This window comes from Atractosteus spatula, unplaced genomic scaffold (genome assembly GCF_055471065.1).
Source record: "Atractosteus spatula isolate fAtrSpa1 unplaced genomic scaffold, fAtrSpa1.hap1 Scaffold_9, whole genome shotgun sequence".
In the NCBI taxonomy this organism is placed as follows: domain Eukaryota; kingdom Metazoa; phylum Chordata; class Actinopteri; order Semionotiformes; family Lepisosteidae; genus Atractosteus; species Atractosteus spatula.
This window is the reverse complement of record NW_028296923.1, coordinates 34,753-106,841: the sequence shown is the minus strand read 5'-3', so window position 1 is coordinate 106,841 and position 72,089 is coordinate 34,753. Positions and strand designations below refer to the sequence as shown.

Sequence of the window (72,089 nt, the reverse complement as noted above, 5' to 3'; positions counted from 1 at the left end):
ACACCCAAATTAATAATGTAACATGCCACTGTTTGTGCATGAATAAGGTTATACTGCTTTTTCCTTAGATATGCGATTCCATGGGTTTTTTTTTTTAATCCCCGGCGGAACCGGGCATCCATAAGAATCAAGTAATAGGTTTATTCCATGCTGAAAAAAAAGAATAAAGAAAACACATTCCATAAGAATCAGCGCTTTTATATAGCGCCTTTAAAGGTGGCTTCTCAAAACGCTTTACAGGATAAAAACAATAACAACAACAACAATATTGTATTTCATTGCACTTTGACAGATCGTCCTTAAATCAATTGTTGATTTAGTTTGACAGTAACCCTAACACTAACCCTATTTTATTTTTTCAAAGAAATGTTTGTTAAAAGAAAGGAAGTCATGGCTCCAGCTGGATTTGAATACCCAACTTCTGATGTGGGAGTCAGGAAGCTAACCCACAGCGCCACCGGCAAGGTCACTTGAGTGTTGAAAAAGCCCTACAGAAACATTATCAACAGACATCATCCAGCGTGTACTATTCTTGTGTTGCGGTACATGAATTTAATTATATCGTAATTAATTTCTTTAGATACGCGATTCCATATTATATTCCCTTTTAATCAAATTCTAAAAGTATGCTTGTTGCCTCCGGTATCACGTTAGTTAAAGACTTCGATGCTTAAAATGTTTAGGGAGAAATGGAATACTGGTGTGTATTTTTTCTTTAAAGTACCGAGACCAGCCATATACTGTATGTTTATGTTCCAAAATTAATATTGTTTATGGCCTTCACACGCGTTACAGTATGCTCCTATTCTTTTTATGCTCAGCTACTAAGATTTCCCTTCAGTGGTAAAATTCCATATAAATATTCAATACTTAAACGGGCACAGTAAAGACATTAAATATACATATACATACTGTATACAGTACAGTTTGCCTACAGTAATATGTTTATGTTCCTAAATCAATCTCTTTTATGAGCATGTGAAAGGCATAGTGAATCGGAGATTCTCAAAAATTACTGTACTTTGCATGATTGGAAACAAATGCGTGATTGCGAAATGCTGTGGTGTTACTTTTACAAAGACGGTCAATGAAAAAAAGAATGTGGACCAGGGCAATACTTTGAGTTTACAGCTTGTCCAAGGTCATTCATTATTAATACTATTAGTAATATCTTCGTTAAAGACTTTAATGGCGACAGCTCAAACATGAGAGGTTGAGCTTTATTATCTCCACCTTGCGGAAATTCCTGATACTATTATTTTACTTGCGGTACCACGTGGTATTATGAGGTACTATACGAGATTTTACGGTAACTCGCAGTAGGCTGCGTCCAGAGCACCACAAAATAATGCGGTATTGCCTGCTTGTTTTGAATGGCTGCATCTGTACGTGTTGATTTACTGATCGGAATAATTGAAAAGTTCGGGTTCATAGCTGATGCAGTGCGTGCTAATTAGAACGACAGCAACGCTGAGCTCTCAGCACCGTACTGAGCTCAGGTGTTTTTCTAAAGCTGTCAGGTGCAGTTTATTTACATGAAGGAAATCTCTTACTGGATACGATTACAATACAGTAAGTAGAACAGGCTACGTAGTGAGTAGCCTGATGCGTTTAAAAGCAACAGGAGCCAGGCAGGAGTCAAACCTACAATCTCCTAATCCATTGTCAAACGCATTATCCATTGCGCCACTGGCTCTGGTGTTACACTGCTAGACTGTAACACAGTGAGCTCAGCACTGCTACTAGCACAATATTACCCCCGGTCCATTTTTTTCCAAAAGTGAGAAACACCTGTTTTTTACATTTTGTCTGTTTTAAAACCATATATCTTTAATCCAAGCCAAGAGTTTGTCCTTTGCACTGATATTCTGATTCATTTTGATTTCAAAGAAAAAAAAAATTCTTCCAAAGCATCATAAAATTGCCAGACTCTACTTCTCTCTTGTAGTAGTACAGCAGACCTTTCCGGTCAAGCAGATCACAGAGTCCGAAATAAGCTTCCTCCATCAAACAAAGTACCTGAACTTGAATCTGTCATCATAAAAGCTAGAAACGCTCACCAGATTATGTTTTAAGAAGGAACTGCGGCTCGGGTTCCACCGAGACCTAAACTCGGATTTGAGGATTCAGAGTCCAGAGTGCGGACCGATGGTGCACAGAGGGTCCACCTACATTCCTCAGTGATCTTCTGCGTGTTCAAACCGCCAGAGTGTGACTACCCTGTCCCCGTGACCTCATTGCTCTGCTCTCGCCTCTTTGCAGCCGAGTCCGACTCACGGTAAAGTGAAAAAAATTGTTCTCAACGTGTGATTTACTCTGGAGCGAGGATAGATGTTACCTTTAGGTTCAATTTTTTATCCTCTTTAAAAGATCAAGGACTGGGGTGAGCTCGATTTACCACCCTTTCAGTTAAGAACCCGATGTGTGGACCGATTAAGCTGCATGGACTCAATCGTTTAACTCTTCTCCATTTGCAAGGCTAAGGTTAATGAAAAAACATTGCTGACTTTGTTTGCCAGTCACGAGTGCTGATTTGCAAGGTTTGTATTTCATCTTTTGCAAGTTGCATCCATTTTAAGAAAAACAAGTCGCTTAAGACAGGAAATGAATACTTGCATTTAATTAAGGCTAGCCGTAGGCGATTGTCCATAATGACCAGTTCTGCTCGAGAAGACAGAAAAAAACAGCAACTGCTGGGATTCAGACCCAGGAGCTCCTATTTACTAAACAGGTGTTTTAACCAACTAAGCCACACTACGCCCTGTGCTCCCCCTTTTTATAGCCACTGCCTTGGGACATCCTTGTTGTGAAAGGCACTATATAGAAATACACTGAATTGAATTGAATTGATAGTGTAAAATGTCGTGTGTGTTGTTTGTTAAATAAGACTGTCTTTATTGATTATTATGCCTCAGATGAAGATCAGATCACATTTTAGGAGCCATTCATGTCGAAATCCAGATCATTCCAAAGGGTTCACAAATGTTTTCTCGCAAGTGTGCAACATTCACTCCACAAAGTAAACGGGTCATGAAAGCCGACAGATTTTTCAAAGATTTCAGTACTGATGTCACTCCATGTAACTTTAATAACAGTGCGATGATAGAGGAACAGAGTGGGATCGCGGTGGTTTATCAGACCGGTTGGGGCTAGGGGTACACGTCAGGATGGCTGAGTGGTCTGAGGTGCTGTGTTTAGGTAGCAGTCTCCCCTTCAAACGTGGGTGCAAATCCCACTCCTGACAACGGGCTAGTTGGTCTTCCTTTTTCTGAGCTTTTTTGAAACAAATCAACACTAATCAAACACACAGGAATGTTTTCGAAAAGCATTGAGGAGTGGACAGGATGCCCCTTTGGAATAGGGCTCAGAAAATGACGGAAAAGGGAAATTACGTAAGATCCCACACTTTGGCATCTGATTGGACAAAAGGTACGTCGTCTCCCCGTCATGGAATCAAACACCGTTCTCTCACATGACAGGCAGGAATACTCACCACTATACTAACAAGGAGCACTGGCGTGCCGCTCGGAGGTATTTCCTCTTACGGCCACTACTGTTTTCGGGTTTCGGCTTTTATTTGCATTCCTTCCAGAGGAGCGCGTAAAAATGAGTTTTCATCTGCGCCATTCTCACTCCTCCTCTGCTATCGCCACTGCTCGTCCTCGTGCGCTTGGAAGACCTATGGAGTCGGTTCTTTCAGCTTTATTAATTGGGTTTTCAAAAGCTAGGAGTAGGGCACAAGACATGCAAACGCATAGAGAGTCATTATCTGCTCCCAGGTGCGAAATGTCATTGGTGGACACAGAATAATATATGCCTAAGGTAGCAGGTCCAAGTGATTTAGTGTTTTAAAAGTAGCAGGAAAAGCAAAACAGGTGCTTTTCCTTTGTTGCGCAGGCACACGACGACACCATAGTCAGCAAGACCTGAAGCTTTGTGGGGAGACCCCAACAGCCTTCTAGCTTGTCACCCTAACCACTCAGCCACGCCTGCAGAGTATACCACAGCTGCCGCCACTGCATTCTTGATACAATCTAACATAGAGTGCTGGGCGGCGGCGGAAACCTTTTTCAAAGTCGCTTTCTGTTTAACAACAACAACAAAAAAAACTTTGACAAACGTGCCTCGCAGGACTTAATGGTGGCTTCAAGTTGGAATGATAAAGTCTCCCCGTCCGGTCAGGAAAAGGGAACTTTGTTAGACAAAATGAAGGACGTAATAATAACGGAGAATTGTGTGCGCAGTACTGCAGTTGGAATAGCCTTTTATTTGTGTTAGATGCTGGAATTGCCTTTTTTTTACGCTCTTACGAATGCGATGTCAACGAAAACAGAACAAAGCACAAAAAACCCTCAAGTCCTACAGTTGAATAGAATGCCATTACGTGTCCAAGCAGTATTTGACTTCATCCTACCACTGCAACATGGGGCATATATGGAAACGAACACACGCAACGAATTGTCTCTAATCAGTCCCTACAGTTGTAAGGCGCCTTGAAGCATGCACCCCCATCATTAATCTTTGCGCATCTGTGCAAGGTAAACTCTTGAGCAGTCTTTGAAATGGCTCAAAGGAAACACGTGATTGATTCCATGTGCATCTGGGGTTAATTTCTTATTTACATTTAATTCAAGGGAAAGGCTTGGGTCAGTTTCAGACGGCCTCCAACAGCGAGATTCAAGCGCCCCACCTTCAGAGCAGTCTGTACAGCGAGAACGCCAATGGCTCCTCTGTTCTGGGTTGCGGTTGTGACCCCATAACCTGAAGTGTTGGTGGCAGACAAATGGAGACTAACAGGTGATGTCCTAGGACATGACTACATCGTGACGCTCAGTGGGGATGGGGTCCTCCGCTTGGAAAAGAGTGCGAGGCCCCTTTAGAAAAAGACTTTATTAACAGGCATTCCACCTCAGCCTAAACACCTATACCTTGCAAAGCGCATGCTATTAGACAGGCACCTCTGCAAGACCTTAAGAGTCTCTTAAACTAGTGATGGTAAGGTGTCCCAAATGGGCGATGTTCGGCTTTCAAATCATCTCTCTGTGGAAGCGCTCAGATGCAGCTGTTTAAGGCTTAGAAGAAGCTGACTGTTTCACTACCTAGCTGATCACTGTCAGTCAGGGAGCTCAGAGGTGAAAAGCCTGTCTGAGAGACAATTCACCGTCGATCAATTCAATATGCTCCGTAGCAGCTCGGCGCATCTGAGATCATCTTGGTTACCCTGTAGCTCAGATGAGTGAGAGCGTGTGTGTGTGTACCACCGTGATTGGATGCCGGTCCTTCTGCTGCCTAGCTTCCCTAATTTCGCGGATCGCTGTAAAATAGCAAAGAAAAAAAATAAACTGTCTTTTCATCAGCGTGATCGACCCTAGCCAGCATGCTTCAGTGGCCTAATGGATAAGGCACTGGCCTTCTAAGTCAGGGATTGTGGGTTTGAGTTCTCTCTAGAGTGCTCCTGTCCCATTATGAGTGTACAAATGTCCTTGCCATTTGCAAAGCTACAACCCCACCTTCCTCAGTGAGTATCTCAACTTCTTTCTCACATACAGTTGTGAGAAAAACCTTTGTAAACAACCCTCGGGAATGATGTGGGTTTCTGCATGAATGGCTCCGAACATGTGATCTAATCTTTATCTACATGTAAGTCATAATAATTAAGAAAGATAGTCTGATTTAACAAACAATACATGCCCAACATTTTACATTGCTGTTTCTTTACTGAACAAATGGTTTCAACAATCAAGGTCATTGATGGAAAAAGTATGTGAACCCTTATAATAAGGAGCTAGTGGAACCTCCTTTATTGACAAAAACCTCAATACACACTTTCTGTAGCGGCTGATCAGACCTGAGCAGCGGTTAGGAGTTATTTTGGCCTATTCCTCTATGCAAAACTGTTTCAGTTCATGTATCTTTTTGGGATGTTTTGCTCTGAACAGCCTGCTTCAGATCACACCACAGCACTTCAATGGGATTGGGGTCAGGACTCTTACTTGGCCATCCCAAAATACAGAATTTCTTCTGTTTCAGTCAATCTGTTTTTGATGTACTCCTTTGTTTTTGTCATGTTGCATGACCCAGCGTCTTTCGAGTTTTAGATCACAGACAGACACCCTGACATTCTGCTGTAGAATTTCCTGATACAACTTGGAATTCATCGGTCCCTTGATGATTGCAAGCCATACAGCCTCCGTCATGCTTCACAGTTGGGATGAGGTTTTGGAGTTGGTATGCAGTGTTTTGTTATCTCCAAACATAACGCTGTGCACATTTACCAACAAGTTCAACTTTTGTCACATCTGTCCACAGAACATTGTTCCAGGAGTTGCTGTGGAACATCCATGTGGTCTTTAGCAAACTTGAGAGGGGCAGTGGTGTTTTATTTTTTGAAGGGAGCAGTGGTTTCCTCCGTGGTGACCTCCCATGATCACCACTCCTGTTCAGATTTTTTCTTATGGTGGACTCATGAACACAGACGTTACCACGTGCAAGAGATGCCTGCAGATCCTTAGCTGTCATGGGGTCCTCTGTCATCTGTTTGAGGACTGTACAGCGTCTCCTTGCACTGATCTTTGTAGGACACCCACCCCTAGGGAGAGTAGCAACGGTGCTGACATCTACCTGACTGTGGACTGATGGAGGCCCAAGTCTTTAGAAAACCTTTCGTAACCCTTTCCAGTCTTATGAGCTTCAACAACTCTTCTTCCGGGGTCCTCTGAAATCTCTTTTGATCGGGCCATATTGTACGTCAACAGAATTCTGATGTGAAGAGCAGCTATCCAGGATTGTGTGATTTTTATTGCGGCAGGGCAGGTCAAACCCACACCTGAATTGACTCATCAGCTGACTCATCGATTGGAATAACCGACTCCAATTACCCTCCTTTCAAGATGTCATTATCCGAGGGGTTCACATATTTTTCCATCAATGACCTTGATTGTTTAAACCATCTGTTCAATAAAGATACTGTACTTGTTCAATAAAGATAAAGACGATGAACAAGAACTCCAGAAATTAATTATTAAGACAAAGTCAATCACCTTTTTGCTAGATCCCATCCCCACTCAGCTAGTCAACGATTCCCTCGAAGGACTGGCAGGACCTATAATTAGTATGATGAACGCATCCCTTGTGTCAGGCATTGTACCTGATCGATTTAAGGTAGCGGTTGTTAGACCGCTCCTTAAGAAGTCAAATTTGGATCCACAAGTTCTTAACAACTACAGGCCTGTCTCAAACGTCCCATTTCAATCTAAAAGTCTTGAGAGAATAGTTGTGACCCAACTTCAATCGTATCTGGATTCAAATAATATACTTGAGAAATTTCAGTCTGGTTTCTGCCCAGGCCACAGCACTGAAACTGTATTAACAAGAGTCATAAATGATATTCTGTTAGCTACTGATGCGGGGAATGCAACAGTGCTTGTGCTTCTAGATCTTAGTGCTGCCTTTGACACGGTTGACCACTCTGTTTTGTTACACAGGCTTGAGTTTGAGGTTGGCTTATCTGGAACCGTCCTTAAGTGGTTTACTTCATATTTAACTAATCGTTTTCATTATGTTCAAATATCTAATAATTATACTGCTTCATCAACGTCACCAGTTCAGTTTGGGGTACCAGAGGGATCAGTGCCGGGACCAATATTGCTCTCTCTCTACATGCTGCTGCTAGGTAGGATAATACGAAAACATAATATGAACTTTCATTCATATGCCGATGACACTCAAATATACATTTCGTTTACACCAAACAACAACTCTTCTATTATCACTTTAGTTAAATGCATTAATGAAGGAAAGACTTGGATGTGTGAAAACTTTTTGTTACTCAGTTCTGATAAAACTGAGGATCTGTTGATTGGAGGCAACAATACTGATAGTACTACTATAACTTCAGCACTTAACTCAGAGGATTTAAAAATTTGCCTCAAAGACACAGCATGTAACCTAGGCGTCATATTAGACACAAGGCTCTTAACAACTTGCACTGTTAAGTGCCTTGGGACAACCTTGTTGTGAAAGGCGCTATATAGAAATACATTGAATTGAATTGAATTGACAATGTAAAATGTCGTGTGTGTTGTTTGTTAAATAAGACTGTCTTTATTGATTATTATGCCTCTGATGAAGATCAGATCACATTTTAGGAGTCATTCATGTAGAAATCCAGATAATTCCAAAGGGTTCACAAACGTTTTCTCGCAAGTGTGCAACATTCACTCCACAAAGTAAACGGGTCATGAAAGCTGACAGATTTTTCAAAGATTTCAGTACTACTGTCACTCCATGTAAATTTAATAACAGTGCAATGATCGAGGAACGCAGTAGGATCGCGGTGGCTCATCGGACCGGTTGGGGCCGGCGGCACATGTCAGGATGGCCGAGTGGTGTAAGGCGCTGCTTTTAGGTTGCAGTCTTCCCTGGAGGTGTGGGTTGAAATCCCACTCCTGATATAGAGCTAGATCAGTCTTCCTTTCTTCGAGCTTTTTCGAAACAAATCAACACTAATCAAACACACAGGAAGGTTTTCGAAAAGCATTGTGGAGTGGACAGGATGCCCCTTTGGAATAGGGCTCAGAAAATGACGGAGAAGGGAAATTACGTAAGATCCCACACATTGGAATCTGATTGGACAAAAGCTACATTGTCTCCACGTCGGGGAATCAAACCCTGGTCTCTCACAAGACAGGCAGGGATAATCACCACTATACTAACGAGGAGCACTAGTGTGCCACTAGGAGGTATTTCCTCTTTCGGCCACTACTGTTTTCGGGTTTAGGCTTTTATTTGCATTCCTTCCAGAGGAGCGCGTAAAAATGAGTTTCCATCTGCACCATCCTCACTCCTTCTCTGCTATCGCCACTGCTCGTCCTCGTCCACTAGGTAGACCTATGGAGTCGGTTCTTTCAGCTTTATTAATTGAGTTTTCAAAGGCTAAGAGTAGGCCACAAGACATGCGAACACATAGAGAGTCATTATCTGCTTCCAGGTGCGAAATGTCGTTCGTGGATGCAGAATAATACAGATGCAGCCATTCAAAACAAGCGGGCGATACCGCATTATTTTGTGGTGCGCTTGACGCAGTGTACCGCAAGTTACTGTATTAATACCGTAAATTCTCGCATAGTGCCGCATGATACCACGTGGTACCGCAAGTTAAATAAAAGTATCCAGAATTTCCGCAAGGTGGAGCTAATAAAGCACAACCTCTCATGTTTGAGCTGTCTCCATCAAAGTCTTAACTGAAGATATTACTAATAGTATTAATAATGAATGACCTTGGACAAACTGTAAACTCAAAGTATTGCCCTGGTCCACATTCTTTTTTTTGTTGACCGTCTTTGTAAAAGTAACACCACAGCATTTCACAATCACGCATTTGTTTCCAATCATGCAAAGTACAGTAATTTTTGAGAATCTCCGATTCACCATGCCTTTCACATGCTCATAAAAGATATTGATTTAGGAACATAAACATATTACTGTATGCAAACTGTACTGTATACAGTATGTATAGGTATATTTAATGTCTTTACTGTGCCTGTTTAAGTATTGAATATTTATATGAAATTTTACCACTGAAGGGAAATCTTAGTAGCTGAGCATAAAAAGAATAGGAGCATACTGTAAAGCATGTGAAGGCCATAAACGATATTAATTTTGGAACATAAACATACAGTATATGGCTGGTCTCGGTACTTTAAAGAAAAAATACACACCAGTATTCCATTTCTCCCTAAACATTTTAAGCATCGAAGTCTTTAACTAACATGTGGAATAACGTGTATAAAAAGTGGTAGTTTTAACCTTTTCTGCGAATACGCTCGATACCGGAGACAACAAGCATATTTTTAGAATTTGATTAATAGGGAATATAATATGGAATCGCGTATCTAAAGAAATTAATAACGATATAATTATATTCATGTACCGCAACACAAGAATAGTACACGCTGTACAATGTCTGTTGATACTATTTGTGTAAGGCTGTTTCACCTCTCCTCATGTGACCTTGCGGGTGGTCCTGTGTTCTAGGTGCCGCCCCCCCCCCCCCCCCCTACTAAACCAGCAGTTGTGTGTTCAAATCCAGTGGTGCTGTGACTTTCCTTTTAACAAACATTTCTTTGAAAAAAATAGAATAGCAATGTTATGGACAATTAATTGACAATAAATATAGAAAAGCACATATTCAATTTGGGAAATAGTTTTAATATGTAAATAGTTCCCTGGTTCTGCACCCCTGGGTGTTTCTCTCTCTCTCGCTTGTTTGCTCGCTCGCCCTCTCTCTCTCTCCCTCGCTTGCCCTCCCCCCCCTCTCTCTCTCTCAATTAAATTCAAGGTGCTTTATTTGCAGGGCTCGTCGTGTGTCTCTCTCTGGTCGGGTCGCGGGAGAGCTCGCTGGCAGGTGGTGACGGAGAAGAAAATAAAGGCAGCTTTTAACTCCGGAAATCTGAGTTTTTGGGTCTTCTTTATATGTGACCTTTCAGAACACCTATCTGTTTTCTTCCTAGCACAAATGATGAGCACTCTGTGATTAAATTAATTCTCATTACATTATCATTCTCACTGTGCATAACAAGGAAGATTAATAAACATAACGTTGTTTAATGACAAACTATTGTTTATCTCATGGCTTAATAGTCAAGTCTAGCCAAAAAGAGAAAACATCGACTTTATTTAAACTCCAGCTAAAGTATTAATGGTTTATCATACTTTTATGGTACATGACTTTGCTAAAATGAATTTAAAAATAAAAACGATTACAAACGCCAGTGGAGAGAGAGAGACACACACACAGTTTTTCATTGTCAAAAAGTAATTGTTTTTTACTTTGTCAGCACCCAGACAAATGCAAACGTGTTTTTAATAAAATGCTTTTATTCATTCTTAATCAGACTCATATTCCCGAATGTCCCCCCCCCCCCGCCCCTCTCAGCAATCCTAGGAAGTACACGAAACAGCCTGTTAATAAAATTGTTGTAATTTTGTTTGGTCAGTTCTTCCTCCCAGAATTTGTAGATCGCATTGATCAGTTCTTGTTTTACGTTGGGTTTAACTCAGTGACATTGGAACACAGCAACTCAGACACCCGTTGAATGAAAAGGGACACTTTAATGTTCTGTATGGCTGGCACAGCACTCAACCACGCCCGCGCGCCAACAGAGAGAGAGAGACACACACACCGGTTTTCATTGTCAAAAAGTAATTGTTTTTTTACTTTTGTACTGTCACCAGCCAAGTGACCAGGTTTGGCTCAAAAGAAAAGAAACTTCCACACAGCAGCCTTCAAATGCAAACAAAACTGGATTTATTGCCAAAAAATAAGGATAACAAAAAAAACCTCACAGGAATACTCTCCACACCTTTCCTCCAAGGCACCCTCCCCCATACTGAGCTCTCCCAGTCCCTTTTATAGCCCCTCCTCTTCTAAGGACCATCCTCTTAAAGGGACTCGCTCACATTTTTGTTAACAGAGATGGGCAGATTGATCAAAATAAAGTATTTAACCATCCCAAAATTACTTATAAATTTTAACAGAGTCATGCAACTGATATATATTCACTTAAACAAAACAACTAACCTTACATCAGTTATTTATAGATGGCTCACCAGTAACCTTTCCCTTTAAGATCATTTGTGTGATACTACAAACAGGAAAGGTGACTGGTGGCCATCTTGATCAACACAAAACAATACAATACAATACAATACTCCAAATGGGGAAAACACTGCAGTGATTTTTGGGAAACAACAAAAGGGTAAGTATCATTCACACTTCATTCGTATCACATACACTCTCTCAAACATACCAGAAGGGTAGGGGGAAATATTGGAGTATTTCACATTCAGAAAGAAAGAAAAAATAACAAGCACTCTGTCACATATACCAATTTTTTTTACATTCCTCTTTATTAACAGGAATGTTTTGGTTCTGGACAGACTGTTAGTCTAGAGGAAAAGAGCGCCTCCTTCTTCGAAGCATTTTGTTGATCCGATCACTAATTCTTTTCCAGTCGCACAAAGTAAGTGTTGAGAATCTCTGATTCACCATGCTACTAATAGTTTCTCGGAGATTGCAAGACAAGGCACTTTTGCCTCTGGACCCATCGAAATTTACAGATGTGGTCCACCCCCAGTAAATTTCAAAAGTCACAAGATTTCGAAACACGAGGGCGACGTAGCGGTCGGCTCTCGCTTTCCCATCTATACCGATGCACTGCAAGTACAACCCCCCCCTCTTTCTCTTGAGTGATGGGCAACAGTTGGATATCTGGGAGAATTGTTCGTCCCACTGGCGTCTGTGAATTCCACTCTGTAAACGATGCTTCCTGAGGGGAGATATACGGCAGGGACAGCATCAGCCAATTCCTGCGCGATGGTGAGCAGAGAGGCTAGGATTGAGTGTCCTGAGGCGGTGTGTGCTCTGTGGGGGCCAGAGCTTCCGCCAGGCATTGCAACCTGAGCGGCGGGGAGAGGCACTTATCGGGAGACAGCTGCTCTACCGTTTGACTGCCGGAACATACTGTCTCCTTCTTCTGCATCTTCAGGAGTGTCTCTAACCTCCCAATCCTCCCCAGTAATGCGTTGTACTGCTCCCGCTGCTGCCGAAAAGTCTCCATACAGGTGCTGCTTCTACAGGTTGGCACCCTGGCCAGTGGCCGAGAGCAAAGACCCACAGCCTGTGGCAAAATAACATAATTCATGTAAGAAATAAAGTCACACAGTAGTATTCATCAGTTGAGGAACAGACTTTAAATAAACTTTTCTTTTCATCCGTCTTACCGCTTTCTTTTTTACCGTCCTGGTGGTAGATTTTGAAGATCGTTTCGCCCGTGCTGTGTTTTCCTGAAGAACAGGCTGCGAAGAAATACTTATAATTGAATGCACAGATGTAGCCATTCAAAGTACGCGGCACAGACACGTACCGCGGGTAATTGGCTACGGCCTCGCGCATTGTGACGCAAAATACCGTGGTACGTGATTGGTTGACCGACAGGGGCACTCGTGGTGCGTTGGTCGGTCGTAGAAAGATTTAAATGTCTTTACTGTGCCCGTTTTAGTATTGAATATTTATATGGAATTTTACCACTGAAGGGAAATCTTAGTAGCTGAGCATAAAAAGAATAGTGTGAAGGCCATAAACGATATTAATTTTGGAAAATAAACATACAGTATATGGCTGGTCTCAGTACTTTAAAGAAAAAATACACACCAGTATTCCATTTCTCCCTAAACATTTTAAGCATCGAAGTCTTTAACTAACGTGATACCGGAGTCAACAAGCATACTTTTATAATTTGATTAAAAGGGAATATAATATGGAATCGCGTATCTAAAGAAATTAATAACGATATAATTATATTCATGTACCACAACACAAGAATAGTACACGCTGTACAATGTCTGTTGATACTGTTTCTGTAGGGCTTTTTCAACGGTCCTCATGTGACCTTGCCAGTGGCGCTGTGGGTTAGGTTCCTGACTTGTATATCACGTGTTGGTGTTCAAGTCCAGCTGGAGCCATGACTTTATTTTTAACAAAAATTTCTTTGAAAAAATAAAACTTTTCCCTGTGTCAGAGATTAAATAAAACTTCACTCGCACCAAACAAATTACCACACACTGAACACTGAACATGTTAACCCAAATATGTCTCACAATACTTTTATGGTACATTACTTTGCTAAAATGTATTTAAAAATAAAAACGATTACAAACGCCAGCAGAGAGAGAGACACACACACACAGTTCTTCATTGTCAAAAAGTAATTGTTTTTTACTTTGTCAGCATCCAGACAAACGCAAACGCGTTATTAATGAAATGCTTTTATTCATTCTTAATCGAACTCACAAGTTGTCATCTGTTGTTGAAGCTCTGTGAGACTAGACTCACACATAACTAGACTTAACTATTTAACCATGAGATTATGTTTATTAATCTTCCTTGTTATCCACTGAGAATGATCACCCCAAACACGAGGGTGGCGTAGCGGTTGGCTCTGGCTTTCCCATCTATACCGATTCACTGCAAGTACAACCCCCCCTCCTTCTCTTGAGTGATGGGCAACAGTTGGATATCTGGGAGACTTGTTCGTTCCACTGGCGTCTGTGAATTCCTCAGTTTTTTATCGTCATTAATTTTGTTACATTATACATTTTAGAAACTTTTCATCTATACAAACACCACAAAACTATTTTCGATTGTATTTCTGAATGTTATATTACACTTACAGTAGTTCACTGTTTTAAATACATCTAATTAAGAAAGTTAGGTGTTAGCATAAACTATTAGTAATCAATAATATTGAATTTAGCACTGTAATAAGTTGTTGCACTTTCCCCCGCATCTTGTAAAAATATATTTTCATTGTTCAAATATACATTAAATCTGACTATTATATAATAAGTTAAATACATATAGTTAAATATTTAAATATAAATATAGTTAAATATAGTTAATTAGTTAAATATATATAAAATATAATTCAAAATATTTTGCTAACAATGTTAACTGTTTATAAATAATCAATTGTATTAACTAAGGAGTAGGATGGCACAGTTATTAGTATGCTTTTTGTTTTGTTTCTTTTTCATAAATACAACAGTAGTACCTGATGTCTCAGTGGCTTTCAAAATTAAATTATGCATGCAAACCTGTGAACTGGCCTCTGATACTGGCCATGGAATACCCTGCATTGTGGAATAATTGTTTATTTTAAAGGACAGAGAAAGCACAGAAAACAGGCAGTTAGATTGATCAGATTGGTATGAAAAGCCATTTAGCAAAGAGGGAATGAGAAGAGTGACAAACTAGTATACTTTAGATCTTTTTTTCTGAACCAGGGAAAATCTGATCATGTTTCTCTATAACAATAATAAAAAAAACTTTATTTTACATATCACCTTTAAAAGTGGCATCTCAAAGCAATACAGTAGATGTAAAAACAGTTAAAAGGACCACAGATTACAAAGTAAATACCCAGACAAACGCAAACGTGTTTTTAATAAAATGCTTTTATTCATTCAGCAGAGAGAGAGAGAGACATCCAGCAGAGAGAGAGACACACACACCGGTTTTCATTGACAAAAAGTAATTGGTTTTTTTACATTCCTCTTGTCTAACAGGAATGTTTTGTTTGTGGACAGACTGTCCACAAACGTGAGACTGTCTTTATCAGACTTTCGTGATTTTGACCATAGTCCGTCTCCTTCCCAAAGCGATACAGTGGTGCAGCTTGAAGTCTGTACCTGTATACAGTATGGTACAGATAAAACTTACACCATACCAATGAGCTTATACCAGGGAAAGACACTCCTATTTCATTTAAAACACAATACGCCAGCAAATGTGTCTGATGCATTAGCAAGTTAAAAAAATTGTGTCGAAAACCCGGACTTAACAATTGTTTCCTTTTTCTGATCACTCGCTCTCTGGATACTCGTCTCACCTGCCCTGTTTTCTTTGTTTTCTTGTTATTTGCTGATTATGCCTGCTGCGATCCACTCCTGTCCTCACACCTAAAGAAGACAATTTTAAATTTCTTTGTGCGGTCCATAGTGCAATTAACCCTTGCTAATACATTTGCAGTCTTTTCAAAGTATGTGCTGTCCTTTGACAAAACAAGGCTTGCCAGATAATGTGAATCGAAACCTGTTTTTCTAGCTTTTAAAGTCGTGCAATGTGTAAGCAGGAACACATCATTATATCTTACATATGAAAATACATAATATAGCTCCCAAACAAACGCAAACGTGTTTTTAATAAAATGCTTTTATTCACTCATAATCTGACAATTTCAGGAAGACTAAGGAAGGACTAAGGAAGTTGTCATCTGTTGTTGAAGCTCTGTGAGCTCGGTGACTTTGAGACCACTTGTTATCCCAAGTTGTTTGATTCGTCACAATTCAAATAGAGAAAAAAGAGCTGACTGACAAGATTTAAGATGTGGCTGTCAATGTTGGATTAAAAAAAACACATTGCCCGACGTTAGTTGCATTGCTTGAAAAATAATTTTATTTCGAGAGACTGGATAAGTGATTCAAGTGTTTTATTAACTTCCTGAAAAACAAGTAATAATTTAACAATATGTGCAAAAGTTTTATGATATGTCGCTGTTGTGAATGTCTGTGCAGTGTATCTTATTTGACTGTCCTGGCTGGTGGAGCTCATCCAGCTGTGTCTGGATATCTCGGTCAAATATTCGGCTAGTGTGTATTGTCTGTTTAGGGTTCTGTAAAGGGTTCTGCATTCCACACGGCTGGACAGCTTGTTCCCCCCTCACGCCCCTCTCTGTGTACCGAAGAGCCTCCTGTTCTGGATGGTGGAGCCCATACAGCTGTGTCTGGAGAGAATCCAGGGTATCAGCTTCAACCACACGGCTGTGCAGCTTGTTCCCCCCTCCCGCCCCTCTCTGTGTACAGTAGAGCCTCCTGTACTGGCTGGATTCTCTCCAGACACAGCTGTATGGGCTCCACCGTCCAGGACAGGAAGCTCTACTGTACACAGAGAGGGGCGGGAGGGGGGGACAAGCCGATACATACTCTTAAAGTTTGATTAATAGGGAATATAATATAAAAATATACTACTAAAAATAAGATACACTCTACAGACATTCACAACAGTGACTGTCAGAAGACAGGACACAGCGGCTCAGACACCCGCTGAATGGAAAGGGGCACTTTAATGTTCTGTACGGCTAATATTAAAGCCAATACTTGAATATACTTTTCTGTTTAACAATAGTGGGTACTGGCCTAATTCGGCCCTGCACCCGTTGTTAGGTGTTAATGTGTTGTTGTTAAGTGTGAATTTTTACCTGTTTCCCTGAGGTCTGGCTTTTTTTCTGGAAAACCATAACTCTGGTCTTTTCCAAATTGACTGTCAGCGCCCAGGTCTGACAGTGCTGCCCCAGCAGTGCCAGGTTCTGCCGCAGCCTCTGTTCTGTGGGCGACAGCAGGACCAGGTCGTCTGCATAGAGCAGGAACTTGATTTCTGTAATTAATGCAGATCAGAAAATCAAGGAACAAAACAATTATTGCGCCCGGCTCCTCAATGGGCTTTGACGTCCTAATGCGTTGGTTTAACAGTCCGGGTGTGGCAAGCCTCTAATGTCTCCCGACTTCGGCAAAAGGAACCTGCCTTTCATTGGAAGACAATGAACACATTCTAGCCGTACATGAGAATATAGCATAAATACACCAAGGGATTGGGTGAGTTCCCATCCCAAAAAAAAATCTGCGAGCCTGCACTACAGCCACCACAGTACAGTATGGAGACCAAGACCTTTGGACGAGGTGGAAGAGACGAGGTGCTTCTGCCGCCCCAGCTTCCAAAGAGCGAAGGGTAAGCAAATACAGCAGGCTTCATCTGAAATACGCGATTATAGAGCATATTACAAGGTATTAGTGCCGTTTTGAATTTTACATTCAGTTATAAATATTTCTTCGTAGCCTGTTCTTCAGGAAAACACAGCACGGGCGAAACGATCTTCGAAATCTACCACCAGGACAGTAAAAAAGAAAGCGGTAAGACGGTAAAATGCAAGCCTTCTTCAGGTGTGATGGTCTTCTGCTCAGAATTAAACGCTAAAATGCAATGTAGGCTCTGAATGGGTTCAATTATGATTTGGGCTTGATTAAGGTCGCTGCCTTTCATCTAAAATCCTGCTTGAATCCTTCTAAACTAAAAATTAGACTCGAGAAGAGGCTCTGGTGAAATTTCTCTTTTTTTTAATTTCTCTTTTTTTCTTGGAAAAACATCTTACCCGCTGCAATCCGGGCACAGAAGGATTAAAAGAAGCCAGACAGGCAGGGGGAATTCAGGTAACAGTGAAGGTAACAGCCGCAGACGTGGCCTACTTAGCCCGCCAGGGTTACCCTACTCTCCCGGAGGAGGCCCACCGGGAGATAGCACTCCAGGCGTTCCTCTGGGCCCTGGCGCCGACTGAGGTGTAGCGCCACTTGATGCTGGCCTCTCCGGTCCCCTTGGAGCAGGCCCTGGCTCTGGCTGAGCAGGCTGATGCCATATTCGAGGAGACCGGTGGGCACCAACGGAGGGGTGCACGGGGAATCAGATGGAGGAGGAGACGGCCACCGCGGCAATGCTGGGGGAGCGACGACGGCTGGTCATCTGCCACCGCTGTGGGGAGAGGGGGCACATCGCACGGGAGTGCCGGGCGCTGGAGCCCCGGGGACACCAGAGGCCATCGGGAAACAGGAGCGGGGCGGCCTAAAGGGGGGAAGGCCACCCTTGAGCGACGCTATCCCCACTCTGGAAAGCCAGAAAGAGCGCTTCACCCCGCCTGCTGCCGTGGGAAGGTTTATTTCTTCCCTGCCTCATCGAGGGCAGACCCTGCCAAGCCCTCGTCGACACCAGTTCGACCATCACCCTGCCAGGCCTGGTGTCCTTCCGGGTACCAAGGCAGCCGGACCCCCAGGGCACTCACCGTGCACTTTGGGGCTGCGAGGGTGAAACACCGCTTCTACAGTACCTTGCCCCAGTCCATGAGGACTGTATCCTGGGGTTGGACTGGTTGCAGCAGGTGGGTGGTTGCCTTGGCTTGGGCCGGCGAGAGTTGGTGGGGCAGGGGGAATGAATCAGTCTTACGGTGGGCGGGGCGGGAGGTGTCCGGAGTGTGTGGGTTGACCGGAGCGGGAAGCGGAGGTGGCAGCGGCAGGCGTCTCTTTGGCCTGTCAGAGCCGCGGGTGTCGGGGCGAGCGTGCCAGAACTGACTCCCAGTACGGTGAGATAAGCTTGCCCCTACCCGAAGTCTGTAAGGCACTCTGAGCACTGTGGATGGCCTTGGAGATGAGGGACGGGGTGCTGCGCCGGGGGTGGCAGGTGCCCTCCAGAGGCGAGGTCACTGCTTGGCGGCCTCCGGCTGGCCGTGCACCGCTTGGAGAACTGCCCCACCACAAACTGCCACCTGACCTCGCCGCTGGAGGGCACCTGCCACCCCCAGCGCAGCACCCCGTCCCTCACGCCCAAGTCAAGGCAACCACCCACCAGTCCAACCCCAGGATACAGTCCTCACGGACTGGGGCAAGGTAGAAGGGGTGTTTCACCCTCGCAGCTCCAAAGTGCGCGGTGAGCGCCCTGGGGGTCCGGCTGCCTCGGTGCCTGGCAGGACACCAGGCCGCAGCAGGGTGATGGTTGAACCGGTGTCGATGAGGGCCTGGCAGGATCTGCCCTCGGTGAGGCAGGGAAGGAATAAGCCAACTCTTCCCACAGCAGGCGGGGTGAAGTGCTCCTTCTTGCTTAGAATAGCAATATTATGGACAACCAATTGACAATAAATATAGAAAAGCACATATTAAATTTGGGAAATTTGGTTTCAAAAGTCCTAATATCAACGATGCCTATACTGTTTTCCTCTACAGTATGCTAATCTATTGTCTGTGCTCTCTCGCTTGTCCCCCCCCCCCCTCTCAATTCAATTCAATTCAATTCAAGGTGCTTTATTAGCATGACAGATGGGTACAATCAGTGTTGGGTATTTACTTTGTAATCTGTGGTCCTTTTAACTGTTTTTACATCTACTGTATTGCTTTGAGATGCCACTTTTAAAGGTGATATATAAAATAAAGTTTTTTATTATTGTTATAGAGAAACATGATCAGATTTCCCCTGGTTCAGAAAAAAAGATCTAAAGTATACTAGTTTGTCACTCTTCTCATTCCCTCTTTGCTAAATGGCTTTTCATACTAATCTGATCAATCTAACTGCCTGTTTTCTGTGCTTTCTCTATCCTTTAAAATAAACTATTATTCCACAATGCATGGTATTACATGGCCAGTATCAGAGGCCAGTTCACAGGTTTGCATGCATAATTTAATTTTGAAAGCCACTGAGACATCAGGTACTACTGTTGTATTTATGAAAAAGAAACAAAACAAAAAGCATACTAACAACTGTGCCATCCTACTCCTTAGTTAATACATTTTATTATTTATAAACAGTTAACATTGTTAGCAAAATATTTTGAATTATATTTTACCCTGTTTTTTCTTTGGTTTTGTATTTAACTTATTATATGATAGTCAGATTAAATGTATATTTGAACAATGAAAATATATTTTTACAAGATGCGGGGGAAAGTGCAACAACTTATTACAGTGCTAAATTAAATAATATTGATTACTAATAGTTTATGCTAACACCTAACTTTCTTAATTAGATGTATTTAAAACAGTGAACTACTGTAAGTGTAACATAACATTCAGAAATACAATCGAAAATAGTTTTGTGGTGTTTGTATAGATGAAACGTTTCTAAAATGTATAATGTAACAAAATTAAAGACAAAAAAATCTGTAATCTTTCCACTTGTATGTCATTAGAAAGTACAATAAGTTTCTGCTTTGTCTAAGGATGGTATCAAAAAGTAGTCTAAGTGGTGAGAAAGCTGTGCTTAATGATAATTAAGGGACTTAAAAGTAAAAAGAGATGCTTCATATAGCTTGACTAATTTTAAAAACTAAGTTATAAATGCAGACACTCTCTCGGTGCCGCGCCGGGTCTAAATATCAAAATATCTAAAACATATTGCAGAGCATTCGCCCCGGGCAGAGGCCGAAGGGCGCCCGGCTGGGGTGCGTGGGGAGGGGCAGGGGGAGTGAAAGTGGTCAGGGCGGGGTTTAGGAAGGCCGCTGACCAGTGCGGCTGTCCCACAGTGAAGCGGGCGTACAGTCTGGGGAGGTATCCGTTTTCCTTGTAAATAGTTCCTTGCGGGAGAGCCGGGCTGGCAGGTGGTGACGGAGAAGAAAAATAAAGGCTTTAACTTGCTTTAACTCCGCAAGTCTGAGTTCTTGTGTCCGTCCTATCCGAACCCGAAAGTATTACAATATGTATCTTTATAGCAGGTGGTGTACAGCTTTTTAGTATAGATTACACTTTTCTAAAATGTATTTAAAAAATAAAAACGATTACATCTAATCTTTCCACGTTTGATCCCAAAATAAATCTAAACGGGGAGAAAGCTATGCTGAAAGTTTATTAAGATACTTAGAAGACAGAGATATCAATTTATGTTGCATTTTTCTGATTGTGAGTCAAAAAACACATATATTTAAACACGCTTTTGCGATTTAAATTAAAACACGATTTAAATCAATATTAATTTTTATATTGTAACGCATAGGTGACTATTAATTGTTATTAAAATGACTTAAATTCGATCATGTTGTGATATTTAGAAATATAATTTGTTTGGTGCGAGTGAAGTTTTATTTAATCTCTGACCCAGGGAAAAGTTTTATTTTTTCAAAGAAAAGTAATGGGTCTAGGTGGATTCAAACACCCAACATGTGACGTATAAGTTGGGAACCTAACCCACAGCACCACTGGCAAGGTCATATGAAGAGTGTTGAAAAAGCCCTACAGAAACAGTGTCAACAGACATTGTACAGCATGTACTATTCTTGTGTTGCGGTACATGAATATAATTATATCGTTATTAATTTCTTTAGATACGCGATTCCATATTATATTCCCTTTTAATCAAATTCTAAAAGTATGCTTGTTGACTCTGGTATCACGTTAGTTAAAGACTTTGATGCTTAAAATGTTTAGGGAGAAATGGAATACTGTTCCATTGTACTGTGTTTTTTTTCTTTAAAGTACCAAGACCAGCCATATACTGTATGTTAATGTTCCAAAATTAATATCGTTTTTGGCCTTCACACACGTTACAGTATGCTCCTATTCTTTTTATGCTCAGCTGCTAAGATTTCCCTTTAGTGGTAAAATTCCATATAAATATTCAATACTTTAACAGGCACAGTAAAGACATTAAATATACATATACATACTGTATACAGTACAGTTTGCCTACAGTAATATGTTTATGTTCCTAAATCAATCTCTTTTATGAGCATGTGAAAGGCATGGTGAATCGGAGATTTTCAAAAATTACTGTACTTTGCATGATTGGAAACAAATGCGTGATTGCGAAATGCTGCGGTGTTACTTTTACAAAGACGGTCAATGAAAAAAAGAACGTGGACCAGGGCAATACTTTGAGTTTACAGCTTGTCCAAGGTCATTCATTATTAATACTATTAGTAATATCTTCATTAAAGACGTTGATGGCGACACCTCAAACATGAGAGGTTGAGCTTTATTAGCTCCACCTTGCAGAAATTCCGGATACTATTATTTTACTTGAGGTACCACGTGGTTTATATGAGGTACTATACGAGAATTTACGGTAACTTGTGGTAGGCTGTGTCAAGCACACCGCAAAATAATACGGTATCGCCTGCTCGTTTTGAATGGCTGCATCTGTATAATTCAAAACGGCAATAATACCTTGTAATATACGCTAAAATCGCGTATTTCAGATGAAACCTGCTGTATTTGCTTACCCTTCGCTCTTCGCAAGCTGGGGCGGCAGAAGCACCTCGTCTCTTCTCGTAAAAGGTCTTGGTCTCCATACTGTACTATGGTCACAGTAGTGCAGGCTCGCAGTTTTTTTTTTTGTGATGGGAACTCACCCAATCCCTTGGTGTATTTATGCTAGATTCTCATGTATGGCTAGAATGTGTTCATTGTCTTCCAATGAAAGACAGGTTCCTTTTGCCGAAGTCGGGAGACATTAGAAGCTTGCCACACCCGGACTGTTAAACCAACGCATTAACACGTTAAAGCTATCCCATTGAGGAGCCAGGCGCAATAATTGTTTTGTTCCTTGATTTTCTGATCTGCAAGGCCATTTGGCTGCAGCGAATGTGAATTCTGTCTGGCTTTGCCAGATTGTGAAAGAATAAAAGTATTTAAATCAAGATGGGGGTTAAGGGAGTCGTCTCTATGACACTCTCCCATATAAAATTAACGTGAAACAAAACAAAAACTAAAAATAAGATACAATCTACAGACATTCACAACATTTACAATATACCTGACTGAGAAAGCTTTAGGGAACTTAACGGGTTTTAAGGCTTTCTGTGTTTCCCTTCCAAAGTTCAAAGAGGACATTGAGTGTTTCCTGGATTTTGCTGGTTATTAAAGATTTATTAATTACATCACCACCACTGGCTGTGGGGCCGTGGGGTGAGACAGGGCTGCAGCCTGAGCCCAGGCTTGCAGGCCTGCAGCCTGAGCGCAACACAGTTTAATATCTATATCAACGAATTAGCAGGAATGCTGGAACAGTCTGCGGCTCCTGGTCTCACACTACACGACGCAGAAATCAAGTTCCTGCTCTATGCAGATGACCTGGTCCTGCTGTCACCCACAGAACAGGGGCTGCAGCAGAACCTGGCACTGCTGGAGCAGCACTGTCAGACCTGGGCGCTGACAGTCAATCTGGACAAAACCAGAGTCCACCAACAAGAATCTGGCTCCAAATATTTGAAAGTGTAGTCCAACCCATTGCCCTGTACGGCAGTGAAGTGTGGGGTCCCCTCACAGACCAGGAGTACACTCAATGGGACAAACACCCCACAGAAACTCTGCACATGGAGATCTGTAGAAACATCCTCCGTGTGCAGAGAAAAACACCTAACAACAGGTGCAGGGCTGAATTAGGCCAGTACCCACTATTGTTAAACATACAGAAAAGAATATTAAAGTATTAGCTTTAATGTTAGCCTTACAGAACATTAAAGTGCCCCTTTCCATTCAACGGGTGTCTGAGTCGCTGTGTCCTATCTTCTGACAGTCGCTGTTGTGAATGTCTGTAGAGTGTATCTTATTTGCCTCTCCTGGCTGGCTCCAGCCAGTACAGGAGGCTCTACTGTACACAGAGAGGGGCGGGAGGGGGGAACAAGCTGTCCAGCCGTGTGGAATGCTACAGAACCCTAAACAGACAATACACACTAGCCGAATATTTGACCAAGATATCCAGACACAGCTGGATGAGCTCCACCAGCCAGGACAGGCAAATAAAATACACTCCACAGACATTCACAACAGCGACATATCATAAAACAGTTGCACATATTGTTAAATTATTACTTGTTTTTCAGGAAGTTAAAAAACACTTGAATGACTTATTCAGTCTCTCAAAATAAAATTATTTTTCAAGCAATGTAACTAACGTCGGGCAATGTGTTTTTTTTTTAATCTAACATTGACAGCCACCTCTTAAATCTTGTCAGTCAGCTTTTTTTCTCTTTTTGAATTGTGGCGAATCAAACAACTTGGGATAACAAGTGGTCTCAAAGTCACCGAGCTCACAGAGCTTCAACAACAGATGACAACTTCCTTAGTCCTTCCTTAGTCTTCCTGAAATTGTCAGACGGGGTGGGGGGCACTCGGGAATGTGAGTTACAGTATGCAAGTTAGATTGTGAATGAATAAAAACATTTTATTAAAAACACGTTTGCGTTTGTTTGGGAGCTATATTGTGTATTTTTCATATATAAGATATAATGATGTGTTCCTGCTTACACATTGCACGACTTTAAAAGCTATAGAAAAAGCTTTCAATTCGTGTCTTTTTCACATTATCTGGCGAGCCCTGTTTTGTCAAAGAACCAGAGATCATCTCGCTTTCAGAGGACAGCACAGACTTTGAAAAGGCCACCAATGTATTAGCAAGGGTTAATTGCACTATGGACTGCACAAAGAAATGTAAAATAGTCTTCTTTCGGTGTGAGGGCAGGAGTGGATCGCAGCAGACATACTCAGTAAATAACAGGAAAACAAAGAATAGGGCAGGTGAGACGAGTATCCAGACAGTGAGTGATCAGAAAAAGGAACAATTGTTACGCCCGGCTTTTCGATGCAATTTTTTTAAACTTGCTAATGCATCAGACACATTTGCTGGCGTATTGTATTTTAAATAAAATAGGAGTGTCTTTCCCTGGTATTAGCTCATCGGTATGGTGTAAGTTTTATCTGTACCATACCGTATACAGGTACAGACTTCAAGCTGCACCACTGTATCGCTTTGGTAAGGAGGACTATGGCCAAAATAACGAAGACTCTCTCACACCAAATAATGAAGATGAAAAGAAATGGGAAGTCAACACGAGACAGGCATTTGGCTTTGATGGACATCTTCGTTTGTGAAAACACAGTGAGATGACATTATAAAGGGGAGAGGAGGCAAAGAGAATCTAAACCGAGGACGATTCAAAGGTAAATAACTTTCTAAAAATACTTTTCTTGCATGTAAATACGACTATGCACATTATTTTTATAACTAACTGTTGATCTCTGAAAGCAAGATCTGATCGATGCGATCTACAAATTCTGGGAGGAAGAACTGACCGAACAAAATTGTAACAATTTTATTAACAGGCTGTTTCGTGTTCTTCCTAGGATTGTTGACCAGGGCGGGGGACATTCAGGAATGTGAGTCTGATAAAGATTGAATAAAAGCATTTTATTAAAAACGCATTTGCGTTCGTCTGGGTGTTGACAAAGTAAAAAACAATTACTTTTTGACAATGAAAAACTGTGTGTGTGTCTCTCTCTCTCTCCGCTGGCGTTTGTAATCGTTTTTATTTTTAAATACATTTTAGCAAAGTCATGTACCATAAAAGTATGGTAATTAAAAACCATTAATACTTTCGCTGGAGATTAAATAAAGTCGATGTTTTCTCTTTTGGCAAGACTTGACTATTTATCCATGAGATAAACAATAGATTGTCATTAAAAAACCTTATGTTTATTAATCTTCCTTGTTATGCACAGTGAGAATGATAATGTAATGAGAATTAATTTAATCACAGAGTGCTCATAAATTGTGCTAGGAAGAAAACAGACAGGTGTTCTGAAAGGTCACATATAAACAGGTTTTCGATGGACAGAATGATAGTGTAACGATTTCGGGTTCGGATAGGACGGACCCAAAAACTCAGACTTGCGGAGTTAAAAGCTGCCTTTATTTTCTTCTCCGTCACCACCTGCCAGCGAGCTCTCCTGCAACCCGACCAGAGAGAGACACACAACGAGCCCTGCAAATAAAGCACCTTGAATTTAATTGAATTGAGAGAGAGAGAGGGGGGAGGGCAAGCGAGGGAGAGAGAAAGAGGGCGAGCGAGCGAACAAGCGAGAGAGAGAGAAACACCCAGGGGTGCAGAACCAGGGAACTATCTACATATTAAAACTATTTCCCAAATTGAATATGTGCTTTTCTGTATTTACTGTCAATTAATTGTCCATAACATTGCTATTCTGTTTTTTCAAAGAAATGTGTGTTAAAAGAAAAGTCACAGCACCACTGGATTTGAACACACAACTTCTGGTTTAGTAGTGGGGCACCTAGAACACAGGACCACCCACAAGGTTGTGTGAGGAGAGGTGAAACAGCCTTACACAAACAGTCTCAACAGACATTGTACAGCATGTACTATTCTTGTGTTGCGGTACATGAATATAATTATATCGTTATTAATTTCTTTGGATACGCGATTCCATATTATATTCCTTATTAATCAAATTCTAAAAGAATGCTTGTTGACTCCGGTATCGAGTATATTCGCAGAAAAGCTTAAAACTACCACTTTTTATACACATGTTATTTCACATGTTAGTTAAAGACTTCGATGCTTAAAATGTTTAGGGAGAAATGGAATACTGGTGTGTATTTTTTCTTTAAAGTACCGAGACCAGCCATATACTGTATGTTTATGTTCCAAAATTAATATCGTTCATGGCCTTCACACACGTTACAGTATGCTCCTATTCTTTTTATGCTCAGCTACTAAGATTTCCCTTCAGTGGTAAAATTCCATATAAATATTCAATACTAAAACAGGCACAGTAAAGACATTAAATATACATATACATACTGTATACAGTACATTTTGCATACAGTAATATGTTTATGTTCCTAAATCAATCTCTTTTATGAGCATGTGAAAGGCATGGTGAATCGGAGATTCTCATAAATTACTGTACTTTGCATGATTGGAAACAAATGCGTGATTGTGAAATGCTGTGGTGTTACTTTTACAAAGACGGTCAATGAAAAAAAGAATGTGGACTAGGGCAATACTTTGAGTTTTCAGCTTGTCCAAGGTCATTGATTATTAATACTATAAGTAATATCTTCGGTAAAGACTTTGATGGCGACAGCTCACACATGAAAGGTTGAGCTTTATTAGCTCCACCTTGCGGAAATTCCGGATATTATTATTTAATTTGCGGTACCACATGGTATCTTGCGGCACTATGCGAGAATTTACAGTATTAATACTGTAACTTGTGTTACACTGCGTCAAGTGCACTGCAAAATAATGCAGTATCGCCCATTTGTTTTGAATAGCTGCATCTGTACAAAGAAGAGACAGACAAAGTAATAATTCTATATTAACGTGGCCTACATGTTGACAATGATCTAACTAACTGACATGTTCTGATTCAGATCCCCTGCAGTTCATACTAATTAAAGCAACAGCAATGCTGAGTCCTCCCCACCCTTCTGAGCACAAAATCAGCTGCTCTCCAGTTCTGTTCTGTATAAGTATAGAAATAAAACAAAAGAAAAAACGGTGTCGCCAAAGAATGCACAGCTCTGTCGCCTTGGGGAGGTGTCAAGGGCACTGAGCTCCTTGGACATGAAAAGTGCCAGATAAATGCCATTTCTCATCATTTCTCTTGGCGTCAGTTCTGCTATTAAATGGGACGGAGGCAACGGGCTCAGAGAGCAAGTTAAGTGCAAACCGATCGCAGATGTGTCCAAGTGTCTGTAAAAGCGTGGTGCTCCGCTGGCGCAGTTCCCTAGTGGCTTAAAGTGCCTGCCTAGTAAACAGGAGATCCTGGATCTGAATACCATCGGTGCCTTTCTCCGTGTCTTGTTGTGCCGAATGTATCATTTCAGACAAACGTGTACAGCTTGGTACAGTTTAATGCAAGAATACATTTCATTTCTGGAATAACTTGTTTTTGAAGAAATCCATACAGCTTGTGAAAGATGAAATCCATTTCTTGGTTGTCAGTGGAAAAATATTGCTGGCTGCAAGAAGCGCAAGTGATTGTTTTCTTTGACTATCAACCTGCAAATGTAGGGAGGGGAAAAGGCAGTCAGTTTCTGTGGCGCAATTGGTTAGTGTGTTTGGCTATAATCTGAAAGGTTGGTGGTCCAAGCCCACCTGAGAATGCATGTCTCAGTTTTTCCAATGTAAACATCATCACCGCTAAAGAAGATGGCGCAGAAGGCTCCACAGCTGAAACGTCTTGTTTCTTTTCTTCTCTTTTCATCATGGAGTAAACCTCTGCTTGATCCTTTGCAGCCTACGCATGCTGGCGCAGCTAACTTTCTCTTAACGCGCCTCAATCATTATTCACCAAAACGATCAGCAGAATATGTCGCCTTTGTGGTGATGTCACTCCTCTGCTTCACAAATGTCCTTAGTGACGGGCCATTTTTTTCTGTCATTTTTCCAGAGCAGTTATTGATTGCTCCATCATTTCCCTCATACTTTCCATCACTAGATTGAAAAAAAACAAAACAGGCTGACAGGACGACAATCAAATTGCAAAAACTTATCAAAGCATCCGATAGAGTATTTGAATCCACAAGTACCTACGAGCAACTATGTCCTGGCTTGCATGAAAGTCGGAAAATGTCAAAAAGAAAAAGATGGCGGCTTTTTGATATTTGTTATTTTATTTTTAGTTTGTTGGCTCTTCTGTCCATTGTCCTCCTGCCTGGCTCTTGACCTGTGACTGTCTGAACGCACACAGTAGACTTTCAGGCGGGGGGTTTGTCCTGAGCCTCTGTGAAAGACCCACCCACCCCCATAAATAACTGCTCTAGAAACACATGAATGCAAAACTAAACCACAGCTTAAAGAGGAGCTCCAACTCAGTGCCATATTAATGTAAACAAAGTAATACTAAGACATGTTCTTATGGATTTGTCTTACCTTGAGATATGTAATTGGATTTCAGGATTAACTTCCACATTCAATGTACTGGTGATTGTTTGCCTGGTCAGTACCTGGGTGGGAGACCTCCAGCAAACAATTAAGCTTGCTGCTGGAAATAGTGTTAAGAGACTCTTAGCATCTTCCAGAGGTGTCTGTCCAATAGCACCAGTTGCCTTAGAGCTGGCTCAAACATTGCTCAAGAGTATACCTTTCACAGATGCGCAAAGATGAATGATGGGGGTACTCGGTTCAAGGAGCCTTCCAACTGTAGGGACTGATTAGAGACGATCCGTAGCGTGTGTTCGTTTCCATATACGCCCCGTGTCTCAACGGTAGGACGGAGTCAAATACTGCCTCGACACGTAACAGCATTATATTAAACCGCAGGACTTGAGGGCTGTTTTGTTTGAATGTTCAAGGCATTCGTAAGAGCGTAGGTCAAGGGCCATTCGTGCATCTCCTGTAACTCGAGTAAAAATGCTATTCAAAGTGCAGTGACTGAAATCGTCGTCCACATTTCTCCGTTGTTGATTTCTTTCTCTCTAAGAAAGTTCTATTTCCATGTCCGAACGGGGAGACTTTATTATTCCAACTTGAAGCCACCCTTAGGTACTCTGAGGTGTGTGTGTCTGCTTGCACGTATGGCGTAAAAGGTTTCTTAAACGGAGAGTGAACTTGAATAAAGTTTCTGCCGCCGCCGCCGACTCACACTCCCTGTTTGATTGTAGCAAGAATGCAGTGGCCTCAGTGCTTGCTGTAGTTGTGGCCGAGTGGTTAAGGTGATAGATTATAAATCTGTTAGGGTCTCCCCACGCATGTTTGAATCCTGCTGACTATGTTGTCTGCCTCCTGTTGTTGTGTGCTGGCGCAAGCAAAGAAAGGTGCCTTTTGCTTTTCCTGGCAGTTTTAAAACGCGAAATCGCTTGTACCCGCTGCCTTGGAAATAAATTCTTCAGCATCCGCGAACGGCATTTTGCAGCTTGAAGCAGATGTCGACGCTTTTTGCACAGAAAAAAGCGTCTTTTTTGGAGTCCTTGGCAGTGAGCATTGGTGGTTCAGTGGTAGAGTTCTCGCCTGCCGCGTTGCAGGCCCACGTTCGATTCCCGGCCAACACAGTGGCTTTTGCAGCGAGCGGCTCCATCACTTGCATCCCCGTGCAACTCGCAACTGAAAACCCACTGAAGCTAAGAAGGTGTGAGCCAGCTCAGTACCCGGATGAGGGTGAGCTACAGGGAAAAACAAAGCTTCCAGCTGGAAGCTGTGTTAATGGAGCCAGCTGGGGGGCGCTCACCCTGAGGTCTGTGCGGGTCCCAATGCCCCAGTATAGTGACGGAGACGTTGTGTTGTAAAAGGGCGCTGTCTTTTGGATGAGATGTAAAACCTAGGTCATAGCGCTCTGTGGTCATTCAAAATTACCACCAAAACCTTTGACAAAAGCTCTTGGTAATTGATGGTCTTCAATAATGCTTCTCCTTTAGGTACATTTTAAATCAGCTGAAAAATGCTGTGAAATGGGGGGACACTTCAGGCCAGTGTAGGATTTGGGTTACAAGAACCATTAAACCACACAGAAAGCCCGTACACTGAATTGCACGGCTTTCTATTCAAAGGAGGACAAAAGAAATTCCCTGAGTTCAATTTTTTGCAGCACAGAGAGAACTGCTGTCGTGAGGTCGGTTAGCTCAGTTGGTTAGAGCGTGGTGCTCATAACGCCAAGGTTGTGGGCTTGAGCCCTGTACGGGCCAGGTCATTTCCTCCTCTGTTACCAAAGCTGTTAGGTTCCTTTCCCTGGTAAGATGGGTTGTCATGCAACGCTGCCCCATAGTGCCGACAGATGAGAGTGTTGCAGGAGAAGAGAAAAGTGTTTGAAGATTGAAGAGTGTCTTTGGTGGAAGCAAAATAAAGTATCACAAATGCAAGTGGGAGGATTTCCAGTGTTTAATATGGTAAAAACAAGCAGAAGTTATCTAAAGAAGTCTTTACCGAAGATATTACTAATAGTATTAATAATGAATGACTTTGGACAAGCTGTAAACTCAAAGTATAATGTCTTTAGCACATTTGTACAAGCACTTGGAATCTGTCCAAGCTCTACTTTGTCAGGCATTTTCTTTTACTGCAACGGACATAAAAACTCCCTTGCTTTTAACAGAGCGTTTCATAATTTCTAACTACGAAAATTATTTAAACTGCGACACTTATCATTCAACCAGAGCTCGAAATATCACAAGGATCCTCTAGAGCACAGCAAAGAGTGTATTAAAAGAATCGCGTATCTAAAGAAATTAATACGATATAATTATATTCGTGTACTGCGACAGGGCTGTGTAGGGCTGTTTCACCTCTCTCTTCATGTGACTCTATTCAAAAGCCATTTAGCAAAGAGGGGATGAGAAGAGTGACAAACTAGTATACTTTAGATCTTTTTTTCTGAACCGGGGAAAATCTGATCATGTTTCTCTATAACAATAATAAAAAACATTATTTTACATATCACCTTTAAAAGTGGCATCTCAAAGCAATACAGTAGATGGAAAAACACTTAAAAGGACCAAAGTAAATACCAGACAAACGCAAACGCGTTTTTAATAAAATGCTTTTATTCATTCAGCAGAGAGTGAGAGGGACATCCAGCAGAGAGAGACACACACACCGGTTTTCATTGACAAAAAGTAATTGTTTTTTTACATTCCTCTTGTCTAACAGGAATGTTTTGTTTGTGGACAGACTGTCAGACTAGAGGAAAAGAGCGCCTCCTTCTACGAAGCATTTCGTTGATCCGATCACGAAATTCTTTTCCAGTCGCACAAAGTAAGGGTTGAGAATCTACGATTCACCATGCTGCTAATGGTTTCCCGGAGATTGCAAGGCAAGGCACTTTTGCCTCTGGACCCATCGAAATTTACAGACGTGGTCCACCCCCAGTAAATTTCAAAAGTCACAAGATTTCGAAACACGGGGGCGGCGTAGCGGTCGGCTCTTGCTTTCCCGTCCAATGAAAGGCAGGTTCCTTTTGCCAAAGTCGGGAGACATTAGAGGATGCCACACCCGGACTGTTAAACCAACGCAGTAGCACGTCAAACCCCATTGAGGAGCCGGGCGCAATAATTGTTTTGTCCCTTGATTTACTGATCTGCATTAATTACAGAAATCGAGTTCCTGCTCTTTGCAGACGACCTGGTCCTGCTGTCGCCCACAGAACAGAGGCTGCGGCAGAACCTGGCACTGCTGGAGCAGCACTGTCAGACCTGGGCGCTGACAGTCAATCTGGACAAGACCAGAGTTATGGTTTTCCAGAAAAAAAGCCAGACCTCAGGGAAACAGGTACAAATTCACACTTAACAACAACACATTAACACCTAACAAGGGGAGCAGGGCCGAATTAGGCCAGTACCCACTATTGTTAAACATACAGAAAAGAATATTAAAGTATTGGCTTTAGTATTAGCCATACAGAACATTAAAGTGCCCCTTTCCATTCAGCGGGTGTCTGAGCCGCTGTGTCCAATCTTCTGACAGTCGCTGTTGTGAATGTCTGTAGAGTGTATCTTATTTTTATATTATATTCCCTATTAATCAAACTCTAAGAGTATGTATCGGCTTGTCCCCCCCTCCCGCCCCTCTCTGTGTACAGTAGAGCCTCCTGTCCAGCCAGCACGTCCAAAGACATTCACAATTATTACTTGTTTTTCAGGAAGTTAAAAAAAACACTTGAGTTACTTATCCAGTCTCTCAAAATAAAGTTATTTTTCAAGCAATGCAACAAACGTCGGGCAATGTGTTTTTTTTTAATCCAACATTGACAGCCACATCTTAAATCTTGTGAGTCAGCTCTTTTTTCTCTATTTGAATTGTGGCGAATCAAACAACTTGGGATAACAAGTGGTCTCAAAGTCACCGAGCTCACAGAGCTTCAACAACAGATGACAATTCCCTTAGTCCTTCCTTAGTCTTCCTGAAATTGTCAGATTATGAGTGAATAAAAGCATCTTATTAAAAACACATTTGTGTTTGTTTGGGAGCTATATTATGTATTTTTCATATGTAAGATATAATGATGTGTTCCCGCTTACACATCGCACGACTTTAAAAGCTAGAAAAACAGGTTTCGATTCACATTATCTGGCGAGCCTTGTTTTGTCAAAGGACAGCACAAAAAAAACAAACAATACACGGGGGGGGAGGGCAAGCGAGAGAGAGAGTTTTTTACATTCTGTCAAAAAAACCCAAATCACCCGGGGCAGAGACTCTGGGGGGATCATTGTGTGGTACAGAGCGGAGCTCAGTCAATCCAGACAAGTACAGTAGTAAAGAGAGAAAAGTCAACAATTGATTTAAGGACGATCTGTCAAAGTGCAATGAAATACAATATTGTTGTTGTTGCTGTTATTGTTGTTTTTATCCTGTAAAGCGTTTTGAGAAGCCACCTTTAAAGGCGATATATAAAAGCACTGATTCTTATGGAATGTGTTCCGCCGGGGAACAAGTATAACCTTGTTCATGCACAAACAGTGGCATGTTACATTATTAATTTGGGTGTCTCCTCTTGCCAGAAAGCTCTAAATTGCATTTTGAGTGCGGTTTTTGACTTTTTTTTAAATTGCAACCCGTAAATAAAGCTGATACTGTTTAGACTTATATTAGGATTACATACTTTGTGAAAAGTGATAGTCTTTTAACCTTTTCTGTGAATTCGCTTGTTATCTAACAAATGCATACTTTTTGAATTTGATTAACAGGGAATATAATATGGAATTGCGTATCTAAACAAATTAATAACGATATAATTATATTCATGTACTGTCTGGCGGAATAAACTGAAGAGGTTAGTTAATGCGACACGGGATTACTTTCCACCCCCTCTACATTCTCAGAGTAGAACAGACTAACCTTCTAATGAAAGACGGTCCACCCCCCACGGACAGGAAAAGTGCCCACAGGCACTTAAACTTAATATGGTCAGTAACAGTAAACAGTAACATGGTCAGAAGGAGCACGTACAAACGTTTCCGAAATAACCACATGTAAGACTCTGATGCTTAAAATGTTTAGGGAGAAAGTGGAATACTGGTGTGTATTTTTTCTTTGAACTACCAATACCAGCCATATACAGTCTGTAACGTAGGGATTTCTATATGTCTTTATTTAGTGGTTACATATTTTGACAAAGGCTAAACTTTTAGCTTCAGTAATGCGTACATATCTCCCCTTTTTATAAAATGACATGGTTGAAAACTGTTCCAGAGCCACTGTTGTTTCATCAGTGAAAAGTACATCATGAAATGCCTCTCCTTGTTCAATCCACTGGAAAAAAGAAAAGGAGCATAAAGCGTCTGATGGTCATAAACAATATTCATTTAGGAACAGCATCAGAGATATGTTTTTAACTGCACTGCATCGGAGAGAATACCATAGTGTGTTTTTTTTTTACTCCCTGGCGGAAACTGGCTTCCATAAGAATCAGTATGGCTCAGAGATTAAATAAAACTTCACTCGCACCAAACAAATGTATATTTCTAAATATCACAACATGATCGAATTTAAGTCATTTTAATAACAATGAATAGTCACCTAGGCGTTACAATATAAACATTTATATTGATTTAAATCGCGTTTTGATTTAAATCTCAAACGTGGGTTTAAATATATGTGTTTTTTGATTCACAATAATAATAATAATAATAATAAACTTTATTTTATATAGCGCCTTTAAAGGTGGCTTCTCAAAGCACTTTACAGGATGACAATAACAATAAATAAGAAGACTACAACAAAGAAGATTTCACAAGATAGGACATAATTATAATTACAACAATACAACAATAACAATAGAGGAGACCGTGGAAGGTGGTATTAAGAAGAGCAGAGGGGTGAAGAATGGAACCAGTTAAGTAAAGACTTTTCTGAAGAAGAAGGTTTTGAGTCTGGATTTGAAGGAGTTTAGAGAAGGTGACTCTCTAATATCCTTGGGCAAAGAGTTCCAGAGCTTGGGGGCATAGCAGGAGAAGGCCCTGTCGCCCATACAATGTAGACGGGCTTGGGGGACAGTAAGGAGGGCAGAATTTGAAGAGCGGAGGTTGCGAGGTGGGGAGTAGGGCGATAAAAGTTCAGACAGGTATTGAGGTGCCAAGCCATGTAAAGCCTTATAGGTGAGCATGAGGATTTTAAAGTCTACGCGGAATTTGACCGGAAGCCAGTGCAAGGACTCCAGGATAGGAGTAATGTGAACACTTGCACTAGACCTGGTCAGGATTCTGGCTGCTGAATTTTGGACATACTGCAGCTTGTTCAGAGTAGATTTAGATACCCCAGGGAGTAGAGCATTGCAGTAGTCAATTCGAGAGAATACAAATATGTTGATCAGCTTTTCAGCCACAGTTAATAATAGCATAGGGCGTAGTCTTGCGATATTTCTAAGGTGAAAAAAAGATGTTTTGACAGTAAGCTGTACATGTGGGTCGAATGTTAAGCCAGAATTGAATATAACCCCAAGGTTTTTCAATTTTGATTGAAGCTCAAGTACAGAGCCATCTACAGACAGGGTTACAGGACTGGCTTTACGAAGATGATGGGGGGTACCAATAAGCATGACTTCAGTCTTGTCACAGTTAAGATGAAGGAAGTTTTGAGCCATCCAAATTTTTATGTCAGAGATGCAATTAGATAGAATAGAGACAGCCACATCAGTGTCGGGTTTGGTATGGATGTATATTTGAGTATCGTCAGCGTAAAAATGAAAGCTGAGGCCATGTGATCTTAAAAGCTGACCAAGTGGGAACATGTAAATGCTGAAGAGCAAGGGGCCCAGTACTGAGCCCTGGGGGACACCAGACTTGACAAGACCAATTTCAGACCTGTACCCGTTGAGAGAGACAAAGTGACAGCGATCAGTGAGGTAAGACTTAAGCCATTTGAGGGCAGTGTCAGAGACTCCAAACACAGTCTCAAGACGAGAAAGTAAGATGTTATGGTCAACAGTGTCAAAGGCAGCACTGAGATCAAGAAGGATGAGTATAGAAAGAGAACCAGAATCAGAAGCTATTAGGAGATCATTGGTGACTTTGACTAGGGTGGTTTCTGTGCTGTGAAGTTGACGGAAGCCAGATTTGAGGGGTTCGAAAAGGTTGTTTGTCATGAGGTGGTTATGTAACTGAAGTGTGACAGCACGTTCTAGAATTTTAGAGAGAAAGGGTAAGTTGGAGATGGGGCGGAAGTTGTTAAGATTGTCGAGAGCCATGTTAGGCTTCTTTGGCACGGGGGTAATAGCAGCAGTTTTGAGGACCGTTGGTACAATGCCGGTGCTCAAGGATTCATGTATTATATTGAGGACAATGGGACAGAGAGAAGAGAAACAGGACTGGAATAAAGTGGTGGGAATGGGATCTAAAATAGATGTGGTGGGTTTCATGCACGTAACTAGTTTGTTTAGGGATGCTGAGTCAAGAAGAGAGTAGCTGGAGAGACGGGAACCAGAGAAGTTGGATGAGGAGGGAGGAGGTATGGAAATTATATCCGTAGTGGAGAGAATGTGATGCCGGATGTTGTCAATCTTAGAACTAAAGAAATCTAAGAATGTGTTGCAAAGTTGTGATGAGGCAGGTAATGTGGTAGGGCAGTTTGGCTTGAGCAGTCTGTTGATGGTGGAGAAAAGATGTCTGGGGTTGTTTTGGTGATTTTCAATGATGTGAGAGAAGTAGGTGGATCTAGCAGACTCTATAGTAACCTTATAATCAGATAAGTAATCTCTCCAGGCCTGATAATGTACATTTAGGCCAGAAAGTCACCACCTACGCTCACGTTTGCGAGAGGCTGCCTTCATGAATCGCAGATGGTCATTGTACCAGGGGGCAGGGCGAGAGAAGGAGATGGTTCGAGTTTTTAAAGGGGCAAAGGTGTCGAGAGTAGATAAAAGAGCATTGTCAAGTAACTGTATTTTGTCCTCTAGAGGGTCAGAGGAAGAGAAACAGGATAAGGAGGACAGAACAGAATTTGCAAACCTTGGGTGATCAATTGATCGCCAGTTGTGGAAATTTACAGAGCGTGGGGAGGAGGTGTTAGAAACAGGTAATTCCAGATTGAAGAGAATGGCTAAGTGGTCAGAGAGGCCTAGATCAAGGGGAGAGCAGTGGGAGACAAAGGAGTCATTTGCAATAATTAGATCTAAGGTGTGTCCTTTGTTATGTGTAGGGGTACAAACAAACTGAGTAAGGTCAAAGCATCCCAAAAGAGAAAGGAAGTCTTTAGCCAGACTGGAAGAGGTTGAATCAATGTGTATATTAAAGTCCCCTAGAATAAGGATCCTTTTAAATTTAAGGGATAAGAATGAGAGAAAATCAGCAAACTCACCTAAGAAGACTCCACTGGGTTTGGGTGGTCTGTAAACTGTGGCAATAATAGTAGATTGGGGGATAGAAACATTTAAAACAAGACACTCAAAAGAAGAGGGAGGAGGTATAGTTATAGGACTTAAATGTAAAAAAGGTTGTAAATAACAATGATGCCCCCGCCTCTGCCTGAAAGACGCGGAAGGTAAAACAAACCATATCCAGGAGGAACTAGTTGGTTGAACAGGAGTCCATCGTTTTGTTTGTGCCATGTTTTGGTTAAACACAGAAGGTCCAGTTGTTTTTCTTTGATAATGTCACATAAAAGAAGAGCCTTGCTGTTAACGGAGCGGGTGTTGAGTAGCGCTGATCTGGCCAGTCTCGGGGATGCAGGGGGAAGCGGAGTGCGGTCCAGGTGCGGTAGTGAAAGGAGATTTTTTAGATCGGCGCTGGTACGTGATGGACTTACAGACTGCGCCGAAAGGCAGGGATAGAGACTCCGCAGGCAGACGAACGAAAAAAACGGCGTCCTGTGCTGCGATGGATGTAGCGAGTCGGTCGTAAAATCCCAGTAAAACGGCAGTAATCGAATGTGTCTTTGACCAGGAAGTAGCTTTATTTTAGTTGAAGAAGTTGCAGTGCAGTGTACCTCAGAGACATGATCGATGAATCGAGACGGGAAGGAAATCCAGAGAAGGCGGTAGCAAGTGGTGAAGGTCTTCAGTTGAGTAAGTTCACAATGCAGTGGAAGTCGCATTTGTGAATTTGTAACGTGGAGCGGATAGCGTGAAGCGGATGAAAATAGATAAATTAGAAATCAGTGTAATCGAGGAGAAAAGGGAAAAAAAACTTAACTAAGTAGATAAAAATGAAAAACTGGTGAGAGGAACGGCAGCCAAATGCGCCAGCATTCCCTCTCGACCGGAACCAATGTTGAATGTTGACAAATGCAACATAAATTGATATCTTTGTCTTCTAAGTATCTTAATAAACTTTCAGCATAGCTTTCTCCCCATTTAGATTTATTTTTCTTAACTAGTATACTTTAGATCTTTTTTTCTGAACCGGGGAAAATCTGATCATGTTTCTCCATAACAATAATAAAAAACATTATTTTACATATCCCCTTTATGTGATATCACCTTAAGGACAGCACATACAAGGGTTAATTGCACAGTGGACCGCGGAAAGAAATAAAATAGTCTTCTTTAGGTGTGAGGGCAGGAGTGGATCGAAGAAGGCATAATCAGCAAATTAGGAAAACAAAGAACAGGACAGGTGAGACGTTTATCCAGAGAGCGAGTGATCAGAAAAAGGAACAGCTGTTACGCCCAGGTTTTACGCTCTCTCTCTGCTGAATGAATAAAAGCATTTTATTAAAAACGCGTTTGTGTTTGTCTGAGTATTTACTTTGTAATCTGTGGTTTACATCTACTGTATTGCTTTGCGATGCCACTTTTAAAGGTGATATGTAAAATAAAGTTTTTTATTATTGTTATAGAGAAACATGATCAGATTTTCCCTGGTTCAGAAAAAAGACGATTAAAATCTGTAATCTTTCCACTTGTATGTCATCGGAAAATACAAGAAGTTTCTGCTTTCTGTAAGGGTGGTATCAAAAAGTAATCTAAGTGGTGAGAAGGCTGTGCTCCTCAAAGCGCTTTACAGGATAAAAACAATAACAACAATAGTGTTAAGCTGGGCAAACGATTTTTTTATAGAAATACAAAATGAGATATAATGATGTTCCGGCTAAGACATTAACGAGTACAACCCCCCTCTCTACGCTAGTGCTGGCTGTAATGAATTAAACCGGTTTCACCGGTGTTGATGTAGAAAAAGTGATTCGGTTTATGAGCAATCTAATTACTTATTCGTTTAAAACGCTATATAAAATAAAGTTTATTATTAATTTGCTGGACAGAGCAGTGAACATTATTATGGATAAGACAAAGATAACGATCCTGATCAGTTTAGAAATCTGTGTACGCTGTAAGGTTTTTACTTCTTAAACTTTTAAAGTACACGTTTCGAATAGAAAGAAATCATCTTCCTGGTACAGTATGTATAGCAAACCAGCACGTCTTTTTTCTCCAATCAGAGGGGTTAGACGCTCGGTTAAAAGCAAAGGAGATTGTCTGTTATAGTGGACATAAAAACAAGAGTTCGCTGGCATTATATCCTAGAAGACACAGACCGGCGCCAGAACGGGAGAATGCCCGCAGCGTAAAAGAAAATGCCTGATGAACTAGGGATTGGACAGTTTCCAAGTGCTTGTACAGTCGATGGAAATGTTCAAATAAATGTGTAAAAGAAATAAACAAAATAATCATTTATTTCTTTATCATATTGGGTAGCTAATGTCCTCTCTTTGCTAGTTAGTGGCTGTGTTTCTGCGTTGGGTAGCAACGGGTGACTGTTCTCAGGCGGAAGATGTAAACAGCTTAATTTTTGTGTTAAATAATTTTTTTAAAATTAAAATTCATTCTATACAGCAATCGCATATTTGGGTACCGTTTCATAAAACTTTCACGCTTAAAATGTTTAGGGAGAAATGGAAGACAGGTGTGTATTTTTTCTTTAAACTACCAAGACCAGCCATACACAGTACAGTTTACGTACATACAGTAATGTTTATGTTCCTAAATTAATATCGTTTATGACCTTCAGATGTGTTATGCTCCTCTTCTTTTTATGCTCAGCTACTAAAAGTTCCCTTTAGTGGTAAAATTCCATATAAATATTCAAAACTAAGCGGATTAAAATGTGCACAGTAAAGACATTAAATGATTAAATCTTTTCACTACCAACCAATGCACCACGAGTGCTCCTGTTGGTCATTTTGGCCAGCCAATCACTTACCGCGGTGCCCTACGGTGCCCCGCGGTGGCTTGTGGGTAGATTACCGTACCGCGGGTTTGTACCACGCATTTTGAATGGCTGCATCTGTAGGAGAACATTCCCACTCGTCCTAAAGTTCCCAAAATCCAGCACTGAGCGTAAACAAAGTGTCTTAGTAGCATGGGAATGCTAACCCTAACCCTAGCTGGAGTTTGAGCAATCCAGCACTGAGCGTAAAAAGATGAGTCAAAGTAACGTCTAATCGGATTAGTTTACTTAAAGCTGGTTCAGAGTTTGCTCAAGAGTTTACCTTTTACAGATGCCCCAATAGAACGTTGGGGGTGCACGCTTCAAGGCGCCTTACAGCTGTAGGGAGTGATTAGAGACGATTCGTGGCGTGTGCTTGTTCCCATATACTGTAGCCCCGGGTTGCAGTGCTAGGATGATGTACAATACCGCTTCGGCACGTAACAGCGTTATATGCAAGTGCGGGACGTGAGGGTTTTAGTTTCTTCCTTTTGTTTTGCTCTGCTTTGCTTTGTTTTGCTTTCCATCGAGTTGGTAAGAGCGTAAATAAAAAGGCGATTCCTGCGTCTAACACTAATGTAAGAGCTATTTCAAGTGCGGCGTGGTGCAGCTTTTAAAATGCTTGTGGGCATTTCTCTGTTGTTGATTCTTTTATTGCGTCTAACAAAGTGCCATTTTCATGTCCGGACGGGGAGACTTTATCATTCCAACATGAAGCCACCCTTAAGTCCTCTGAGGCGTGTCTGTCTGCAAGGCTTGTATTTTGGAAATGTTCTTTTGAAACGGAGAAAGACTTTGCAACAGGCTTCTGCCGGTGCCTCGCGATCCACGTAAGATTGTAGCAAGAATGCAGCAGCAGTGGGGCTTGCTGTAGTTGTGGCCGAGTGGTTAAGGCAATGGACTAGAAATCCATTGGGGTCACTCTGCGCAGGTTTGAATCCTGCTGACTATGTTGTTTGCCTCCTGTCATTGTGTGCTGGCGTGAGCGAGGAAATGTGCCTTTCTGCTTTTCCTGGTGGTTTTAAAACGTGAAATCGCTTGTACCCGCTGCCTTGGAAATAAATTCTTCAGTGTCCGCGAACGGCATTTTGCAGCTGGAAGCAGATGTCGACGCTTTTTGCACTGAGCGGAAAAAAAAGTGTCTTTTTTGGAGATCCTGACAGTGAGCATTGGTGGTTCAGTGGTAGAGTTCTCGCCTGCCACATGGTAGGCCCGGGTTCGATTCCCGGCCAACACAGTGGCTTTTGCAGCGAGCGGCTCCATCACTTGCATCCCCTTGCTACTCGCAACTGAAAACCCACTGAAGCTAAGCAGGTGTGAGCCAGCTCAGTACCCGGAAGAGGGTGAGCTACAGGGAAAAACAAAGCTTCCAGCTGGAAGCGGTGTTAATGGAGCCAGCGGGGGGGCGCTCGCCCTGAGGTCTGTGCGGGTCCCAATGCCCCAGTATAGTGACGGAGACGCTGTGTTGTAAAAGGGCGCTGTCTTTTGGATGAGATGTAAAACCGAGGTCATAGCGCTCTGTGGTCATTAAAAATGACCACCAAAACCTTTGACAAAAGCTCTTGGTAATTGATGGTCTTCAATTATGCTTCTCCTTTAGGTACATTTTAAATCAGCTGAAAAATGCTGTGAAATGGGGGGCCACTTCAGGCCAGTGTAGGATTTGGGTTACAAGAACCATTAAACCGCACAGAAAGCCCGTACACTGAATTGCATGGCTTTCTATTCAAAGGAGGACAAAAGAAATTCCCTGAGTTCAATTTTTTGCAGCACAGAGAGGACCACTGTCGTGAGGCCGGTTAGCTCAGTTGGTTAGAGCGTGGTGCTAATAATGCCAAGGTTGTGGGTTTGAGCCACGTATGGGCCAGGTCATTTCCTCCTATGTTACCAAAGCTGTTAGGTTTCTTTCCGTGGTGAGATGGGTTGTCATGCAAAACTGCCACATAGTGCTGTGAAATGGAAATCTAATAAGTAAATTGAGTCTTAAAATGTAGAGAGCTATGCAAAAAGTATGTTGGTGCTTTTAGAAAATATATTTCAAGGATGTAACTGCTGTGCTGCAGTACGAGCAGATTTTTAGAAAACAGTGCGTCAACACAGTACGCACTGTTTAGGTTACTTTAGAAGACAATGTACCAAAACAATATATGCTGTCTGGGTCATTAGATTAGCAAAAAAGTAACTGATAAGCTTTGAAAAACAAATCTAGTGGTGCTTCTTCTTTCGTTTTATGATGTAATCTGTTTTGTCTTAGGGAAAGGGGAAGTGTTAGAAGGGACAAAGTGCTGAGCTTTCTCTTACAGCACAACATCTTATAAAAACCCTGTACTGCTTGTAACAAATGGTGTCTCTGGTTGCACTTTGCAAAGTGGCAGCAGGGCTCCCAATATTGCAATATTGAAATAAAGACCTTACTCAGGTGAGAACTCTCTCTTGTGGCTTTCTTGATAGTTATATTTCCATGACAATTTGGGGGCTCGTCCGGGATCACAAACCTGAGCGCGGACGGATGCTGAAACTCCATCCTGGCCTGGACAATTTTAGCAAATTGGACGGACCTCGGAGGATAAACTGTTTGTCCTTCCAGAGACGTGTCTGGAGAATTCACTGCTGTCTGACGTCAGTAAGTGATCCTTTTAATGAACCTTTTGTTTTACGATTAAGAAATCTTGCTCTAACCCTGGGGCTTGAGTGAGTGAGTCTGGAACTCAAGTAAAAAGACGATTCAGAATATTTTCTGTGGTTTTGTTGCAGAGAAAGAGGAGGCCGGTGAGGATGTTCTCACGCGGGTTTGATGAGTCCAGGACTCATAAAGAACTTATCTTAACACAGACGTGTGGTTTTTGCTCTGCGGAGTAGTTAATGTGATAAGGGTCTAAAGTAAGGCACCGATCGGTAAAAATGGGAAATGAAAATTCAAAGACGAAAACAGGACCGAGCGGTCCAGCGAAGTACATGTACAAAGAATTTGGAGAAAGGGGAATAAAGTGTCTTCCATCGTGGAGTAAGTTAGGTTTTCCAGAAAATGGTAGTTTTAGTACCAGGCAGATACAACAACTAGAAGAACAGTTAAAAGAAAAAGAGAAAAAGGGAAATAAGAAAGTCGACTGGAAGTGTTTTGTGTTGTGGAAAATTGAGGAGCAAGTTAGAGAAAGACAAAGTAAGTTAGGCAATAGTGGGAAGAAAACTGAAACGCCCATGAATATAGTGGGAAGAGAATATGGGTTAATATACTGTCAACCTTTTACTGATAATATGTCAGGATGGACAAATGAGAGATGGCCCTGTGCAGGTAGTTTTCAGCCATGGGCCATACGATTATTACACGAAACGACAGATTCACTTAACCCAGAGGGAGATCCCGGGTGGGATTTTGAGTACATGTGCAGATGTGTAAGTGTGTGGGAGGAATGTGCTAAGAGGCATTATTCAGGATGGGGTAAGAAACCTGAACAGATGATGTTGAGCACTACTAAAGTGTATCCCGAATTGGATTGTCTTGCAGTAACTATTGCTCCTGTGACTACCCTTCCGTCGCCTCCACCATATGGGGAGGGCCAACCGGCTTCACCGTATAATAGGCGACAGGATGAAAGAAAGGGTGACACGGAGGGGATGCTCTCACCGTCCCGCACAAGGAGAGGAGTGCGGTATGGTGGGGGTTGCTCCGCCGATCCTTCCGCCGTTCCGTGTCCCCAGTCCATGGAGGAGGGAGAGGGGGTGCTCCACATGCCAATGATTGAATGTCCTAATCCCCGCACCGGTGATAATGAGGAACCTACTGTCCTCGTTTATCGCCCATGGAAATTAACTGAGTTGGCGGCAGTTATTGGGGAGCTGCCAAACCCCAAAACCACTGGGCGTAAGTACACGACAGCCCTGAGACGGCTGGTAGCACAAACCAGACCCACGAGCGGAGAGCTAGAGACTATTTTTATAAAGACTTTGAAGCTTGATTATGGCAATGTAAGGGGAGATGGTCAAAATGAGTTTAGCCCTGACCACCCATACAGCAGCGATGCTGGCAGTGACTATCAGACCCAGCTTAATGCCATATGTCGCAGAATAGAGGCAAAATACTCGGGGAAAGTGGATTGGGTAGTGCTGAGGCGAAGTAACCAGAAACCCGGGGAAACCTGTAATGACTTTTTGGAGAGACTGACTCCTCTCTTCAGTAATCTTAGTGGCCTGCCTGAACCCCCAGCAGGAGGGGCAGGGTCAGTTTATAAAACCCAACTCACTAACCTTTTTGTAGAGTGACTGCTTCCAGAAATAGGTGGCATGGTAAAAGCTACCTGTATCGGCTGGGACACTGCCCGATTAGCAGAAGTATGTCACCATGTTTATCATGCTGAAAGACAGCTCACAGACAAGAGAGAGCGAAAAGCCCGAAAGGATAATCATCAGCTTCACCAGCTGCAAATGGCTCAGTTACAGTTTTACCAGGGTGAGCAGAACAGAGGGAGAGGACAGCGCACCCGGCGAGGCCGAAGAGGAAGAAGCAGAAGCCCGAGAGGGGACTTCCAGACTTGCTTCAAGTGTGGACGGAAGGGACACTGGGCTCGTGACTGCCCCGAACATAACACAGCAAAACGAAGAAGCGACGGCAACAACTGGGATCTACCACCACCCCCTCCACCTGAGGTAACCGTGAGATCACCCTGGCAGTAGGAAAAAAGGGACTGACGTTCATCGCAAGCTGAGCTAGGGCCTGAGGGCACCGAGACTTTTATCTTACCTGCCCTCTCTCCCCCGTCTCAGCTACCCAAGGTCACTTTATACATAAATTGAGACCCATATGAATTTTTAGTGGATACCGGAGCCACACACTCATTATTCAGGGACAATATCTATAGGTTCGACCCCTCCTCAAAATCCATTTTTAACAATAGGAGTAACGGGACATCCCACAAAGTCTTATTTTACTGCACCCCTGACAGTGGAATGCCAGCAGCATGGGTTTGGGCCTGGTAACCACTCCTTCCTCCTTCCTAAAGAGTGCCCTGTTAATTTGTGTGACAGAGATTTACTCTGCAAAATGGGCCTCACCGAATCGTCTGTTCAGAACAAGGGCTTGAGCTAACCCGCAATGAAGACTGCTTGCCACACACCATGTTATTACAACACTCATCCACAGTCCCTGACTACTATTACAGCTGGGACTTAGTGCAGGATGAGGAACAAACGCCACAACTTCTTTTACAAGAAATAAAAAGACTGTGGTCAGGCCAGGGTGATTTTCAGGACGTGAGTAATTTACATTGTACAGCAGAGGTTAGTTTTAGAGGTCCAGCTGAGGAATTTGAGATGGTGTGGTTCGGTGACGGACTGTGTAGTGATAAGATAAAAAGCAATGAGTATTTAATTTCGGCAGACTTTGCAGCATTAGCTATTAACTTAACAGAAGAGCAGAAGACACTTTATCGAGCGGGAACGCACCCTCATGTTTCCCTTGCTAAAGCATCAGGTTTTCGCTGGCAGGACGTGGGCAGTTTTGTCCAACGGTGTGTTGAAAGCTGCTCGTGGTCAGCTCCAGACTCTAGGAGAGTTAAATATAATGCCACCCTCCAGGCCAGTTGGTGCCAATACTCAGCGATCCTTCAAACCTGGAGGACAGTGCATCTCACGGCTCCAGATGATCAGATGGGTGCATTATTTGTGTCTACCCCTGTTGACACTTCCCATCCCGCACTAGAGGGGGTGCCCAGCTCCCTCTGGGCGGCTCACAAATATGATGTGGGATTAATAGAGGGGGCTTCCCCGCTCGAAGTAAAACCCAAGTCCACCTATGGGCCGAGTAAGCCCCAGTATCTGCTCAGGCCAGACGTTGAAGTTGGGCTCAAACCTGTGGTTGAACAGCTGGTCGCCGCAGGAATTTTGATTCCCTGCCCAACATCTCCCTGTAACACTCCACTGTTCCCCGTTAAAAAGGCTGATGGGGAATCCTGGCGCCCGGTACAAGATTTAAGAGCAGTAAATACACCCATATATGCTCGAGCTCCTGTAGTTCCAAATCCAACCACTATTTTGTCATCTATCTCCGGGGACTCAAAAGTTTTTTCTGTAATAGATTTGGCAAATGCATTTTTTAGTATCCCAGTACACTCTGAGTCCCAGTTCTGGTTTGCTTTCACGTTTCAAGGGAAAAAGTATACTTGGACTCGTATGCCTCAGGGGTATGCCGAGGCTCCTACTGTATTTTCCTCTGCATTGCAGTACTGTCTCTCAGGGTTTGGTTTTAAAAACGGTAGTACACTTGTGCAGTATGTTGACGATTTGTTGATTTGCTCTCCAAGTGAAAGCGCTTGCGTTCAGGATACTAAAGATCTTTTAAATTATCTTACCAGTACTGGAAATAAAGTTTCACTATCAAAGCTGCAGCTTGTAAAAAAGAATGTATGATATTTAGGTCATGACATTTCTGCAAATTCACGCTCAATTGGCACGGAGCGAATAAGTGCGATCCAAAAAATTCCAAAACCCTGCACCAAGAAGGAAATGATGTCCTTCTTAGGTTGCACAGGTTACTGTAGGGCGTGGATACCTGGGTATGCAAAAATAGCACAGCCATTGTCTGACATGGCGCACGCCTCAGGCCTGAATATGACTGACAGACTGACTTGGACTGAAGAAGGGGAAAACGCTTTTGGTGAACTCAAGACTGCACTGATGTCTGCCCCTGCATTGGGCATTCCTGATATGACTAAGGGGTTCACTTTATGTGTTGAAGAGAAGTCTGGTTTCTACAGTGCTGTCCTTTTACAAGAACACGGAGACCGTCTTAAACCAGTTGCTTATTATTCTCAGCGACTTACCTCTGTAACCAGAGGCCTCCCAGCCTGCCTACGTGCTGTAGTGGCAGCAGCTGCAGCTGTCATGGCTTCTGCCTCTTTGGTTTGTTATCGTCCGTTGAAGCTTTTAGTTCCACATGCTGTGGCTTTCATCCTCCTTCAGAGTAAAACTTCGCATTTCTCTTCCGCGTCTACTCTTCACTACCATCATGTCCTTTTATCTCTGCCACATGTTACTATCGAGCGATGCACAGTGTTAAACCCTGCAACCTTGTTGGCCACTCAGGACGAGGGGCGGCCATCACCTCTCAGGTAACCCCCAGGCAGGATCTCTCTTCTTCTCCCCTTCCTAACTCTGAGTTGCTCTTCTATGTTGATGGGTCAGCTCGTAAGGACCCGTCCACCGGATTGAGTCATGTTGGGTATGCAGTGGTCTCTGACCACTCCACTGTCGAGGCTGCTCGCCTCCCTTCGCATTTATCTGCCCAGGCAGCCGAACTTTTGGCTTTAACAAGGGCTTGTGTCCTGGCAACCGGAAAGTCAGTTACTATTTACACTGATAGTAGATACGCTTTTGGGGTTGTGCATGACTTCGGTACTCTCTGGAAGAATAGGGGGTTTCTCACATCAAAAGGCACACCGATCCAACACTCCCTCCCGGTAAGCAATTTGCTCGAGGCTATTTTGTTGCCCAGCTCTATTGCAGTGTGCAAGTGTGCAGCACACACCCACTTGCTGGATGAGATTTCAAGAGGCAACTCCAGGGCCGATGCTGCAGCAAAGGCGGCTGCAGTATCCCCTTTTTCTTCTGCACTTTTACTTCCCCTTCTCAGCCCTGAGCCCGCAATGGCTTCACTATCTGACATGCAGGCCCTGGCCACTCCGGCTGAAAAGGCAGTCTGGAAAAGGTCTGGCTTGTTTTCTAATGGGGTCTGGCTAGGCCTGACGGGGAAACCATGTCTTCCCCGACATTTCTTCCCCTACATTGCTAAAGTGACACATGGGCGAGACCATGTGTCAAAAGGAGGGATGGTAAGTATGGTAAGTATGCAATGGGACACGAGGGGATTCACAACTTTTGCAGAGAAATGTTGTAATAAATGTCTCATTTGTGCACAAAACAATGTAGGATGAGGCACTAAAACTCAGGCCTTAGCGCACCCCATCCCAGATGATCCGTTTGATCACCTTATGATGGATTTTATTGAATTAACACCATGTAACGGATACAAGTACTGCCTGGTAATCGTAGACATGTTTTCTAGATGGGTAGAAGTTTTTCCCTGTAAACACGATGATGCTAAAAGTGTGGCTAAGCACTTGCTCCAAGATGTTATTCCCAGATGGGGAATTCCAGGAAAACTTAGCTCAGATAACGGTACCCATTTTGTGAACAATGTCATTACCTTTCTCGCAGATCACATGGGCATTGATTTAAAACAGCATTGTTCGTACCACCCTCAAAGTAGTGGAGCGGTGGAACGTGTAAATGGGACCATAAAAAATAAACTAAGAAAAATGATGGCTGAAACAGGAATGAATTGGTTGACGTGCCTCCCATTGCATTGGTCTTGATGTATTTAAGGGCCAGGCCACATTCCACCATAGGACTCTCGCCACACAAGGTTCTTACTGGACGCCACATGAGAATAGGGCTTCCAGAAGTAAAGGGGGAGGCCACAGACCTCACCCACTTAGATGAGTGTTTGGTAGCATATTGCCGGAAAATGTCAAAACTTGTTAGTGATATTCATAAACAGGTTAAAGCTGCGGTGCCTGCACCAGACCAGGACCTCTGCCATACACTCCAGCCAGGAGACTGGATTCTGGTGAAAGACTTCAGGAGAAAGAAGTGGTGTTCACCCAGGTGGAGGGGGCCGTGCCAGGGGCTGCTGACCACTGCCAGTGCTGTGAAAGTCGAGGAAAGGGTGCCCTGGATTCACGCTTCCCACTGTAAAAAGGTCACAAACAAACTGAGCAAGGCGCAGGAGTGATGTCTCCACAAGGACAGATGGGGATCACCTGCTCGGGACTGATGTGCACAGCCTTTTTCCTTTTTATGTGGAAGCCTGTCACCACCCAGAAAGAGGAAGAATCTAAACGCGAAGCCTCTTTGTATACAAACTGGCTGAATGAAACAAACCATGAATAATGTGGGGGATATGAGTAATTTGTGGTACAAATTTATAAATCATACTGTAAAGTTAAAGAAATTTAATGCATCTTGTTATGTATGTGCTTTAATGCCTCATTCTACAGCCTCACCCATGCGACTTTTTCCCCGACCAGTTGGTAGTCACATTTCTGAATGTATAAGTCTAGTGGCAGGATTTCCAAAGCCAGACCCTAGATCTTTTCCCACCTTTACCATAACATATTTAACCTACTCAAAGGGGCATCCATATGCAAAAGGCCTGAAGAAAAATAAGTCTACTACATTAGCATTAGGCTTCGTTTCTCCCAGTGATCCAGCAGTGCATTTTGCTATTCACTTCAATGTTGCCAGTAAAAAAGCAGAATGTCCTCCTTTGTGGGATTACCTAAAAAATCACATTACCTGGACTGCTTCTCCTGTTAAAGTAGCAGTTTACCTGCCTTCTAGGGTTAATCACTCTTATTGCTATGAAAACAAAGGTCGCGGCCCCTCAGTAGGAAAAACAGGAGGCTGTAGCGCCACGGTTACTAACCATACTTTATCTGACGGAACTATGGTTTTGATGGATTGGTATTGGCAATGTGGTGCGAAAGTCTATGATAGCCTTCCTCCCCATTGGAGAGGAGTGTGTGCTCTAGTCACATTACACCACTCCATTCTCATTGTCCCAGTAAACTCTTATTTGTTAAATTCAATGAAGCCCCTTCAGAGGGAGTCAAGGGTTAAACGCGCTCTCAGTTGGGCTGACAGATATGGTCCAGATATATCTAAAATACCAGAGGACAATAGACTATTTACTGCAGCTGAAATGATTTTTTCCTCAGGACTGAGTATTCAGGCAGTAGCTAATGCCCGCTGGTTACAAATTACTCGCTATGAAATGTACTCTTTTATTAATATCACGTTAGAAGGCTTAGACGCTTTCAAACAAGAATTAAGGAGAGTTAGATTAATGGCACTTCAGAACAGGTTCGTGCTGGACCTTCAATTGCAACATCTGGAGGAGTCTGTGCTTTAGTAGGAGACTACTGTTGTACATATATTCCATCAAATGACGATGATTACGGAAATCTTACGCTCGCTATTCAGCATTTGAAAGAACTGAAAGACAAGGTGAACAAAGAAAGAGGCATTAAAGATACACCGGCTTTTCTCTCCTGGTGAGAATCACTGTTTGGGCAAGGGGGAATGTTTTTCTTTAAGTTACTAACACCGATTATAGGGGCTGTGATACTTGTCTTCCTGTTTTTATGTTGCTGTATGACATGTATTATTCCAATGCTTTGAAATATGGTAATGAATATGTTTACGCATCAGTATGTTCTGATAAAAATGCAAGAATCTGAAGTATGGGATCCTCCTGGGAATCCATATGAAGAATCTAACTTTTAACCATTTTCAAGAATAAAAAGGAGGGAATTGAAATGGAAATCTAATAAGTAAATTGATTCTTAAAATGTAGAGAGCTATGCAAAAAATATATTGGTGCTTTTAGAAAATATATTTCAAGGATGTAACTGCTGTGCTACAGTACGAGCAGATTTTTAGAAAACAGGTTACTTTAGAAGACAATGTACCAAAACAATATATGCTGTCTGGCTCATTAGATTAGCCGAAAGTAACTGATAAGCTTTGAAAAACAAATCTAGTGGTGCTTCTTCTTTTGTTTTATGATGTAATCTGTTTTGTCTTAGGGAAAGGGGAAGTGTTAGAAGGGACAAAGTGCTGAGCTTTCTCTTACAGTGCAACATCTTATAAAAACCCTGTACTGCTTGTAACAAATTGAGTCTCTGGTTGCACTTTGCAAAGTGGCAGCAGGGCTCCCAATATTGCAATATTGAAATAAAGACCTTACTCAGGTGAGAACTCTCTCTTGTGGCTTCCTTGATAGGTAAATTTCCACGACAGCCGACAGACAAGAGTGTTGCGGGAGAAGAGAAAAGTGTTTGAAGATTTAAGTGTCTTAGGTGGAGCCAAAATAAACTGTGACAAATGCAAGTGGGAGGATTTCCAATGCTTAATATGGTAAAAATAAGCGGAAGTTATCTGCCGGTCCTGCACAGTCTGCCATATTTTTGTCATATAAAGTGAAACTAGGTGTCGAACTGGAGCCTCACCTTTTGCATACAGATGCAGCCATTCAAAACAAGACGGCGATACCGCATTATTTATTTATACATCGAGTGTCACATTAAATGACAAAAATGAAGAGAGTTAAAGCAGCTGGAGAGGTTTTCTTACAACTTTTGAGCTGACACAGTTTTGGAAAATGTTTCCTTCACGCTGCACTGTACAACATAGGCAGCCAAGAGTCTCCAAAACAAAACAGAATTGACAGATAGGAGAAAATTCCCACTCGTCCTAAAGATCCCAAAATCCAGCACTGAGCGTAAACAAAGTGTCTAAGTAGCGTGGGAATGCTAACCCTAACCCTAGCTGGAGTTTGAGCAATCCAGCACCGAGCTAAAAAGATAAGTCAAAGTAACGTCTAATCGGATTAGTTTCCTTAGAGCTGGTTCAGAGTTTGCTCAAGAGTTTACCTTTCACAGATGCGCAAAGAAGAATTTTAGGGGTAACACCTCAAGGCGCCTTACAGTTGTAGGAAGTGATTAGAGACGATTCGTGGCGTGTGCTCGATCCCATATACTGTACGCCCCAGGTTGCAGTGCTAGGATGTAGTACAATACCGCATCAGCACGTAACAGCGTTATATGCAAGTGAGAGACGTGAGGGTTTCATCTTGCAGACTCTACTTCTCTCCTGTAGAAGTAAAGCAGGGCGAGCTTTCGCTCCGGTAAATTAGGTCACGTGTCATCTTCAATCACTTCTAAACACAACATTTGCTGGTGCTAGCTTTCCCCATGAAAAGAGACATTTCCCTTACAGTACATGACATATCGTTTTTTTTCTATCAATAAGTATAGAAATAAAACAAAAGAAAAAACGGTGTCGCCAAAGAATGCCCAGCTCTGTCGCCTTGGGGAGGTGTCAAGGGCATTGAGCTCCTTGGACATGAAAAGTGCCAGATAAATGCCATTTCTCATCATTTCTCTTGGCGTCAGTTCTGCTATTAAATGGGACGGAGGCAAGGGGCTCAGAGAGCAGGTTAAGTGCACACCGAACGCAGATGTGTCCAAGTGTCTGTAAAAGCGCGGTGCTCCGCTGGCGCTGTTTCCTAGTGGCTTAAAGTGCCTGCCTGGAAAGCAGGCGATCCTGGGTCTGGATACCAGCGGTGCCTCTCTCTGTGTCTTGTTGTGCCGAATGTATCATTTCAGACAAACATGCACAGCTTGGTTCAGTTTAATGCAAGAATTAATTTCCTTTCTGGAAGAACTTGTTTTTGAAGAAATCCATACAGCTTGTGAAAGATGAAATCCATTTCTTGGTTGTCAATGGAAAAATATCGCCGGCTGCAAGAAGCGCAAGTGATTGTTTTCCTTGACCATAAACCTGCAAATGTAGGGAGCACAAAAGGCCATCAGTCTCTGTGGCGCAATCGGTTAGCGAGTTTGGCTGTTAACCGAAAGGTTGGTGGTTCAAGCCCACCCGGGGACGCATGTCTCAGTTTTTCCAATGTAAACATCATCACCGCTAAAGAAGATGGCGCAGAAGGCTCCACAGCCGAAACGTGGTGCTTCTTTTCTTCTCTTTTCAGCATGGAGTAAACCTTTGCTTGATCCTTTGCAGCCTACGCATGCTGACGCAGCTACCTTTCTCTTAACGCGCCTCAATCATTATTCACCAAAACGATCAGCAGAATATGTCGCCTTTGTGGTGATGTCACTCCTCTGCTTCACAAATGTCCTTAGTGACGGGCCATTTCTTTCGGCCATTTTTCCGGAGCGGTTATTGATTGCTCCATCATTTCCCTCATGCTTTCCATCACTAGATTGAAAAAAAAAACAGAAACAGGCTGACAGGACGACAATCAAATTGCAAAAACTCATCAAAGCACTCGATAGAGTATTTGAATCCACAAGTAGCTACGAGCAACTTTGTCCTGGCTTGCATGAAAGTCGGAAAATGTCAAAAAGAAAAAGATGGTGGCTTTTTCATATTCGTTCTTTTATTTTTAGTTCGTTGGCTCTTCTGTCCATTGTCCTCCTGCCTGGCTCTTGACCTGTGACTGTCTGAACGCACACAGTAGACTTTCAGGCAGGGGATTTGTCCTGAGCCTCTGTGAAAGACCCACCCACCCCCATAAATAACTGCTCTAGAAACACATGAATGCAAAACTAAACCACAGCTTAAAGAGGAGCTCCAACTCAGTGCCATACTAATGTAAACGAAGTAATACTAAGACATGTTCTTATGGATTTGTCTTACCTTGAGATATGTAATTGGATTTCAGGATTAACTTCCACATTCAATGTACTGGTGATTGTTTGCCTGGTCAGTACCTGGGTGGGAGACCTCCAGCGAACAATTAAGCTTGCTGCTGGAAGTGGTGTTAAGAGACTCTTAGGATCTTCCAGAGGTGTCTGTCCAATAGCACTAGTTGCCTTAGAGCTGGCTCAAACATTGCTCAAGAGTATACCTTTCACAGATGCGCAAAGATGAATGATGGGGGTGCACGCTTCAAGGAGCCTTCCAACTGTAGGGACTGATTAGAGACGATCCGTAGCGTGTGTTCGTTTCCATAAAGGCCCCGTGTCTCAACGGTAGGACGGAGTCAAATACTGCCTCGACACGTAACAGCATTATATTAAACCGCAGGACTTGAGGGCTGTTTTGTTTGAATGTTCAAGGCATTCGTAAGAGCGTAGGTCAAGGGCCATTCGTGCATCTCCTGTAACTCGAGTAAAAATGCTATTCAAAGTGCAGTGACTGAAATCGTCGTCCACATTTCTCCGTTGTTGATTTCTTTCTGTCTAAGAAAGTTCTATTTTCATGTCCGAACGGGGAGACTTTATCATTCCAACTTGAAGCCACCCTTAAGTATTCTGAGGTGTGTGTGTCTGCTTGCACTTTTGGCGTAAAAGGTTTCTTAAACGGAGAGCGAACTTGAAAAAAGTTGCCGCAGCCGCCGCCGCCGCCGCCTCGCACTCCCTGTTCGATTGTAGCAAGAAGGCAGCGGGGATAGCGCTTGCTGTAGTCGTAGCCGAGTGGTTAAGGCGACAGACTTGAAATCCGTTGGGGTCTCCCTGCGCAGGTTCAAATCCTGCTGACTACGGCGTTCTTTGCATTTGGTCGCGTGCGTGTGTGAAAAAGGACCAGCGCTGTTTTGTTTTCGCTGGGGCCTTTAACACTCTAAATCGCCTGGACCCGCTGCCTTGGAAATCGATTCTTCAGCACCCACGAGTGACGCTTTGCGGCTGGACGCAGATAATGATGCTTTTTCTGCAACCAGCTTTCCAGCAGCTCCGTACTGAACCCGTTCTCCATTGCAACATAGCGGAGGCTCGTCACGTCTATAGCAAGGCTGTGTAGGACCGCATACGCCACAGTGACTTTTACACAGACCACATGAAAGGCAAGCAAAATACAGTTTTAAAATTCCAAACACTCACAAGGTCAGAGGAACAGCGATGACCTGAACAGATCTGTTACAGAAGTCTAGGTTGACCTTTTTAGAGCTGTAATTGTATTTTTGTTTAATAGAAGATCAAATCCACTCCCATGTACCAGCACCTTACAGTTTATTGATGTTAATTGTGTTTAAGTAATAAGATTGCTAACGCTGTTGGACTTTAGCTGGTGTTTTTTAGAACAAATTGCTTACTCTTCTGTAAGGAATATGCAGTACGCGCCTTTGTCAGTCATTGCTCACCATACCTGTAACTTTCTTATCTAACTCACTACCTCAAATGGTGAAGGTCCACAAACATAAATGAAAAAAAAACCCTTGTTGTAGATGAGGTGCACAAAAAAGCAGCCCCTGATAGTGTATAACACATTTATACTATTGCAGAGACACATGTAACACATATATATATACTGTATATATATGAAACAGAAACAGGAATCGCTTACTCACCTGAAGAATCTCTGTAGGAATATCTAGCATTTATCAATGGAAATAAAAGCTGCTTTAATACAGTGCATGTTCAAACTCAAACCCTCAGCTGCTGTTCTTGTTTGTTTTGTGACAAATTGCAACTGAGCATCGCATGAGCAGTTACGTACCCTTATCTGTTAGGGAATTTCAAGGGATGAGTTAGGTCAGAATGGGTAGGCTGCAAAACAACAAGTAAAGAGTTTATCCAAGATGAAACGTTGTGGCGGTTTTCTTATCTTTTCAGCATGGACTAAACTTTTACGCGTTCCTTATATGCTATATATGTATATACAGATGCAGCCATTCAAAATGCGCGGTAAAAACCCGCGGTACAGTAACCTACCCACAAGCCACCGCAGGGCACCGGAGGGCACCGCGGTAAGTGATTGGCTGGCCAAAATGACCGACAGGGGCACTCGTGGTGCATTGGTTGGTAGTGCAAAGATTTAATCATTTAATGTCTTTACTGTGCACATTTTAATCCGCTTAGTTTTGAATATTTATATGGATTTTACCACTAAAGGGAAATTTTAGTAGCTGAGCATAAAAAGAAGAGAAGCATAACGCATCTGAAGGTCATAAACGATATTAATTTAGGAACATAAACATTACTGTATGTATGTAAACTGTACTGTGTATGGCTGGTCTTGGTAGTTTAAAGAAAAAATACACACCAGTCTTCCATTTCTCCCTAAACATTTTAAGCATGAAAGTTTTATGAAACGGTACCCAAATATGCGATTGCTGTATAGAATGAATTTTAATTTAAAAAAATTATTTAACACGAACATTAAGCTGTTTACATCTTCCGCCTGAGAACAGTCACCCGTTGCTACCCAATGCAGAAACACAGCCACTAACTAGCAAAGAGAGGACATTAGCTACCCAATATGATAAAGAAATAAATGATTATTTTGTTTATTTCTTTTGCAGATTTATTTGAACATTTCCATCGATTGTACAAGCACTTGGAAACTGTCCAATCACTAGTTCATCAGGCATTTTACCGGTCTGGCGCCGGTCTGTTTTTTCCAGGATATAATGCCAGCGAACTCTTGTTTTTATGTCCACTATAACAGACAATCTCCTTTGCTTTTAACCGAGCGTTTAATAATTTCCTAAAATGAAAATGATTTACTTTATTTCCCTCACAGGATCAATAAAAGTATCTATCATCTGTCTAAACTATGGGACAGAATTCTGGGGTCTCTCCATACCAGAGATTATGGTAGAGCTTCAGAATGGTGATTGGCTGACACCATCTGACACCCCTCTGATTGGAGAAAAAAGACGTGCTTGTTTGCTATATATACTGTACCAGGAAGAGGATTTCTTTCTATTCAAAACGTGTATTTTAAAAGTTTAAGAAGTAAAAACCTTACAGCGTACACAGATTTCTAAACTGATCAGGATCGTTATCTTTGTCTTATGCATAATAATGTTCACCGCTCTGTCCAGCAAATTAATAATAAACTTTATTTTATATAGCGTTTTAAACGAATAAGTAATTAGATTGCTCATAAACCTAATCACTTGCTTTTTCTTTTTATTTAGGCTCAGTTTTCAACTATAGATCGTATTATTAATAACCATAATAACAACCAACCAACAAAAAAAAACCATATAAACATAATACCAACCAAAAACATAGATAACAACCACAATAGAAAATCAAATATATCAAACCATTTTACTCTCGCAAAGTCCTCCAATTATAATAATCCCGCCCCTTATGCAAAACCAAACCTTCCTCCCATCCCAGTTTATCCTGTTTATCATAAACAAAATCCACCTCAATTTTCAACATAAAGCATTACACAAAATCAATACCTCAACACTCCATACTCAACAACGATAATTCACAAACAGCCAGAACATGTAACTACACATTCCCAAACAGACCTAATTTCCAAAGCCCCGCCCCTTATGCAAAACCAACATCCCTCCCCTGTTCTCTCTCTCCCCTGGCGGTTGTAATTGTTTTTATTTTCAAATAAATTTTAGCAAAGTCATGTATTTTAAAAATCTTAAGATTTTTATATTTATGTCTTTATTTAGTGGTTTCATTAGTGACAAAGGCTAAACTTTCTTGGAAAAATGTCTTTTATGTAAACCATGTTTGCTATTAATTCATTCAGGGCTAGAATATGTTCATTGTCTTCTAATGAAAGAAGGGTTCCTTTCACCGTAGTCGGGTTGAAATTAGAAGCTTGCCTCGCCCGGACTGTTACACCAACGCATTAGCATGTTAAAGCGATTTTATTGAGGAGCCTAGCCTTTAACTAGTAAGTACTGTACTTACTGGGTTTTTGAGGGGGGGGAGGTGTCTTTCGCTGGAAATCTCGCCTCCTACTTTGAAAATACCCGTGAAACCGGTTCAATTCGTCACAGCCAGCACTCCTGCAGAGAGGGGGGTTGTACTTGCAGTGTATACAGTACACGCGTTATGCTCTTCGTTAATGTCTAAGCCGGAACATATTGTAACGCAACGGGGGCTCAGGCGGGCGCCCTTGCCGCATTAGGTCGGCCCAAAGTATAGGTGGCTCGAACCCGGGACTTCCGCGTCTCTCTGCAGCGACCTAGCCCCGTGAGCTAAAGAGAGATCTCTCTACAGCCCAGTAGCTGTAGTCCTGCTATCACAGGGAAGGGCGGTGACGTCACCTGCTCTGGTACGCCGGCTCTTACACAGTACCTGTCGGCCGTAAGCGTTACACTCTCCCCCGCTTAAATCGCCGTCCCCGGCGAAGGGCTATCCCACCCCGCTTCTGACACCAATGTAACGCAACGGGGCTCAGGCGGGCGCCCTTGCCGCATCTGGTCGGCCCAAAGTATAGGTGGCTCGAACCCGGGACTTCCGCGTCTCTCTGCAGCGACCTAGCCCCGTGAGCTAAAGAGAGATCTCTCTACAGCCCAGTAGCTGTAGTCCTGCTATCACAGGGAAGGGCGGTGACGTCACCTGCTCTGGTACGCCGGCTCTTACACAGTACCTGTCGGCCGTAAGCGTTACAATATCATTATATCTCATTTTGTATTTCTTAAAAAAAAATCGTTTTCCCAGCCTAACAGTATTGTTTTTAACCTGTAAAGCGCTTTGAGGAGCCACCTTTAAAGGCGCCATATACAATAAAGTACATTATTATTACTATTGTAAATTTGCTGGACAGAGAGGTGAACATTATTACACAGAAGACAAAGATAGCGATTTATGTTGCATTGTGTATCGTGCTGCTTTAATACAGTTTTTAATAATTAAAAGTCTAAACAGTATCAGCTTTATTTATGGGTTTTAAATAAAGGTGATATAAACGCGATTTAAATCAATATAAATGTTTATATTGTAACGCATAGGTGACTATTCATTGTTATTAAAATGACTTAAATTCGATCATGTTGTGATATTTAGAAATATACATTTGTTTGATGCGAGTGAAGTTTTATTTAATCTCTGAGCCATACTGATTCTTCTGGAAGCCAGTTTCCGCCAGTATTAAAATTCGCACTGATTCCCTTGCGAAGATACGGACATAGGAATATTCGTGCGTGGTCAAAAAATGGCATAAAAACGACAAAGTGAAGGCTGTGAAAACATTCACAATGTACTTTATACACAAAGCAAATATACCCCCCCCCCCTCTCAATTCAATTCAAGCTGCTTTATTAGCATGACAGATGGGTACAATCAGTGTTGGGTATTTACTTTGCTTTGAGATGCCACTTTTAAAGGTGATATATAAAATCAAGGCTTTAACTTGCTTTAACTCCGCAAGTCTGAGTTCTTGTGTCTGTCCTATCCGAACCCGAAAGTATTACAATATGTATCTTTATAGCAGGTGGTGTACAGCTTTTTAGTATAGATTACACTTTTCTAAAATGTATTTAAAAAATAAAAACGATTACAATCTAATCTTTCCACGTTTGGTCCCAAAATAAATCTAAACGTGGAGAAAGCTATGCTGAAAGTTTATTAAGATACTTTGAAGACAAAGATATCAATTTATGTTGCATTTGTCTGATTGTGAATCAAAAAACACATATATTTAAACCCGCATTTGCGATTTAAATCAAAATGTTATTTAAATCAATATAAATGTTTATATTGTAACGCCTTGGTGACTATTCATTGTTATTAAAATGACTTAAATTCGATCATGTTGTGATATTTAGAAATATAAATTTGTTTGGTGCGAGTGAGGTTTTATTTAATCTCTGACTCAGTGATGGCCTGGCATGGTGAGGTGCGCTGGCAGCTATGTGGTGTTACGCAGTGGTGGCCTGACATGGTGAGGTGCCCTGGCAGCTGTATGATGCAGTGGTGGCCTGGCATGGTGAGGTGCGCTGGCAGCTGTGTGATGCAGTGGTGGTCGGGTATGTAGAGGTGCACTGGCAGCTGTGTGTTGTGACGCAGTGGTGGCCTGGCACGGTGAGGTGCGCTGGCAGCTGTGTGATGCAGTGGTGGCCGGGCACGGTGAGGTGCGCTGGCAGGTGGGTGATGCAGTGGTGGCCTGGCACCGTGAGGTGCGCTGGCAGCTGTGTGGTGTGACGCAGTGGTGGCCTGGTACGGTGAAGTGCACTGGCAGCTGTGTGGTGTGACGCAGTGGTGGCCTGGCACGGTGAAGTGCGCTGGCAGCTGTGTGGTGTGACGCAGTGGTGGCCTGGCACGGTGAAGTGCGCTGGCAGCTGTGTGGTGTGATGCAGTGGTGGCCTGGTACGGTGAGGTGCGCTGGCAGCTGTGTGGTGTGACGCTGTGGTGGCCTGGCACGGTTACATGCGCTGGCAGCTGTGTGGTGTGACGCAGTGATGGCCTGGCATGGTGAGGTGCGCTGGCAGCTATGTGGTGTTACGCAGTGGTGGCCTGACACGGTGAGGTGCCCTGGCAGCTGTATGATGCAGTGGTGGCCTGGCACGGTGAGGTGCGCTTGCAGCTATGTGACGCAGTGGTGGCCTGGCACGGTGAGGTGCGCTGGCAGCTGTGTGATGCAGTGGTGGTCGGGTATGTAGAGGTGCACTGGCAGCTGTGTGTTGTGACGCAGTGGTGGCCTGGCACGGTGAGGTGCGCTGGCATATAATTAATATATTCATGTGCATCCAACACACAGTTCAACACTAGCAACTACACAAAATCTAAAATATGAGCTCTACTTGCCACTTACAATACCAACAGTACCAGCTAACTTTAGTAGTGACATTTTCATGGAGCTTTTTAACAATAAAATTTACAACATCAGACTTCAGACGCAATTAAACAGGCCTCAAAAAAGTCTGGTACAAACATTTTCAGCATGGTGAAACATGGTGAACATTTCCACCACTGCGTCACACCACACAGCTGCCAGCGCACCTCACCGTGCCAGGCCACCACTGCGTCACACCACACAGCTGCCAGCGCACCTCACGGTGCCAGGCCACCACTGCATCACCCACCTGCCAGCGCACCTCACCGTGCCCGGCCACCACTGCATCACACAGCTGCCAGCGCACTTCACCGTGCCAGGCCACAACTGCGCCACACCACACAGCTGTCAGCGCACCTCACCATGCCAGGCCACCACTGCATCACACAGCTGCCAGTGCACCTCACCGTGCCAGGCCACCACTGCGTCACAACACACAGCTGCCAGTGCACCTCTACAGTGCCTTGCGAAAGTATTCGGCCCCCTTGAACTTTTCAACCTTTTGCCACATTTCAGGCTTCAAACATAAAGATATAAATTTTTTATTTTATGTGAAGAATCACCAACAAGTGGGACACAATTGTGAAGTGGAACGAAATCTATTGGATTTTTGAAACTTTTTTAACTAATAAAAAAATGAAAAGTGGGGCGTGCAAAATTATTCGGCCCCCTTGCGTTAATACTTTGTAGAGCCACCTTTTGCTGCGATTACAGCTGCAAGTCGCTTGGGGTATGTCTCTATCAGTTTTGCACATCGAGAGACTGAAATTCTTGCCCATTCTTCCTTGCAAAACAGCTCGAGCTCAGTGAGGTTGGATGGAGAGCGTTTGTGAACAGCAGTTTTCAGCTCTTTCCACAGATTCTCGATTGGATTCAGGTCTGGACTTTGACTTGGCCATTCAAACACCTGGATACGTTTATTTGTGAACCATTCCTTTGTAGATTTTGCTGTATGTTTGGGATCATTGTCTTGTTGGAAGATAAATCTCCGTCCCAGTTTCAGGTCTTTTGCAGACTCCAACAGGTTTTCATCCAGAATGGTCCTGTATTTGGCTGCATCCATCTTCCCCTCAATTTTAACCATCTTCCCTGTCCCTGCTGAAGAAAAGCAGGCCCAAACCATGATGCTGCCACCACCATGTTTGACAGTGGGGATGGTGTGTTGAGGGTGATGAGCTGTGTTGCTTTTACGCCAAACATATCGTTTTGCATTGTGGCCAAAAAGTTCGATTTTGGTTTCATCTGACCAGAGCACCTTCTTCCACATGTTTGGGGTGTCTCCCAGGTGGCTTGTGGCAAACTTTAGACGAGACTTTTTATGGATATCTTTGAGAAATGGCTTTCTTCTTGCCACTCTTCCATAAAGGCCAGATTTGTGCAGTGTAAGACTGATTGTTGTCCTATGGACAGACTCTCCCACCTCAGCTGTAGTTCTCTGCAGTTCATCCAGAGTGATCATGGGCCTCTTGGCTGCATCTCTGATCAGTCTTCTCCTTGTCTGAGCTGAAAGTTTAGAGGGACGGCCAGGTCTTGGTAGATTTGCAGTGGTCTGATACTCCTTCCATTTCAAGATGATCGCTTGCACAGTGCTCCTTGGGATGTTTGAAGCTTGGGAAATCTTTTTGTATCCAAATCCGGCTTTAAACTTCTCCACAACAGTATTACGGACCTGCCTGGTGTGTTCCTTGGTCTTCATGATGCTCTCTGCGCTTTCAACAGAACCTTGAGACTATCACAGAGCAGGTGCATTTATACAGAGACTTGATTACACACAGGTGGATTCTATTTATCACCATCAGTCATTTAGGACAACATTGGATCATTCAGAGATCCTCGCTGAACTTCTGGAGTGAGTTTGCTGCACTGAAAGTAAAGGGGCCGAATAATTTTGCACGCCCCACTTTTCATTTTTTTATTAGTTAAAAAAGTTTCAAAAATCCAATAGATTTCGTTCCACTTCACAATTGTGTCCCACTTGTTGGTGATTCTTCACATAAAATAAAAAATTTATATCTTTATGTTTGAAGCCTGAAATGTGGCAAAAGGTTGAAAAGTTCAAGGGGGCCGAATACTTTCGCAAGGCACTGTACATACCCGACCACCACTGCATCACACAGCTGCCAGCGCACCTCACCGTGCCAGGCCACCACTGCGTCACATAGCTGCAAGTGCACCTCACCGTGCCAGGCCACAACTGCATCATACAGATGCAGCCATTCAAAATGCGCGGGCGATACCGCATTATTTTCCGGTACGCTGTACGCAGTCTACCGCAAGCTACCGGTAAATACCGCGAGTTACCGGTAAATACCGCTAGCAAAATAATAGTATCCGGAATTTCCGCAAGGTGGAGCTAATAAAGCTCAACCTCTCATGTTTGAGCTGTAGCCATCAAAGTCTTTAACGAAGATATTAATAATAGTATTAATAATAAATGACCTTGGACAAGCTGTAAACTCAAAGTATTGCCCTGGTCCACATTCTTTTTTTCATTGACCGTCTTTGTAAAAGTAACGCCACAGCATTTCGCAATCACGCATTTTTTTCCAATCATGCAAAGTACAGTGATTCACCATGCCTTTCACATGCTCATAAAAGAGATTGATTTAGGGACATAAACATATTACCGTATGCAAACTGTACTGTATACAGTATGTATATGTATATTTAATGTCTTAACTGTGCCCGTTTAAGTATTGAATATTCATATCTAATTTTACCACTGAAGGGAAATCTTAGTAGCTGAGCATAAAAACAATAGGAGCATACTGCAACGCGTGTGAAGGCCATAAACGATATTAATTTTGGAACATAAATATACAGTATATGGCTGGTCTCGGTACTTTAAAGAAAACATACACGAAACATGGTTTCATTATGACCAGAATCTTGAGATATTTTTAACTTGATTTACAGTATTTGAGAGGTATGTCTTAACACCGATACTACAGTGCTTAAGTACTACTCACGTATATGTTTCTAGGTTTATATTATGCATTTCATACGGTCAAATTACTTTTGAGCAACTAATAAGAAGCGCGAAACGGTATGCGTTTTACTTTCGTTTCGTGCTGGGACCCGTGGATTGATTAGAGATATCAAGTACATACAAGTCATTTTTTAAATGTTGTAGTTCGTCTTGAAAAAATGTTACGAGTACATCATCTATCAACAATTACACAGGTTCTGTTTCCATATTGCGGATTTTGGTTACGTAATATTATTTTCTAGATTTCACGTTGTGAATATATGATTTGGGCAAACAGAGCCGCAAAGAAGTACATTATGGGTTGTTGTTTTTTTTTGCAGTTTTATCTAGAACAAGCGATGCTTAAACCTTTGTCTGATTCTTGTGAAACTATCCACACGACAGTTACAGTACCTAGGAGTTGACTTCAGTGATGTCACTGATGGGATGTTTCTAAAAATCCATCCTCTGTAAAACGTCTTCTCTAGTTGTCCTGCATATGTATTCGCTAATGAAGCTGTGTGTTCTGAGCCTGGATCTCTACATTTCTGTATGAACCAGCTTAGAGGGCTAAAGACAGCTTGTGTTTAAATTGAGTGTAAGGCAATTTATGCTTCTAAAGTCATGGTCAGCATTTTTGTACTGTGCTGTAAACTTGTTCTGTGCCTAGTCACATTATTTTATAGCGTTTTCATAGCGTTATCAAATCTGGTGGCGCTGTGTTAGTTTCCTGACTCCCATGTCACATGGTCTGTGATTGTAACCTGTAATACCGGTTTAATTCGTCACAGCCAGCACTCCGGTTGTAAAGTAGAAGCAGGCGAGATTTCCAGCGAAAAACACCTCCCCCTTCTTCAGGTGTGAGGGTCTTCTGCTCAGAATGAAACGCTAAAATGTAATGTAGGCTCTGAATGGGTTCTGACTTGCTTTAACAAAATATGTTTACAAATCCTTTCACCTGGCATTTTCGTAGTTAGAAATTATGGAACGCTCTGTTAAAAGCAAGGGAGTTTTTATGTCCGTTGCAGTTCTTTTGCAACATGAATATAATTATATCGTTATTAATTTCTTGAGATACGCGATTCCATATTATATTCCCTTTTAATCAAATTCTAAAAGTATGCTTGTTGACTCCGGTATCGCGTTAGTTAAAGACTTCGATGCTTAAAATGTTTAGGGAGAAATGGAATACTGGTGTGTATGTTTTCTTTAAAGTACCGAGACCAGCCATATACTGTATGTTTAAGTTCCAAAATTAATATCGTTTATGGACTTCACACGCGTTGCAGTATGCTCCTATTCTTTTTATGCTCAGGCACTAAGTAAAAGGAGATGCTTCATATTGCTTGACTAATTTTAAAAACTAAGTTAGAAATGCAGACGCTCCCTCGGTGCGCTGCTCTGGTGCGCCGGCTCTTACACAGTGCCTGTCTGCCGTAAGCGTTACAATATACATACCCAACACTGCTTGTACCCATCTGTCATGCAAATAAAACACCTTGAATTGAATTGAATTGAGGGGAGAGGGGGGAATACTAAAGCCAATACTGGCTCAATACCCTCGATGGGCTTTGACGTGCTAATGCGTTGGTTTAACAGTCCGGGTGTGGCAGGCTTCCAATGTCAACTCGACTCGATTGGAAGACAATGAACGTATTTTGTGATATTTAGAAATATAAATTTGTTTGGTGCGAGTGAGGTTTTATTTAATCTCTGACCAAGGGAAACGTTTCATTTTTTCAAAGAAATGTTTGTTAAAAAATAAAGTCATAGTTCTATGGGATTCAATCACAGACCATGTGACATGGGAGTCAGGAAACTACTGTAACACACAGCGCCACCGGATTTAATAACGGTACCCAAATATGCGATTGCTGTATAGAATGAATTTTAATTTAAAAAAATTATTTAACACGAACATTAAGCTGTTTACATCTTCCGCCTGAGAACAGTCACCCGTTGCTACCCAATGCAGAAACACAGCCACTAACTAGCAAAGAGAGGACATTAGCTACCCAATATGATAAAGAAATAAATGATTATTTTGTTTATTTCTTTTGCAGATTTATTTGAACATTTCCATCGATTGTACAAGCACTTGGAAACTGTCCAATCACTAGTTCATCAGGCATTTTACCGGTCTGGCGCCGGTCTGTTTTTTCCAGGATATAATGCCAGCGAACTCTTGTTTTTATGTCCACTATAACAGACAATCTCCTTTGCTTTTAACCGAGCGTTTAATAATTTCCTAAAATGAAAATGATTTACTTTATTTCCCTCACAGGATCAATAAAAGTATCTATCATCTGTCTAAACTATGGGACAGAATTCTGGGGTCTCTCCATACCAGAGATTATGGTAGAGCTTCAGAATGGTGATTGGCTGACACCATCTGACACCCCTCTGATTGGAGAAAAAAGACGTGCTTGTTTGCTATATATACTGTACCAGGAAGAGGATTTCTTTCTATTCAAAACGTGTATTTTAAAAGTTTAAGAAGTAAAAACCTTACAGCGTACACAGATTTCTAAACTGATCAGGATCGTTATCTTTGTCTTATGCATAATAATGTTCACCGCTCTGTCCAGCAAATTAATAATAAACTTTATTTTATATAGCGTTTTAAACGAATAAGTAATTAGATTGCTCATAAACCTAATCACTTGCTTTTTCTTTTTATTTAGGCTCAGTTTTCAACTATAGATCGTATTATTAATAACCATAATAACAACCAACCAACAAAAAAAAACCATATAAACATAATACCAACCAAAAACATAGATAACAACCACAATAGAAAATCAAATATATCAAACCATTTTACTCTCGCAAAGTCCTCCAATTATAATAATCCCGCCCCTTATGCAAAACCAAACCTTCCTCCCATCCCAGTTTATCCTGTTTATCATAAACAAAATCCACCTCAATTTTCAACATAAAGCATTACACAAAATCAATACCTCAACACTCCATACTCAACAACGATAATTCACAAACAGCCAGAACATGTAACTACACATTCCCAAACAGACCTAATTTCCAAAGCCCCGCCCCTTATGCAAAACCAACATCCCTCCCCTGTTCTCTCTCTCCCCTGGCGGTTGTAATTGTTTTTATTTTCAAATAAATTTTAGCAAAGTCATGTATTTTAAAAATCTTAAGATTTTTATATTTATGTCTTTATTTAGTGGTTTCATTAGTGACAAAGGCTAAACTTTCTTGGAAAAATGTCTTTTATGTAAACCATGTTTGCTATTAATTCATTCAGGGCTAGAATATGTTCATTGTCTTCTAATGAAAGAAGGGTTCCTTTCACCGTAGTCGGGTTGAAATTAGAAGCTTGCCTCGCCCGGACTGTTACACCAACGCATTAGCATGTTAAAGCGATTTTATTGAGGAGCCTAGCCTTTAACTAGTAAGTACTGTACTTACTGGGTTTTTGAGGGGGGGGAGGTGTCTTTCGCTGGAAATCTCGCCTCCTACTTTGAAAATACCCGTGAAACCGGTTCAATTCGTCACAGCCAGCACTCCTGCAGAGAGGGGGGTTGTACTTGCAGTGTATACAGTACACGCGTTATGCTCTTCGTTAATGTCTAAGCCGGAACATATTGTAACGCAACGGGGGCTCAGGCGGGCGCCCTTGCCGCATTAGGTCGGCCCAAAGTATAGGTGGCTCGAACCCGGGACTTCCGCGTCTCTCTGCAGCGACCTAGCCCCGTGAGCTAAAGAGAGATCTCTCTACAGCCCAGTAGCTGTAGTCCTGCTATCACAGGGAAGGGCGGTGACGTCACCTGCTCTGGTACGCCGGCTCTTACACAGTACCTGTCGGCCGTAAGCGTTACACTCTCCCCCGCTTAAATCGCCGTCCCCGGCGAAGGGCTATCCCACCCCGCTTCTGACACCAATGTAACGCAACGGGGCTCAGGCGGGCGCCCTTGCCGCATCTGGTCGGCCCAAAGTATAGGTGGCTCGAACCCGGGACTTCCGCGTCTCTCTGCAGCGACCTAGCCCCGTGAGCTAAAGAGAGATCTCTCTACAGCCCAGTAGCTGTAGTCCTGCTATCACAGGGAAGGGCGGTGACGTCACCTGCTCTGGTACGCCGGCTCTTACACAGTACCTGTCGGCCGTAAGCGTTACAATATCATTATATCTCATTTTGTATTTCTTAAAAAAAAATCGTTTTCCCAGCCTAACAGTATTGTTTTTAACCTGTAAAGCGCTTTGAGGAGCCACCTTTAAAGGCGCCATATACAATAAAGTACATTATTATTACTATTGTAAATTTGCTGGACAGAGAGGTGAACATTATTACACAGAAGACAAAGATAGCGATTTATGTTGCATTGTGTATCGTGCTGCTTTAATACAGTTTTTAATAATTAAAAGTCTAAACAGTATCAGCTTTATTTATGGGTTTTAAATAAAGGTGATATAAACGCGATTTAAATCAATATAAATGTTTATATTGTAACGCATAGGTGACTATTCATTGTTATTAAAATGACTTAAATTCGATCATGTTGTGATATTTAGAAATATACATTTGTTTGATGCGAGTGAAGTTTTATTTAATCTCTGAGCCATACTGATTCTTCTGGAAGCCAGTTTCCGCCAGTATTAAAATTCGCACTGATTCCCTTGCGAAGATACGGACATAGGAATATTCGTGCGTGGTCAAAAAATGGCATAAAAACGACAAAGTGAAGGCTGTGAAAACATTCACAATGTACTTTATACACAAAGCAAATATACCCCCCCCCCCTCTCAATTCAATTCAAGCTGCTTTATTAGCATGACAGATGGGTACAATCAGTGTTGGGTATTTACTTTGCTTTGAGATGCCACTTTTAAAGGTGATATATAAAATCAAGGCTTTAACTTGCTTTAACTCCGCAAGTCTGAGTTCTTGTGTCTGTCCTATCCGAACCCGAAAGTATTACAATATGTATCTTTATAGCAGGTGGTGTACAGCTTTTTAGTATAGATTACACTTTTCTAAAATGTATTTAAAAAATAAAAACGATTACAATCTAATCTTTCCACGTTTGGTCCCAAAATAAATCTAAACGTGGAGAAAGCTATGCTGAAAGTTTATTAAGATACTTTGAAGACAAAGATATCAATTTATGTTGCATTTGTCTGATTGTGAATCAAAAAACACATATATTTAAACCCGCATTTGCGATTTAAATCAAAATGTTATTTAAATCAATATAAATGTTTATATTGTAACGCCTTGGTGACTATTCATTGTTATTAAAATGACTTAAATTCGATCATGTTGTGATATTTAGAAATATAAATTTGTTTGGTGCGAGTGAGGTTTTATTTAATCTCTGACTCAGTGATGGCCTGGCATGGTGAGGTGCGCTGGCAGCTATGTGGTGTTACGCAGTGGTGGCCTGACATGGTGAGGTGCCCTGGCAGCTGTATGATGCAGTGGTGGCCTGGCATGGTGAGGTGCGCTGGCAGCTGTGTGATGCAGTGGTGGTCGGGTATGTAGAGGTGCACTGGCAGCTGTGTGTTGTGACGCAGTGGTGGCCTGGCACGGTGAGGTGCGCTGGCAGCTGTGTGATGCAGTGGTGGCCGGGCACGGTGAGGTGCGCTGGCAGGTGGGTGATGCAGTGGTGGCCTGGCACCGTGAGGTGCGCTGGCAGCTGTGTGGTGTGACGCAGTGGTGGCCTGGTACGGTGAAGTGCACTGGCAGCTGTGTGGTGTGACGCAGTGGTGGCCTGGCACGGTGAAGTGCGCTGGCAGCTGTGTGGTGTGACGCAGTGGTGGCCTGGCACGGTGAAGTGCGCTGGCAGCTGTGTGGTGTGATGCAGTGGTGGCCTGGTACGGTGAGGTGCGCTGGCAGCTGTGTGGTGTGACGCTGTGGTGGCCTGGCACGGTTACATGCGCTGGCAGCTGTGTGGTGTGACGCAGTGATGGCCTGGCATGGTGAGGTGCGCTGGCAGCTATGTGGTGTTACGCAGTGGTGGCCTGACACGGTGAGGTGCCCTGGCAGCTGTATGATGCAGTGGTGGCCTGGCACGGTGAGGTGCGCTTGCAGCTATGTGACGCAGTGGTGGCCTGGCACGGTGAGGTGCGCTGGCAGCTGTGTGATGCAGTGGTGGTCGGGTATGTAGAGGTGCACTGGCAGCTGTGTGTTGTGACGCAGTGGTGGCCTGGCACGGTGAGGTGCGCTGGCATATAATTAATATATTCATGTGCATCCAACACACAGTTCAACACTAGCAACTACACAAAATCTAAAATATGAGCTCTACTTGCCACTTACAATACCAACAGTACCAGCTAACTTTAGTAGTGACATTTTCATGGAGCTTTTTAACAATAAAATTTACAACATCAGACTTCAGACGCAATTAAACAGGCCTCAAAAAAGTCTGGTACAAACATTTTCAGCATGGTGAAACATGGTGAACATTTCCACCACTGCGTCACACCACACAGCTGCCAGCGCACCTCACCGTGCCAGGCCACCACTGCGTCACACCACACAGCTGCCAGCGCACCTCACGGTGCCAGGCCACCACTGCATCACCCACCTGCCAGCGCACCTCACCGTGCCCGGCCACCACTGCATCACACAGCTGCCAGCGCACTTCACCGTGCCAGGCCACAACTGCGCCACACCACACAGCTGTCAGCGCACCTCACCATGCCAGGCCACCACTGCATCACACAGCTGCCAGTGCACCTCACCGTGCCAGGCCACCACTGCGTCACAACACACAGCTGCCAGTGCACCTCTACAGTGCCTTGCGAAAGTATTCGGCCCCCTTGAACTTTTCAACCTTTTGCCACATTTCAGGCTTCAAACATAAAGATATAAATTTTTTATTTTATGTGAAGAATCACCAACAAGTGGGACACAATTGTGAAGTGGAACGAAATCTATTGGATTTTTGAAACTTTTTTAACTAATAAAAAAATGAAAAGTGGGGCGTGCAAAATTATTCGGCCCCCTTGCGTTAATACTTTGTAGAGCCACCTTTTGCTGCGATTACAGCTGCAAGTCGCTTGGGGTATGTCTCTATCAGTTTTGCACATCGAGAGACTGAAATTCTTGCCCATTCTTCCTTGCAAAACAGCTCGAGCTCAGTGAGGTTGGATGGAGAGCGTTTGTGAACAGCAGTTTTCAGCTCTTTCCACAGATTCTCGATTGGATTCAGGTCTGGACTTTGACTTGGCCATTCAAACACCTGGATACGTTTATTTGTGAACCATTCCTTTGTAGATTTTGCTGTATGTTTGGGATCATTGTCTTGTTGGAAGATAAATCTCCGTCCCAGTTTCAGGTCTTTTGCAGACTCCAACAGGTTTTCATCCAGAATGGTCCTGTATTTGGCTGCATCCATCTTCCCCTCAATTTTAACCATCTTCCCTGTCCCTGCTGAAGAAAAGCAGGCCCAAACCATGATGCTGCCACCACCATGTTTGACAGTGGGGATGGTGTGTTGAGGGTGATGAGCTGTGTTGCTTTTACGCCAAACATATCGTTTTGCATTGTGGCCAAAAAGTTCGATTTTGGTTTCATCTGACCAGAGCACCTTCTTCCACATGTTTGGGGTGTCTCCCAGGTGGCTTGTGGCAAACTTTAGACGAGACTTTTTATGGATATCTTTGAGAAATGGCTTTCTTCTTGCCACTCTTCCATAAAGGCCAGATTTGTGCAGTGTAAGACTGATTGTTGTCCTATGGACAGACTCTCCCACCTCAGCTGTAGTTCTCTGCAGTTCATCCAGAGTGATCATGGGCCTCTTGGCTGCATCTCTGATCAGTCTTCTCCTTGTCTGAGCTGAAAGTTTAGAGGGACGGCCAGGTCTTGGTAGATTTGCAGTGGTCTGATACTCCTTCCATTTCAAGATGATCGCTTGCACAGTGCTCCTTGGGATGTTTGAAGCTTGGGAAATCTTTTTGTATCCAAATCCGGCTTTAAACTTCTCCACAACAGTATTACGGACCTGCCTGGTGTGTTCCTTGGTCTTCATGATGCTCTCTGCGCTTTCAACAGAACCTTGAGACTATCACAGAGCAGGTGCATTTATACAGAGACTTGATTACACACAGGTGGATTCTATTTATCACCATCAGTCATTTAGGACAACATTGGATCATTCAGAGATCCTCGCTGAACTTCTGGAGTGAGTTTGCTGCACTGAAAGTAAAGGGGCCGAATAATTTTGCACGCCCCACTTTTCATTTTTTTATTAGTTAAAAAAGTTTCAAAAATCCAATAGATTTCGTTCCACTTCACAATTGTGTCCCACTTGTTGGTGATTCTTCACATAAAATAAAAAATTTATATCTTTATGTTTGAAGCCTGAAATGTGGCAAAAGGTTGAAAAGTTCAAGGGGGCCGAATACTTTCGCAAGGCACTGTACATACCCGACCACCACTGCATCACACAGCTGCCAGCGCACCTCACCGTGCCAGGCCACCACTGCGTCACATAGCTGCAAGTGCACCTCACCGTGCCAGGCCACAACTGCATCATACAGATGCAGCCATTCAAAATGCGCGGGCGATACCGCATTATTTTCCGGTACGCTGTACGCAGTCTACCGCAAGCTACCGGTAAATACCGCGAGTTACCGGTAAATACCGCTAGCAAAATAATAGTATCCGGAATTTCCGCAAGGTGGAGCTAATAAAGCTCAACCTCTCATGTTTGAGCTGTAGCCATCAAAGTCTTTAACGAAGATATTAATAATAGTATTAATAATAAATGACCTTGGACAAGCTGTAAACTCAAAGTATTGCCCTGGTCCACATTCTTTTTTTCATTGACCGTCTTTGTAAAAGTAACGCCACAGCATTTCGCAATCACGCATTTTTTTCCAATCATGCAAAGTACAGTGATTCACCATGCCTTTCACATGCTCATAAAAGAGATTGATTTAGGGACATAAACATATTACCGTATGCAAACTGTACTGTATACAGTATGTATATGTATATTTAATGTCTTAACTGTGCCCGTT

The 72,089-nt window shown here is 42.6% G+C and overlaps 1 protein-coding gene, 2 non-coding genes and 1 pseudogene across 4 annotated transcripts; all 4 read left to right on the top strand.

The window, feature by feature from the left end:
- Positions 1-8,370: 8,370 nt before the first annotated feature.
- On the top strand, positions 8,371-8,453 carry trnal-uag (transfer RNA leucine (anticodon UAG)). The gene has a single exon. It is a non-coding gene; the product is annotated as a tRNA-Leu (tRNA).
- Positions 8,454-42,663: 34,210 nt separating this feature from the next.
- On the top strand, positions 42,664-50,823 carry LOC148804732 (uncharacterized; annotated as a pseudogene). The gene has a single exon (XR_016090716.1). The product of XR_016090716.1 is annotated as an uncharacterized LOC148804732 (transcript).
- Positions 48,939-50,823, top strand: LOC148804733 (uncharacterized). The gene has a single exon (XM_088909814.1). The coding sequence runs from the start codon at positions 48,939-48,941 to the stop codon at positions 49,977-49,979; it is 1,041 nt and encodes a 346-aa protein (XP_088765940.1). The 3' UTR covers positions 49,980-50,823.
- A 3,229-nt stretch (positions 50,824-54,052) lies between these two features.
- Positions 54,053-54,134, top strand: trnas-uga (transfer RNA serine (anticodon UGA)). Its single transcript has one exon. It is a non-coding gene; the product is annotated as a tRNA-Ser (tRNA).
- The last annotated feature ends 17,955 nt before the right edge of the window (positions 54,135-72,089 follow it).

Bases quoted from the DNA above. Each gene is read 5' to 3' on its own strand.
- LOC148804733 (XM_088909814.1), top strand. From the start codon at position 48,939: ATGAAACAAACCATGAATAATGTGGGGGATATGAGTAATTTGTGGTAC.